This window comes from Haliotis rufescens, unplaced genomic scaffold (genome assembly GCF_023055435.1).
Source record: "Haliotis rufescens isolate VD_foot unplaced genomic scaffold, xgHalRufe1.0.p SCAF_5, whole genome shotgun sequence".
Classification (NCBI taxonomy): Eukaryota; Metazoa; Mollusca; class Gastropoda; order Lepetellida; family Haliotidae; genus Haliotis; species Haliotis rufescens.
The window spans coordinates 21,010,697-21,073,289 of NW_025964223.1; the positions used below are offsets into that span (position 1 = coordinate 21,010,697).

Consider the following 62,593-nt stretch of genomic DNA (forward strand, 5'->3'; position numbering starts at 1 on the left):
AGATATAACCACTTGCTCAGAAAAATATATTTTATAGTCTAGATTAATGTTTAGTGTAGCTTAACTAAAAATCCTCTTAGACATTGCCTAAGATGATTTTGTGACTATCTTTATTTCGCTTACAGGACAATATGGGTGTTAATTTATTGTTAATTTGGATGGGCGGGGTTCTTTATAAATATTATATATTATACTAACATTTGCATAAAGCTGTTATGCCGTAGATTTTCTTTTTATTAATTAGTCACTGCACAAACAGATTGGTCAACTTCGTGGATTGAAATAAGCTGAAGAAATATCAGTCCAAATTACATTATGGAAGTTTGTATATTAAGGATGATAAAACTGATTTACTTACATTGGTAGTATTCCCTCTACAATCCACGTGGTATAATCCAATCTGATTGTGTTAAGATGACAATCTAGGCAAAAGTTCTATCTTGGCTGGTATTGCCAATTTCTTGAAAAAAGCATGCACCTGTTGCAACAACTGCTTCGTGGCCCGTGCAATGCTGCCAGGTCATCATGACCTATAACTACCGATCTGACTTAGTTTCGTATTTCTGAATTACTGTTTTTTTTCTTATTTTGGCTTCCCATTTAAATCATGAGAAGAATGATTGCGAATCCCGATGCCTCAATCGACTGGAGACTCGTTCCTCACAAATATTCCTACTCCCAGCTGTAAGATGCAGCTATTACAAGAGGGACATTGACGTCTTTGAATGCTGACCTGTTTCACGAATACCTGTTGCTATCACTGTACTTTATTAGTTATTACCAAAGTAGGTTTTTGAAATTTTCCTTTCACCTTTTCTCTTTTTTGTAACAGACATACACATGTTGACACCACGTGTTGAGGATGGCATTCATCCTACTGTTGACTATCCCAGGCCATTACAATGTACTTGTTGTATTCATAGAGTGAGTGAGTGACTGTTGACACGCTTAGTTCCGATTCACTTACAGAAATATTACAACACTGCCAAAACCCGACTCAGCAGATTAACGGTAACGGCAAAGTCTCCCATGGAGAGCCACTTCACTGAGTCCGTCATGGGGGCAGAGATCATTCGTGCTTTTGGTGATCAACAAAGGTTTGCTAAGAAGACTCAAGATACCATTGACCATTATCACAAAATGAGAATCTGTGGGAGAGTCGCTTACAGGTAAGTGAGACTATTGTTTTCAGTCAGTGCTTCAATACATTCATTTCCTTTCTCTCAGAGGGAGGAGCCACAATATTTCTGTTAACCTGAACGCATTAATTTTCAAAAAGTCCAGTACGTCCAGTGAATTATTGGTTTGGGGGTAAATCTGAGAATTAACCTTTCTCCGTGACTTTGATTAAAGTGACAAACGTTGAGGACCTGTATCACATCAGAGTTTCCAAGCCATATTGCCATGATGTAACTGGGGGCAGTCGGATAGCCTAGTGGTTAAAGCGTTCGATCGTCACGCCGAAGACCCGGGTTCGATTCCCGACATGGGTACAATGTGTGAAGCCCATTTCTGGTGTCCCCCGCCTTGATATTGCTGGAATATTGCTAAAAGCGGTGTAAAACCATACTCACTCACTCACTGATGTAACTGAAATAATGTTCAAAGCAGCGATAAGCCTAGCCTCCACCAACCTTTACCGCATCCGTGGTCAAGTGGTAGAGCGTCTACCCGGAGAGCGGAAGGTCGGGGTTCGATCTCCGGCCGCGTCATACCAAAAGGCGTTAAAAGATGGTACTTGTTGTTACCCTGCCTGGCGCCCGGAATTTAAGGAGTAAAACAAGGACTGGTGGGCTCGGAGTCAGTATACTTTGTACGAGTGGGGTAATCATGTTAAACTGCGACATGGTATCTCGGTGGGCTGGCACTATTAAATCGGCACATACACGTCGCTGTATAAATGCAATAATCTTAAACGCGACGTTAAACCCCATTTTACTTCACATCCATCCACCTGCCCCCTGTCATAGATCCCACCTACAAATCTGTATTTACTATCATTGGATCCAGAACTATCTCGTCCAGTTTACCACATGACAGTTCAATTTTCACCGCAGAATCACATGCCATCTTAACAGCTCTTAAATATACTCAAAATCAATCTAAGCATAAGCAGTTCATAATATTTTCCGACTCTCTTTCGTGTCTTCAGGCTATCAAAAATATGTCATGTACGCATCCACTTTTAATCGACGTCGTTGAATTATATAATGATCTTGCTACTGGCCAATACGACATCATTTTCTGCTGGTTACCAAGCCACGTTGGAATAACTGGTAACACAATGGCTGATGCAGCTGCAAAAGCAGCGCTCAACAAATCTGTGACACCACTTCTACTTCCATACAGTGATATTAAACCTGCAATCAGATCTTACATCTACAATCTTAGGCAAGAGAAGTGGGACACCCAAGTAGGTATTAATAAATTACATGAAATTAAACCAACTATAGGTTACACCTACTTGGCTTGTCAGTCCATATTTGAAGAGGTCGTAATGCGGCGATGTCGTATTGGCCACTCGAGATATACACATGAACATTTATTGCAAGGTGACGATCCTCCATTTTGTATCCCTTGTGATGAGAGAATCACGGCCAAGCATGTCCTGCTTGACTGTGTTGATTTTTCCATTACAAGGGATAAGTATTTCAAATCTTCATCTGTCAAGGATCTTTTTAATAATATTAGTTCTCTTTTAATCATTGGTTTTTTAAAAGAAATAGAATTGTTTGAACATTTTTGATTAATCTGATTAGCGAATTAAGTAAATGTTGTTTTAAATTTGGTAGATTAAATAAGCAACTGAGATTGTCAGTGGCTGTATCCTCGAAGGGGGTTAAAGCACTGTAAAATTATTGTCCCCCGGGGAGGATACGTAAGCTCCGCGTCACTCGAAGTACATTTAGGCCTACCACGATTTTATTCGTAGTATATTTGCTATTTTTAATCAATGGTTAAACTTGCATACAATCGCCAGCGACTAAAGGGATGGTGTAAATCCTGCTGGGGTCCATGTAGGTAGCAAAGGTACTATAAGTCCCCATGGTCCCTAGTATGGTGATCTACCTTCCATTGCTGGCGATCTATAGCCCGTTTTTACAAGGTATTGTTCTGTTTTGTAATTGCTTTTTATGGTCACATACTAGTTTTAAAAATTGATATCTGTGATAAGTCTAGTTATTTTACTGTCCTTTGCTGACAGGTTTTTATATAGTCTAAATTACTGTTTCCTTAATGTATTTCTCGCTTTAGTCACGATATGGCTGAAATATTGCCGATGTGACTTTAAATATTAACTCACTCACTCACTGTCATAGATCCTGTACTTCAACAGTTGGGAAACTATTCATTTTTCCAAAGCTATATGGTATGTGTTGTGTAGATGGATTGGGGTCCAGATGATCGGCATTGGTAATGCACTATGTGGAGCCTCCTGTCTACTGAGGAGTTTTACGAAAGGAGCCACATCAGCAGCCATGATGGGTCTGGGGACTACATTCTCATTACAGGTAGTACAGAACAACATAGACAAGGTATAAGAATAAAACATCATAAGAACACCCGAAGTGTTCAAGAGTGTCATGAAAATAATTGTTATTGTATCAAGAACAAAAAATCCAAACCACCTACACCAACCTGAATATTAAATGGTCCCAGTTCTGAAATCTTACCCGTTTTATATACTATGTTTTTCAGTTGAAAGGGGACATGAGATGGCTTATGAGCTTGCAGAGTGACCTGGAATCCAGTTTAATATCAATGGAGAGAATCACACAGCACATTCACAGTCCTAATGAGGTATGTCCACTCACTCATGGTCCTCAGAAAGTATAAAAAGCTACTTGAGTTGCGATTACTGAGTTCAAAGCTGTAGTTGCTCAGTGAAGAATAAAGAAGTGCTATTTTGTCAGAAATATGCTTACGAAGAGCCACTTAGTATCCTTAAAACAAAAATTCAAAGAAATGCAATGCCCCTTTGACAGGATTCGTGGAGGAAGAATGCTTCTCAGCTTCCACGGAACTGGCCGGAAAGAGGCAGGCTGGAGTTCCACAACTACAGCCTCCGATACAGTCGGGGCGGGGACCTGGTGCTGAGGAACATCTCATTTACCGTACATGGAGGGGAGAAGGTGGGTGGAATGTCTCATTTACTGTACATGGCGGGGAGAAAGTGGGTGGGACGTCTCATTTACTGTACATGGAGGGGAGAAGGTGGGTAGAATGTCTCATTTACTGTATATAGAGGGGAGAAAGTGGGTGGGACGTCTCATTTACCGTACATGGAAGGGAGAAGGTGGATGGAATGTCTCATTTACTGTACATGGAGGGGAGAAGGTGGGTGGGACGTCTCATTTACTGTACATGGAGGGGAGAAGGTGGGTGGAACGTCTCATTTACTGTACATGGAGGGGAGAAGGTGGGTGGAACGTCTCATTTACTGTACATGGAGGGGAGAAGGTGGGTGGAACGTCTCATTAACTGTATATGGAGGGGAGAAGGTGGGTGGGACGTCTCATTTACTGTACATGGAGGGGAGAAGGTGGGTGGAACATCTCATTTACTGTACATGGAGGGGAGAAGGTGGGTGGAACGTCTCATTTGCCGTACATGGAGGGGAGAAGGTGGGTGGAATGTCTCATTTACTGTACATGGAGAGGAGAAGGTGGGTGGGACATCTCATTTACTGTACATGGAGGGGAGAAAGTGGGTGGAATGTCTCATTTACTGTACATGGAGGGGAGAAAGTGGGTGGGACGTCTCATATACTTTACATGGAGGGGAGAAGGTAGGTGGAATGTCTCATTTGTTGTACATGGAGGGGAGAAGGTGGGTGGAACGTCTCATTTACTGTACATGGAGGGGAAAAGGTAGGTGGATTGTCTCATTTACTGTACATCGAGCAGAGAAAGTTGGTGGAAGATCTTATTTACTGTAAATGGAGGGGAGAAGGTGGATGGAACGTCTCATTTACTGTACATGGAGAGGAGAAGGTAGATGGAATGTCTCATTTGTTGTACATGGAGGGGAGAAAGTAGGTGAAATGTCTCATTTACTGTACATGAAGGGGTGAAGGTGGGTGGAACGTCTCATTTACTGTACATGGAGGGGAGAAGGTAGGTGGAATGTCTCATTTACTGTACATGGAGGGGAGAAAGTGGGTGGGACGTCTCATATACTTTACATGGAGGGGAGAAGGTAGGTGGAATGTCTCATTTGTTGTACATGGAGGGGAGAAGGTGGGTGGAACGTCTCATTTACTGTACATGGAGGGGAAAAGGTAGGTGGATTGTCTCATTTACTGTACATGGAGCAGGGAAAGTTGGTGGAAGATCTTATTTACTGTACATGGAGAGGAGAAGGTAGATGGAATGTCTCATTTGTTGTACATGGAGGGGAGAAAGTAGGTGAAATGTCTCATTTACTGTACATGAAGGGGTGAAGGTGGGTGGAACGTCTCATTTACTGTACATGGAGGGGAGAAGGTAGGTGGAATGTCTCATTTACTGTACATGGAGGGGAGAAGGTAGGTGAAAATTTAATGTCTCATTTGCTGTACATGGAGGGGAGAAGGTAGATGGAATGTCTCATTTACTTATATGGAGGGGAGAAGGTAGATGGAATGTCTCATTTACTGTACATGGAGGGGAGAAGGTAGATGGAATGTCTCATTTACTGTACATGGAGGGGAGAAGGTAGGTGGAATGTCTCATTTACTGTACATGGAGGGAGAAGGTAGGTGAAAATTTAATGTCTCATTTGCTGTACATGGAGGGGAGAAGGTAGATGGAATGTCTCATTTACTTATATGGAGGGGAGAAGGTAGATGGAATGTCTCATTTACTGTACATGGAGGGGAGAAGGTAGGTGAAATGTCTCACCACAGGTAGTACCTGCCTCATAAGCATAAGCTCTCATTGATTTCTCATCGACTTCTCTATCTGATTTGAATATACCAAATCGAGACAATCGACAATTTAGGAAATTATCGATTTGCAACCCAAATTGTATTTTCGTTAATATTTCTGCATGCTATCTTCTTTTAGGACCCTGTGTTGTTTACGGGTCCGTTAAGGCTGAACCTTGACCCCCAAGACCTGTACTCGGACCAGGACATCTGGTCGGCCTTGGACCACACCCACATCCGCCAGTTTGTCGAGTCCTTGCCTGACCTTTTGCAGAGTGACTGTGGAGAGGGAGGAACCAACTTCAGGTAGGCCCTAATGATTATGTGTAGGACGCATTAAGCTTTCCTAATTGTTCAGTTACAACCTGTCGTTGTCACTGAACGTTAATGTGCAGACCAAGGTCGCCAACATTATATATGATCCTTGGTTTGCTCTTTCTGTTATTTTTAGGTAACGGTCTTTGTGCTCTCCTATCCCTGAAATTCCATTGACACAGCTCAGTATCACTCCAGCTCTCTCTCTCTCTCTCTCTCTCTCTCACACCCCCCCCCCCCCCCCCCCCCCACACACACACACACACTCACACATACATACATACATACATACACACACACACATATATACACATGTATATATATACCCCTTAAAAGAAGTTAAGGATCACCCGATTCTTTCATAATGGTAAAGTTAATCTGTCATGACATGAGAGATTAACTATAGTAATATGAAAGAATCAGGTGATCCTTAAATTCTTTTGAGTAGTATATAATCAGTTTCCCACACAAGCTGCCATGGCATCATAATCTAGGGTGTTGTCTCTTGTTATATGATCACTTATGCTTACATCGTATCCCAGTGCGTGGATCGATTACCATGATGTCAGTCACTGGATTGCCTGGTCCAGACTCGATTATTTACAGACCGCCGTCATATTGCTGGAATATATCTGAGTGTGGCGTTAAAAACAACAAACAAACAACAAGAATGTGTGTAATTGGAGAATTATTTCCCACACTTGGGCGTTGTGGGTTGTTTTCAAAAGGCAACTGCAAAGTTCCTTGGACTCCACAACAAGACAACCGTCTCGCACCGCATTGTCACTATAAAAGGTTTCGTGATTATCTATTTATGATACAAATATTTATTACTCTGGTGTCTGTTGAGGTGATGGTTAGCAACTACAGCAATCATCTCGTGAAATGACTTTATCTTTTTAACGATTTACAAAGTATACAAGCAGTTGTACACCCTGAAGGTAAATAAAAGCACCTTGATGAAATATAACACATCTTTCTAGTTCTCTTCTGTTTTGACCAAGTCAAACTACTTTTGAAACAGTTGATGACTGTTCATGACTAATTTATTTATTAGTGTCGGACAACGTCAACTATTCTGTATGAGCAGAACGCTCTTGAAGAAATCCAAGATCCTTGTTCTGGACGAAGCTACAGCAGCCGTTGATATGGCAACAGATGACCTGATCCAGCAGACCATCAGGTCAGAGCTCAAGGACTGCACGGTGCTGACCATCGCCCACAGACTCAACACGGTCATGGACTACGACAGGTGGGTGAAATTGTAGATATTGCTGAATGTGCTAAGGAAAGTATGTAAATATATAAGTGTATGAAATAGTTGTAATATGTGTCATTTTCGAGTTACCAAAGTCAAAAAGGGCGACAACTAGATCTTCGAATGAAGCAGTCATTCTTCTTGTCCATGCTCTTGTTCTGCTAAATATGAAGTGATTAACCGTTGGATGTATTTCACGGTAATGATTAACACAGTACACAAGTGTATTATTATGGAATAAGACTGTTAGTATGGAAGTAATATGAGGGGAAATGGGGTTTAACATTGCGATGAAGGTTATTTCATTCATATAGGGACGTGCAAGCATGTGAGGGCACGGCTTCTTGTGCTAGTCTGGACTAATGTCGTTTTTTATGTCCATTGAGATACCGTGTTGCAGTATAACATTGAGGTCCCATTCACACATGATGATGACACCGAGCTGGCCAGTCCTTGTCCATTATCCCTTTAATGCCCATCTCCCCGAGGCAAGAGAGTTAATTGGCTTTAAAAGTCCAGTTTCCACCCTTGTCGAACTAGCCTGGAATTCCTGGGCTCGATCGTAGCGTCACCAGTGGCTATTACCAGTTATTTCCCTTCTAAGCCTCTCCTATGGACCAATGAGATTCCACCTCTCGTATCACTTGCATTTGCTTCAAACAAAATGGCGGCGCCAAGTCAGGACGATCTGCTCGATAATCAAGATCTATAATGTGATCAAACGGGTCTTACATCGCGAAATGCATCACGTGAGCACCTTGATTGAAAACATGACAAGATTTTGAAAATATCTGTTGACAACGAGTTGGCGTTGCACATGCTTCGCAAATCCTGCAATCGACCGAAATCTGCATGACAGTTTATGAACCGCATTTCGATTTCGTTGTGCGATATTGATTGGACTATGCAGACTCGTTAGTCCAGCCAAATTGTAACTCCATAATACCAGCCAAGTTCGGCAAGGGTGGAAACTTGACTTTTATGGTCAGTTAACTCACTTGCCTCGGGAAGATGTTTAATGCCGAGCGCGAGGCAGATTAAAAACAAGTCCAATCTGTTGATGTCTTTTGACCGGGCAGGGAATCGAACCAACAACCGTACGCTCTCCGGGCAGACGAAACCACTTAGACGGTCTTGGATGGAAGAAAGGGAATGGTAGAAATATGTAACTTTGAAATTAATCTTTCAGGATCCTAGTCCTGGACAACGGTTGTGTATGTGAGTTTGACACACCCTCCTCCCTGCTGCAACAGCCTGACAGCATCTTCTACAACATGGCCAAAGCTGCAGGGTTGATCTCGTAATGTTCAGAGAGTTGACAGAAATTGTATGTTGCAAAGAAGAGATTGTTTTAGATACAGTACGGTACTCTGTCAGTGTTTGACGTGATAGACCGAAAACCATTCCATATATTAGCTCTGAACGTGTATGGTTATTGTATAATAATACTTGGAAAGAATTAAATAATCACTTGATGTTATCAATCTTTATGGTCCTTCAGGATGTTGACATATATTAAACTACAAATACAAATTCACGTTTTGTTTCCGGGATTTCTAGGACAATACTGGTATTCCAATCATTTTTCGCACAGTCTAATAATGGTTATCCCAGCATTGTAATGCCGTGATTATGTCATTCGAAATCAGTAACACAAACATAGCACATGTCATCATTGCCAGTAAATACATTCTGGAATTCCATCTACGTGTTTTGTTGGCATATACTTTTTAATAGCAAGCATCTGCTAATGGTTTTCGTCATTTTAATGGACACAGTTATATATGTTATGTTTTGAGTGATCCCACTGGTACCCAATTTTATTATAACGTACTGCCCTTCGTCGGCAGAATTTTATACAGCTTAATATATATTGTTGATGTCAAATTTTGTTTCGTCAAGATATGGCTGAAATATTGCCGATGTGACGTTAAATCTTAACTCACTCACTCACTATTATAACGTAAGCAATAATGCAGATACCAAATCAGTCGAGGCCACCTATGATGCTGCGCCTTTAAACTGATCCAGTAAGTCACTAGATAGCACGATAACCTCCAATAATGAATGTTATCTGTACCCGTCCCCAAGTCAAGTTTCATAATGACATCACACACCAGAGCTCCGTTGTCATCGTTGAAAATTAATATGAAAAAAAAACATATTGAGGGAGTAGGCACAGTTGATCACCATAACAATGATGAAGTAAAATCATTAAAACTGATAAGTTACTTTACTAATTTAGAAAACACCCAGTTACAATAACCATATAGCCAAGGAAGTGCAAAATTGGAAAGGCATAATTTAGACCCCACCGCTGTCAAGGCAGGGGTAAGAAACCTACAGCCCTTCAAAGAGGGGTCTCTCTCGTGAGATGGACATCTTGAAAGTACATGACCCTGTGACTAATGGTAGTCCCGACACTGACCATACAGTGAAGAGGCTGTGTCCTTTTGGTCTATTTTTTAATATCTTCTTTTTTGAAACTGCTTGACACTGATTTTCCTTCTAATGATGATAGCATATTTTGTTCATATAAATATGAATTTACTGCTGGTCATTTTGTAAAAACATCATTTAAAAAAAATCAAAATTCGCCGAAAAGTAAATCTTCAGAGGAACCACAAGGATTACAAAGTTGGAACTTTGTATGACTGTAGATAGGTAGATTCAAGACTGTTCAAGGCATCGTGAATTTTTCTAGGAATGAATTTTACCAAATATTCTTAACTGATATTAACATTGGTGGTATTGCAAGTTTAATTTTTCCTTAATTGATGTTCGCTACCATAATAAGTTTAACGCCTCATCAAATAAAAACTTTTACTGATATACTATTTTTACAAAGTATACAAAAACTATTAAGAATTCAGTTATATTAAACAGCTTGTCTTCAGAAAGCATACATCCAAGAACATAGAAACATTTTGTGAGTCATAAGAAATATATATATAATGTTATTAAGTCCGAGGCCAACACGTTTATTAGATTAAGGTATTTATGTTTTTATCACTAGACTTGGTATATGACTTCATATTGGAATATGATAACTTCTTTAATGAAAAGGTGTCGGTCAAGATTCTAATAGAGGAAAGGCAGTGATGGGACATATCTACATATTCTAGTTTATGAAGGTTTGTCTCAGATACATGTATGTACAATATCCTCAAACTGTGTGTCGATGTTTGTTACCATATTTTGGTTATGTTAATAAAATACATCAACATCCAAGGTTTATCCTTTGTAAAACCCTTTGAAGAAGTCATATACAGAATCTGTGTTGAAACAACAAGTGTATATGTAGCGTAAATGTTATTGTACAGTATTTTTACAATTATTAACCGCAAGTTACACATTATTACGTCATCCAGTGATTGGATGTGTGGCAGCTGGCTATCTCTTCCACCTCCATAAGTATTTGACTAATTCGTTTCATTGATAGATTCGTTTATTCACAAGGAATCCCTCGTGCTTAGTATCGCAAAGTTGAGCAAACTGTACTTTCTGTATATACAAGTAGTCTTTTAATTCATTCCCATATTCTTTGTTTCTTATGCTACATGTTATTAGTTTCTTATTGTTCTTAAATAAATCTGTTCCCGTTATCTTTTCATAGTAAGGTTTTCCTGTACATTTACAAACAGTTATATTGAAAGATTCCGAAGAACAACTGTTTATTGTTCGAGCTATTTATATAATTACCTTACAGAATACAACCATTTTTTTCTTTAATGTACTATAGGTACAATACAAAAAAGTAACACTCTCTACAGTATTATCATCTTTGACTTGACTTGACTTCAAGACCTGAAGACATGTCCATTCCTCTTTGGTACTGGATTTCAAAACGCCATAAAACCTAATACAAAGAGAGATATATTGCTGGATCCAGCTAATGTACCACCAAATCCCAGTCTCAAAGATTAACCATAATCCTTAATACTTTCAAGGAAGGACTTCCTTTCTATTAACAGAAAGTATTTGAGGCACGTGGAATTAATACAATGTGGATTCTCAAAAACTCAAGAATCAAGAATGTTTGCAATCTCAGAAAAGAACCAAGTGCTTCTGTTTCAAATATACTTACCAACTTTGTATATCACCATCACTTGATCCTATTTGTCACTAAAAGTTAATATAGTTACATATTTATCCTCAGAGGTTCAAAAATTATAGCACATCTGAGAAAAAAATATGTAAAATGTTGGACTTCCTCATTGATAACATCAAAGAAAAGTTTGGGTTTAAGACATTTTGGCAAGAGTCAGGCAACCCTGTGGGCACCAATAGTGCTCCCCTTCTTGCTTTCTTTATGCATATGAACATGAGTCGGATTGGTGAAGTCAACGTAACGTAATTTGGCCAAGAAGTGAAACGTAAGCTTCAGACATATGGATGAAATGATATAATTAAATAACCACCAAATAGCCAATTCCCTTCCACTAACTTACCCACCTGAACTAGAAATAATGGAGACCAGTGAGACCGCCTCATGTGTTTCATGTTCAGATCTATGCATAAAGATTCAGAGTGACAAAGACTTCTTTACAAAACAGTATGACAAGAGGGGTGATTTCAACTTTCAAATATTCAACTTTCCCTTTATGGCGAGCAATATTCCTGCAGCTCTAGCGTTTGGTGCCTACATTTCACAACTTTTGAAGTACAATAGAGCATGTTCCGTCGACAAGATTTCAAAGAACGTCATACGACTGTTGCTCAGTTGTTTGATCAGGGTTACAACATTTAAGGCCTCAGTTAAGCTTTCATAAAGTTTTATGGTAGACATGTGGAGGACATTTCTAAAATTGACGCATCAGTGCCAAAAGAAATGTCCAATGCAATTCCCCATGTTGACTTTTACCGTATGTTCCCGTGTTTTCATCAGTTGAACAATTGACTCCCCTTTGCATGTGTTTGTGTCATGTCAGCCCTTCAGGTGGAATGACGTTCGATACCAAGGGCAACCATACGCATGTTAATCAACACCATGCCACCAAGATGTGTTGCATGTATCGCCAACATGGTGGACACACCAGATATTGATCTTCACGCCCGAAATTAATTTTTCAGACATTTTCACAATTATTTCTTCAGTTCCCTTATTTCATGTCGGAAGTAAAACTTGGTTATTATTTGCAAGCGACATGTGTTGGTTATTTCTACAGACAGAATAAACGAGAATGTGTCCCACTCAAAGCAACAGTGCATGCAATGATAGCCTTCAATATTTGGTCACAATTAAATATCAAAGTTTATTTATATCTCACTGTTCTTTTCATTTGCCTTTTCTTTTTTTCAGTCTAAAGACAAGAGCGGTCTGTTAACGCAACAGTGTCCTATTACATTTGTCAGACCCCCGTGGAGATTTCAGGTTAGAATATTGTCCCCAGGAACATATACTTCGTGGCCAAATGGAACAATTGTTCTTTGTTGATTGTGTGGGCCTTTGCTAAAAATATTGCAGTGTCCCAGTATTTCAGTGTTAGCCTGATGATGGGGGGAAATCAAAAGATGCAGGGTCAATCAATCAATCAGTTTATTCGGTAATAAGGCCTCAGGCCCACGTACATATATATACAAATTAGTTTCACATCAAGTGCTGCATGAAATAATATTTACAGGTAAGAAGAAAGAAGACAGATAGCATTTTTAACATAATTGGCTAAGTTCTCAAGGCGGTTTACATCAGAAGAGTTTAACATTCTAACCAGTGTGTCTTTACGATTATTATCAGTAATGAAGTCTAAATATGGGAAATATTTTGAGCGAATATCTTCATAAATAGGGCAAACAAGAATGAAATGAATTTCATTTTCAACTGCCCTTAACTTGCACAATGGACAAAACCGATGTGTCTTATCGATGCCATCCCTCCTTCCTGTGTTATGCATAATTCCCAGTTCTCCAATACGTAAAAGGGTAAGCATACGTCGCTTTTCTTTTGATAATACATTTAATAGATACGTTTCAAGTGATAATGATGCAGGGTGAAGCCAATGAAACCGAGTAACGAGTGATAAGCATTTTCAATTATGATTATCTTTTCCAAAGAAACTGTTCTTCTGTGTCAAGGAACTAACGTTACCGGTGCCAAACAGATATTTGTATTGCATCAACAATATCCTCTGTATTACTGTGGAAAGCTACGATATTCAGATTGTTCCTCAGTAAGGTTTTGCTCAATGACGTCAGTTGTGCTTGATGTAGATGGAACAGTGTACCTTAGTTCAAGGATTTGTACAATTGACAAGAGCTCATGAATGTCTATGGATAGTAATAGTCTATTTCCCCTTCAAGAGCAAGATTCTTTATCGTAAGGATTCGACCATTTTATATTCGGGGATAGGGAATTTTTTTTCGAAAAAATACATTGTACCATAAAATTCTTGAAAATAATATTTATGCCTCCGACTGCTAAAAAGTAATTTTCTGCCATATGAAAATACATTTTTGCAATTTAGTTATCAAATATGTGGTTTTGCAGCTGAAGCGGGGGAAGATCTAGTCTCCATACAAATCCCATGCAGCATGCTGGTATTACATGTTGAAGACGTCAATTTTTATTCTTTCAATCCTTCTTTGCAAATACATTTTCAGGATAAGTATCATGACATTCAGAATAAGCTAATTTTTAAACCCCTTTGTACTAGATATTCTCAAAATATCGACAGTAAGAAATTCACAATTTAATAAAAATGACGTTATTAGAAATAATCTTTTGAAGAGTATACTCCTATGAACTGTTTGTTTGTTCGAGTCTTCTTATAGCCGATATTATGTCAGCCACAGAAACTTCTTGTCCCGTAGTACATCTGCCAAATCCCGATTGTATCTGCCGTAAAAAGTGTCCAGTAAGACACGGGTTTTTTCAAGCATGGGTTCTATACTTCTCTTCTTCTTACTGACATTGCGTTTAGGCGCATTGGCGATGTAAGACAACCACTCTTCAGTGTAATCTGAAATACAATGTGCCTTTGTATGAGTTATCCTAAAGTCGGAATATGTGTATGTCAGTAGCTGAGTTGGTCTGGGGAATTATGTTGACATATCCCAAACACGTAATTATGACAATGTTATCTTTCCTTTCATACTTGTTTATATTTCATGAAACTAAGCATCGTTCATCTGCGTCACTAATCGAAATGAAACTTACGCAGCCGGAAAGAAAAAGATAAAAACTCACTTAGTTTCAAATAGTTGTACACTTTTCTCAGCCGAGCGTTTGGGTCTTGATCGTGGTCCTCTGTTCGCAAGATAAGGAATTGCTCTCTTGGAAAAACCTTCAGCCATTCTCGCATGTAAACTGAATAGCACCCTAAGAAAATAAAAGTCTGTGAAAGAAAAATGCGAATTGTAATATGCGATAACGACATCAGTTTAACTCCTCATAGCATCACCACGTCATTCAGCATTACAGATGTACACATAAGTTAATATATATCACATCTCTGAACTGTTCACTGGTCAAGAGATATTTCCTACCTGAAGTGTTCGTGCTATCTCCAGGCTGTACAGACATTGTTCCACTGTGTGGTTCTTCATGCAGGTCTCCTCGATCTGAATATCTCTTGTCACGGCTTCATGGAAATCCTCCGCTGATCTTCTGGTCCGCATCATATAGTCAGAATACAACCTGCAATGATGTGTTCTGGCATACACGCAAACGTAAATACTTTATGCATATATGTTATGTTTAGATAGTTAGCCAAATCTGTTTTACTGTCTCAATTCTTAAGTTATAATATAATACTTATTTAAATTTTAAAGGACTGATATTTGTTGAATAAATACAAACATGTCTATGTATATTGATTGCATTTGGTATGTTCATGCAGTGCAAAGTTATTTAAGTATGTTTAGGAAATGTACAGGTACCTTCAAAGTAGTACTAATTTGAAAAATAGTCAATATTTGTTTGTAGCCTTCAAATCAAAACAAGATCAAACGTTGAATTTCCACAAATATGAGATAAGTTTTCAATAGTGAGTAAGTGAGTTTAGATTTATAGTCACATCGGCAATATTTCAGCCATATCGTGACTAAATCAAGTTGTTCAGTAATAATAAATATTTATTGATTATAAAATCTGTCGACAAAGGAGAGTAAAAGTACTAGCTTATCACAGGTATAGACTTTAAACTAGTATGTAACCATAAAAATTAACTATTTCAAACGATACATCATAAAAATGGGCTAGAGATCACCAGCAACTAAAGTTAGGCCACCACACTAGGGGCAATGGGGACGTACGGTACATCTGCTTCCTGCATGGTACCCAAGCAGGATTAACACTATCCCTCTGGCCACTAAGTCTTGGGATTGTTAGAAAGTTTAAGCCCAAACATTTACAACCTACAATTATTGTACGATTAAAACCATGGATAATGAAAAATATTTTGAATGAAATGGGACTCTTAGGGGGTACAATTAATTTACGTAACTTCAACCACCTTTGAAGATTCTGTCAAAATACCATTGGATACGACCCGTAAATATCCGGGTAGTTAAGGTCTTCAGCAACCCATGCTTGCCTTAAAAGGCGACTATGCTTGTCGTAAGAGGCGACTAACGGGATCGGGTGGTCAGGCTTGCTGACTTGGTTGATAAATGTCATAGATCCCAATTGCGTGGATCGATGCTCATGATGTCAATCACTGGCTTGTCTGGTGTAGTCTCGATTAGTTACAGGCCGTGCGGCGTTAAACAACAAACAAACAAACAACCATTGTATACCCCTTCTTAGAGGTCATGTATGCCTACAGATTATGCTGTAATAAGCTGTTTGTGTGCTAATTTCATACGTAGTGACCATGACCTTTAAAGTCTTTAGATCATATGCCTGAAGGGTCAACCGTTATTCACACACCCGTTTTCAAATAAGTATAAATCCAGCCATTTCCCAAATAAAAGCGAAAAAGGCAAAAGAAATTAAAGATCTGAAATTTCTGCTTAAACAATCCTCTCTGTGATTCCGACCATATCATAAGCATGTGTTTATGAATCACTATCATATAGCGATATACCTTAACATTATTTACAATCTTTACAGCGGCCTTGAATTGTGTAAACCTGATAAAAACGGTTTTAACAAGAATGATATGACGCACTTTGAAATTTTGGTATAAAGAGCATGCTCGATTTAATCTGAAAAGTTGTGAAAGGTGGGCTGGAGCTGTTAGAATACTGCTCGAAATAAAGGAAAAGTTGACAATTGGAAGGTTGAAGTCATCTCTTGCAAACAGTCTCATGAAGAGGTTTTTTGTCACTTTGAATCTAAGCATAGATCTAAATATGAAACATACGAGGCGTTCTCACGTATCTCTTTTGTTTCTTGTTCATGTTGGTAAGTCAGTGGAAGGGAACTGGCTGTTTGAAGGTTATTGAACGACGTGCATATCAGATCATCACTATAACTGACTAAAGTTAAACGTCTTGGCCAGAATACCTTGTTTTGAAATTCAGATTCATGTGCAGAAAGAAACAGATCAGCAAGAAGGGGAGCACAATTGATGCCTATTTCTGGTCAAGATGCCTAACCCCCAAATTTTGCCAGATTTTATCAATGAGGAAGTCTCAACATTTCATATATTTTTTCTCAGTAAACTTTCCTTTTTGACAAATTGTCCTGAACCTTTGGAGACAGATTTCACTAGATCTATAGTCACCACGTATTGGTGCCTCATGGATCAAGATAATATGCCTTTCCTTAAGTTTCTCGTGTGGTGTGAACAAAGTTGTAATATCAAATATTTTGACAAAATTAAATTGTCTAAAATACATTCTGTGATTATACAGAAAAACCCTCATAGATTGTATTTAAGAATATGGTTAATCTTCGAGACAGGTGGTACAGTTGATGGACCCATCAATACATATTAATGGACTTTTCTTTAGGATTCAGCATCGGACCAAAAGTACTAATTGTACTGATGGGTTGTTTTTGCAGATTTCCTTCTCAGTAAACATACTGGTCTTTGACATGTCATTTATACCAAGTTCTTTGATAAAACAATTTACGCTGTGATGCTTAACTATAATGGTTATATTACTTGAAGCCTTGTAAAAGCTAAAATCAAACGTCTTTATAAAGAAATGTGTTATGAACAGTTTCTAAACACGTGAAAACGACACAGTGGAGATTGAGATAGCAATTATAGCTATCAAACCCTTACAAAAAAATGTAATATTATTATCCATTTTATTTGACCAATAACATACATATCTGCAGCGTAATGTATACACAGCAAGAAAAAAAGACATGCATATGGTCACATTTCAATATTCCTTTTCCTAAAACACACAATGTCTGCTTGCAGGGATCAGTAGGTCAGTCCCTGTAACTAAGCTGTTTTGAAGTCACGGCATGCATATTTGATCTGGGGATAAGTTGGTCCCTACATGAGGCTTACTTCTTTGAGAGGCATTTAGAAGTTGGAGTATTAGTAAGGAAAAGATACAAGGATGAACAACGTCTTTGTTACAGTTAGGAGCTACGTTTCGGTGTAGGTTCTAACACCGTTATCAAGCAACTGGTGTACAGAGTATGGTTGACAAATATATATACAGTTATGAGGGAAGTGGTTAAAAGCGTTCGCTCGTCACGCCAAAGACCCGGGTTCGATTCCCCACATGGGTACAGTGTGTGAAGCCCATTTCTGGTGTCCCCCGCCGTGATATTGCTGGACTATTGCTAAAAGCGGCGTAAAACCATACTCACTCACTCACTCACTCACTCCAGGTAGGAGGCAGTGTTTAGAGAGTAGAGTTATTACTGACTTCAGCAATAAACGTCATACTCTAACTCATTTACCCTACAGTATGCGACTGTTAAAAAAATAACTATGTGTCTGCAAACACAAAATATGTACCTACCTATCAGTTGGATTTCTGAAGAGGACAATGAACTTCGGATCTGTATACACGTGTCTCATGAGATGGGGTGTCAGAACCACTGGTTTCTCTAAACCTGCATTTTGTGGAATTTTTGGCCATCCTCGAAAATCACAAAAATCTTCAGGAGTTGCCTCACCTAGACGAATAGACATAGTGCGAGAGTGAGTTATATCACGGCATGTTTGCTTCATGTTGGAGGAAACCTGACGCTTAAGTGATGCAAGTCTCAGACATTTACCAGTTTGTTGAAACCCATGTATACAATGCAGACAAACCTAGAAATATAATCGTACTGCGAACAGGTAATTTTCAAATATGTCAAAATATTCATGCGTGAGTGAGTTAAAATTTACCGTCGCATCGGCATTATTTCAGCCATATAACGACTCAAATTATTCATAAAATATATTCATCAGGTATATTTACCTGTAATCATGTTGTGGTAGCCTGTGTCTGTAGTTGTATGTTTTATCCGGAGCGCAGCAGTATCGAACTTTTGTTGAAAGCAGCTGAAGTTGCATGGTGTCCGTGCTCGCATGTTATGTTCATAACCTGTGTAAATGTCAGATGATTTATAATCTACTGTTCATGGGCTGCATCGAAATCTTTTGTCATGAACAAACATGTTCTACCGCATTTTTATATTGGGTCAATAACATTGACGGTACTCTTCCCACTTTTTCCTGTATGTACCTTTTCTAATGAATTATACCAAATCAAATTAACAAAGATAACATGATAGGTGTTGGGGGTACAGGCAAATACATTATAATTTTAAACAAAAACCTCCAACAATCCCCAACGCTGAGAATTAAGTCCTATATGGTGCACATCATGTTAATTGTTATGTACCTCTCAAAAGCACTAGGTTTCCAGTCGCCCTGCAATTTAATAAAAAATGGGTAAACCCCAAGCTAAAGGCAGAAGGAGCTGAGGTCCCTCCAACATAAATATATGCTATGTGCAGTGGCACAGTAACCACATATTTGAAGCACACTTTTCAAGGCATTCGTTAGAAGTTCACTGATGTTGGGTGTCAGCAAAGGCAATCAGATGGTTACTAACAGGTAGATCATGCTGTAGATGTCTTAGGCGACCCCGGTGCCTCAGAGAGAGGATTGGAGAGTACACGCTGTCCAAACTGATAGTTTTAGTGTCTAATAGTGACAACCACACTTGCCATCTTGCTATTCCAGGTCTTGTATGTAGATCTGTTTATTTGAGATAGAGTTATGACGTCTGGGTGGTAGTAGGGTTCATTGTAGGAGAATGCAGTTAAATGCAACTGGACAGGTGTACAAAAAACTGTAAAGGGGATTAGTAAAGTCCAGTTTTTAATTCATTTCTAAGAAGATTTTGGTGCGATCGGCAGCTTTTGAACATGTTTTTTTCTTTACGTCCTTTCATGCCTTGACCAAGCCAGTGATCATTCGATCAATGCATTGCCATGGCCAGCAAGGGGATACTTCATAGGTTCAGTGATCTAGCAGCACAAGCAACAATATTGAAGCACTGTCGACAATGTTGTCCGCACAGGTGTAAAGCCAAAGTATAGGCAGAATCTGAAAATGTTGTCAGCCTGGAAGAGTTTGTCCGCTTGGTTCTATTCGCATGTGCTAATCTCTTGTACATGACAACTTCATCATCTGACTGGTAGATATGTCTACCCAGTGTCAGCTGGATTAACGAAGCGAATGACATGTGGTCACATAATACATGAGTTACCATACTATTTTCCAGAGCCAGTTACCTTTCAATATGCAATATTCACTTTCCAACCAAACCAGATGACAGTATATAAACGGCATATGGGTTGGATGATAAACCCTTATTGGTGTTGTACATATAACACTATTATATGTATATATAGGCTATGATATGTCGACCTGACAATGTGTGACCCCAAGTCCCATTTGGTGTAAAGGGCAGAATAGCTGTGAAAATTCTATGACTGGAACACTGAAAATCAATGGTGACCCCAGGTGTTCGCGAATAGGATAAGCACATCCTGTCCTACCGGTGGCACAACACTCACATAATAGCCACACAATAGTCATATAATTTACATAAAACAGTAAGTGTTTATTGCCTGACGCCGCACAACAGTACTAAAGCATATCTGACTTCGCTGCCGCATTGACATGATGACGTTTGTATCGAACACTGTTACAGAGGTGCATTGAGCAGAGCAGAAATGTACGTCACCAAGTTGAGTTTGCCCGTCTTTGATTCACATAACTAAGAGCAAGGTTAGATTTTGCATAACGCTATCAATCTTCATCTCAAGAAATACACAATTTTGCGTAAGGGGTGCAAAGTTGACTGTGAAATCTGGAGTTTCCACAGCTATTTCACACTCGTCTGCTGTTGTTTCTACGATTACTCGAAAGTCATCAAGGTACACCATACCTTTTAATTGTTGAAATATCTCCGGAATCTTAGCCGCACCAAAAGGTATCAAACATTTACGTAGAGTATCACAATCACTCAAATTCCCATTCAGTCCTAGCGACTGATAAAAGTCCTGGTCTACTGACACGCTCCTATAGGCGTTCATGAGATCTATCATGTATATCCAGTATATGGTTGTAGTGCAATCAGTTTATCTCTTGCATCTAGGTGACATCTGTTGGTGGTGCTTCCGAAACTGAAAACGCGAAGGTTTAACTCGAAATCGGTACATCTAGAACTAAATTGTCAAACCAGTAAATTACCACACAAGATCAATAAACAATCGACAAAATATTTTGAAATACACAGGATAAGGCTTACAATCATTACGACAATACAATGTTAGGGCCTCTTGCACAATAGTCACGCATAAGTCACAGTTGAAAGTTCTGGATGAGACAGGAGCTGCGGTAAATAGTGTTGGAAGCAGGCAGAAAAGTCGGTGTTTTCCGATAGGTATCCCTTCAGCATTGGGCAAAGTGTGTGTGTGAGTGAGTGGGGTTTAACGCCGCTTTTAACAGTATTCCAGTTGTATTACGGCGTGTCAGCTTAATGTGGGAGGAAATCCCAAAGTGATGCAGGTCTCAGACGTTTACCACTTCGGTGAAACCCACGAGCACGGGTATGGTGCTGACAAACCTAGAAACATAATCGGGGCGAACCGGGATTCGAACCCACAATCATAGGTTTCTGGCGTGCCTAAGCCTCCTGCAAACAGACGTGACGTAAATACAGGCACTTAATACAGGTAGACTGATAGTGAATACCTGATGACGTTTCGTATGAATTCTGAAAAATGTCGTATGGATGTTTCTTGCTGTCCTTGCGGGTGCTGTATTTTCGGAGCATCATAACTCGTTGATGTCTATTTGCCCATTTCATGATTACACACGCTATATTTGACATATCTTCTTGCCTTTTTCACCAAGCTTGATATATAGTTGGGTAAAGTTATTTTTGTCCGTCAGAGTATATAGTGGATGTTTCTGTTTGTGACTTCTGACCAATTTAAGGGTGCACGCGTTATTGGGTAAACAGTGCAAAAAGTAAGGGAAACTGGCACAATTCTGGGTCCGTGCTGAAAAGGGGCTGGAAGTTCTGCAATCTCAGAGAGGAACCAAGTTCAATTATGTGAAAACATTTGATTTTTTAAGTTTGTACACCACTATCAAGCACGACAAACCAAAGGAAGACATCAGCTCTAGATTCATGGGGGATTTGGGCGGGTAGGGCAAGTGGTCAAAAGCGCCAGGCCAGCAAGCGGCAGGTCCTGAGATCGTATCAAAATAGTGACCGGGTTGTTAATCAGCCTTGGGACCAACAATATTTACAGGTCTTTACAGTATTGTCAATACCCTTAGTGTACAGGACATGCACCCTGTGCACTCAAAAGAACCCACTCGTCGAATGGTAGATGACTAGATGGTGAAAACACGAATACGTACATTTACCCGAAACACAAGTGTCAAAACGTCTGATGTCACCCTTGGTAAGTGACTTCTTTCAAATGTACCTCTGTTCACCCAGCAGGAAATAGGTACTAGATATGTAAATTGACATATAAAAAAAACCTGGAGCGGCGCCAGGCAGCTAGGGTTGTATACTCCCCAGGGAGTTGAGAATGCAAACGGACCCACTGGTCGGGGACCAAATAAAACCGTATTAGAAAAGACACTAGTACCTGGATGTCTGCGGTATATAAATGTATATACAACAAACAAACATTTGTCACTAAACACGGTGACTAATGATATAAATCTCTCAACTTCAAATGCAAATGTCACCTGAAGTTAACCGAGAAAACAGTATGTGAAATGCTGAACTTTCACAAGAAGAACAAGAAGTTGTTCAGGTATATCGTTCTAGAATGGCGAAATAGCCAATTACCTTCCACTGATTTACCCACCTGAACAAGAAATAATGTTAATACCAAGTATTAGATCAAAGATAACTGTTGATGACAAATACTATGCAAGATCGTTGATGTCTGTAACACATAACTTTCCGATTCACTTTGCACATCTTTGACAGGCGTGGTCGTGTCTTGCTACGTCGAAATAAACGTCAAGCTAATGTCAACCTCATGACACAATTGCAGGCGGATGATGCATTCCCAATTCTTTCATTATTACCATACAACAGTTACAAGGAACTAATATATTTTACAATTCTGAAAATTTTAAGTTATCTCCGTGCAGACCATTTGTGTTATTTAAAATATACTGGCCCAAAAAAGAAACGCATAGCTGAAATCTGGTTTTTTTAAAACTTGACTGTTATTAAAGATGAAGGCTTGAACTCAATGTAAATGCCATTGCTAACTGGGAATATTGACCTTACACTAATTTATTGCACCCGAACACAACATTTGGTGACTTGTCGCCAAAATACAGCATCTTGAAACCAAACTGATAGAAATTGCATGGAGAAAAAGCTGTAAGCATGCTGCACGTGCAAATACGGCTTATTAACCTTTATACCGATGGGTATAAAAATTTGGCAGTCCTGCTGCGAATCACTCTCCGATGTTCTGTATACGTGACTCTCATGATGCCAAGACTGAATGAAGACTGTAGAAACAGAGCCATTGGACGTCATAAGTAGCCAGGCACTTTAACGTGAGGCAGAGTACCATTTTTCGTATGTGGCAGTGCTACAGACTCCACAACTCTACAAGAGATCGACCGAGAATAGGAAGACCCAGGGTCACAACTGCGGCGCAGGACCGCTTCATCCGGGTGTTGCATCTTCGCAACCGGACAATCAGTGCAGCATACACAGCCAACAATGTTCCTGGTCTTCGTAGAGTCTCAGCGCAAACCTTCAGAAATCGTCTAAGACAGCATGGGATACGGCCAATGAGACCATATACAGCGCCGATTCTGCGGCAACATCATCGTCGTGCACGTCTGCAATGGAGCAGAAATGTTCTACCATGGACCCTAGTGCACCGGAGAAGGATATGGTTCAGTGATGAGTCGCGGTTCATGCTGTATCGCCATGATGGCAGGATGCATGTCTACAGACGGAGAAATGAACGCTACACTCGACACTCTATTCATGAAGACGAGCGATACGGCGGTGGAAGTGTCATGATGTGGGCAGGCATATCCGTGATTGGTAGGCCAGATCTGGTGCACGTGCAGGGAAATTTAACTGCTGTAAGCTACCGTGATGAAATCCTTCAACGTCATCTTTTTCCCGCCATTGACGTCAGCAGAGATTTTCCAGCAAGACCGCATACTGCAGGTGTTACCATGAATTATCTTGCCCACAACAATGTTATTGTGCTGCCATGGCCCTCCAAATCGCCTGATCTAAACCTCATCAAACATTTGTGGGGTCTGCTAGACAGACGTGTACGACGCCGACAATCTCAACCACAGACGCTTCAACAGCTGAACCATACATTGCAGGATGAGTGGAGAAGGATTCCACAACAGATTCGACGACTCATACAGTCCATGTCCAGACGGTGCAGAGCTGTGATCGATGCTCGTGGTGGTAACACCCGGTACTGACTTTGGCACAGTGCCATCACAGACACAGACGTCCCTTGGAACATTAAAAGACTGTTTGTGGTGTAAGAAACATGTACCTCATCCTGTGTAAAATTTGGTTGTTGTATCTTCATTATTTATTGTGTAATCCTATTTCATTAAGCATGTAATGAAACACTGATTATTCTGTTGTGCGTTTCTTTTTTTTGGCCAGTGTATTTTCAAATTAAGTCGTCGTAACCGTGACCCTTTGGGTCCTCGCCTATACCAGCATTTGTCTGAGAGGTATGTCTATAGTGAAACAAATAAATTGTAAAGACCGATCCTACTGGTTTATATGTACCAATACACTTTGATCATCAGTGTTCTTAAAACCCTTGTCAATCATTCACCCATCCACACACAGAAGTATTAATATAATGCTTGCATTACCATATCTGCTACGGCACCAGTAAAAGATTTCCTTCTGACTGAAACAATCATTGCATCCGAGGACGTCTTCATGGGCCCTTAAGCGGTAGGCGAGGTCTGTGGTTCCCGCCTTGCACACACCCAGAATATGGTAGTAAGGGATGCACTTGAGACGTAACTTCCCTTCCTCTTTCGCGTACCAGCAGGGGTTCTTAAATTCCGGCAGATATTTGGGTCTCTCCTATGATTTAAAACAGAGCATTACAAAAGGCTGATCATTCATGTGTTTATTTTCAATTGGTAACTTTAAAGTCATCATGGGTGCTGTCAAACCATATGCCAGTAAATGGGCCAAAATAGAAGAGGAACCTGTTGAATGTCTTCAAGTGTGGGTTTAGGGAAATGTTAGAATGATCTTGTAAATGTCAGAATGCACAAACTGAAAAAGAAGAAACAGAATTGGAATAAACCCATTCTGTCCCAGCTAGCTGTTATACAAAGTCTGGCTGCCCTACACGGAATCTTTGTGGTTGTTGCCACTGACAAGAACTGAAATAGCATGACCATCATATGTAAACATCACAACATGAATCGTTTGATCAAACAACTCGACATACGTGACATATCAAACAAGCATGAAATATTCATACTAGTATCCCCCGCCAATATGACATGCAATGCATTAGCTCCTGTAAACTATGTTCACTGGGCCTTTTTGTAAATGGCCTAATTGCAGCACTAAAAAATGTTATTACTGGTGTTGTTGAGCCATCTGCAGTTTTTGATAGAATATGTAAGTGTATTTGTAATGAGTAAGGATGAGACATATGGACCAACGACTTCTTTATTACAATTAGGAGCGATATCGATGGTCTCGGTGTAGATTCTAACACCGTTCTCGAGCAAGTACAGAGTATAGTTGACAACAATATATACAGGATAGGAGGCAGTGTTTATACAATTGAGTAGGTTTAAGATCAGTTACACTGTTGTATTTGTAATTAGTTTGTTTCTGCATGAAGTTAGTCAGTGAATGCAACAACCGTGCCCATGACACTTTTGGAGGAACATACACACAAGCGATGCAGAACTTACCAACAAGAAAGGAAATGTATTCAATACTGCGAGATGACATTATGTGCCAAGTTTGGTGAGGAATTAGTCAAAGTCGTTGCCATGGAAACTCGAATTGTTTTATTTTTTTTAATCCCAAACTATCAAAAGGCACCAGTTCACCACTAGACCTATCTATGTGCCAAGTTTGGTGAAGACATATGGTACTGTTTTCAAGATCTGCTCCGGAAAAGAGGACCACCGCCATTTTCAGTCTAAGTCAAAGTCGTTGCCATGGAAACTCGAAATGGTTTTCTAAAATCCCAAACTATCAAAAGGCACCAGTTCACCACTAGACCTATCTATGTGCCAAGTTTGGTGAAGACATATGGTACTGTTTTCAAGATCTGCTCCGGAAAAGAGGACCACGGCCATTTTCAGTCTAAGTCAAAGTCGTTGCCATGGAAACTCGAAATGGTTTTCTAAAATCCCAAACTATCAAAAGGCACCAGTTCACCACTAGACCTATCTATGTGCCAAGTTTGGTGAAGACATATGGTACTGTTTTCAAGATCTGCTCCGGAAAAGAGGACCACGGCCATTTTCAGTCTAAGTCAAAGTCGTTGCCATGGAAACTCGAAATGGTTTTCTAAAATCCCAAACTATCAAAAGGCACCAGTTTACCACTAGACCTATCTATGTGCCAAGTTTGGTGAAGAAATATTGTACTGTTTTCAAGATCTTCTCTGGAAACGAAATGTGACGGACGGACGGCATCCATTCCTATTTCCCCTTCCACTTTGCTGCGGGGGATGATAATGCCACATTTAAGGCCTGTATGTTAACTGAGAGAGAAACCTGACAAAACCATGCACCAGTACTATAATCGTTTGCTTGACTCTAAACACTGACGATAAGTCCATTCCTCTTTTGTACTGGATTCCAAAGCTCTACAAAAAACACACGCATATGTACCAACTCCCTGTCTCAAAGGAAGGACAAAGGAAGTGGAATTAATACCATATGGAGTCTCAAAAGCTCCCAGGATTTGTTTTAATTTTTGAAATCTCAGAGGAGAACCAAGTTCAATTCTGTCAAAAACGCCTGAGTTTCAACTTTGTACACCACTATCCAACATAACACACTTAAGGAAACACTTCATGCCTTGATCCATGGGGCAGTTGTTACTAAACATGGGGATGATAGATATATTGTTACATATCTGTCTTCAAGGGTTCAGGACAATTTGTCAGGAATTAAAGCAAATGTCATCGGGAAGTTTACTGAGAAAACAATATGTGAAATGTTGAACTTTCTCATTGATAACATCTGTGTCATGATTTGGGAGCAAGACATTCAGGCAATAAGTTGGCATCTGCATGGGCACCAACTAGGATCCCCTTCGTGCAGACAAGAGGGGTCACTTCTTCTTTTCAATAGTCAACTATCCCTATATATATTTCATTATTCAAGCAGTCTAGCCTAACATACGACTTCTGGTGAATTTGAAAAGAATTGTGTATGGTAACAAATATGTGAAACCATCATTGCATTTGATTATATTTCATTTAGACAATAACAGCCAAAGCGAACGAGGTAAGTTTTAGCTTGACCAGTGTGATATTTTTAGACACGGACATTCTGTTCAGTTATAGGAAAAAAGGATGAAGATTTTACATCTAAATGTCGTTTTGGAAATTTAAGATAGTAATTATCATGGAAAAAGGCATAAAGCACCTCTTGTAAAATACTAGATAGCGTTTGATTAGTGAACACACAATTCTTTATCATGAATCTCCTCAATAGAAACTTATGATATATTTTCTCCAGGTGGTTGTAGCAACGAAGCAAACTCTTTACATACCATACAGAACAGATCTTCTGCCTCATGTGGCCCTGCTCCCACACACTGAATGTCAAGTTTCACTGATGTGCCGTTTACTCTGTTTGCTTCTGGTACATATCCATGTGTAAGCATGTGTGGGCTGATTACACGGTCCATTCGACTGCCATACCGTGTCACAAGATACAATGAAACACACAGACCCAGCATCAATAACACCCATCGTCTTGATTCCAACCTCATCGTGACTTGCTGGAAAGAGATACATGTTGTGAATTTACTAATATGTCGAAATATGTTTCCCCACCTACGATACTAGTACTAGGGGGCAACGTTAATATTATATAACCGGATACAGACGTTGTGGGTAAAGGTTCACTTTAGGCAACATTTCCGACCGGATGGTTAACACATTATTTGTATTATCACTCTTTGTTAGTGATAGCTAAATGAGGCGAACCGGATCATTCACTCAACATTCATATTACACAGCATGTACAAAGCTAAATGAGGCGAACCGGATCGTTAACTCAACATTTATATTTCACAGCATGTACAAAGCTAAATGAGGCGAACAGGGTCATTTACTCAACATTTATATTACACAGCATGTACAGAGCTAAATGAGGCGAACAGGGTCATTTACTCAACATTTATATTACACAGCATGTACAGAGCTAAATGAGGCGAACAGGGTCATTTACTCAACATTTATATTACACAGCATGTACAGAGCTAAATGAGGCGAACAGGGTCATTTACTCAACATTTATATTACACAGCATGTAAAAAGCTAAATGAGGCGAACCGGATCGTTCACTCAACATTTAATTACACAGCATGTACAAAGCTAAATGAAGCGAACCGGATCATTCACTCAACATTCATATTACACAGCGTGTATATAGCTAAATGAGGCGAACCGGATCATTCACTCAACATTCATATTACACAGCGTGTACAGAGCTAAATGAGGCGAACCAGAACATTCACTGATCATGCAGATTATGTAGTCGTTTAAGTAAAAATATAATAAGAGAGTGATGTACATACTTCCAAATAGTATATAACAATGTGACATGGAACTTTTTATTTATGGTTTTAATACACATTGTGTTGTTCTTTTGTTACCCATTCCACGCGCATCCTGAAATATTAACTAGCTAGATAGTGATCAATATGATGTGAACTCCAATGTCAGCATTCAATAACGGATTTTCAAAAGGTGAAGTTATGAATCACTAACTGTCAAGAACACCGTCTGCTGTGAATGATAGAGATGCATGATCGATACAGGTCATCGGATGTCTAGGCGTTCCAAGCAGTGCTTGTCAATACATCTATTACATGGAACATGTTATATTGACAGATTTATCAATATGATTTGAACTGAAATGTCAGCATTAATAAAGGGGAATTAACCTAAAGCAATTCCCCGGGACTGGTTGTTGCCTTTGTTATTGTTTTTTTCCCCCGTGAGTACCCGGATGATACGCAACGCAACTGAGCGTGACAAGAGACTGGGCTACCGTCTGCAAGGACAGCTAAATAAACTTGGAGGCAATATTTGTTTTACGCATTTTGGATCACTGATTGGTTGACCGTGATCTATAAAGATTTCCAAAAAGGGCGCATGTTAATTAATTTCTTCAGCCTTAACAAACAGACAAAAAGAACGGCGGAGCTCATCGGTTGTCGTCATTTGGAAATACCCCTGATTGTTATAGTTTAAAAAAAAGTATCAATGCAGTGAAAGCATTTTCGGATTTCGGATTGCGTCGACAATACGATTACTACTCCCTTGTTGTCATCCACGTTGTCTGGTATAACCCTACACTTGTGTATTTGTCGTCATTCACTTGATGCTCAGTTAATGAATTCATTTTATGCTTGTCTGCCCATGTTACAGATATTTAAGAAATAATTATTTACCTATTTATTACTCTTCCAATCCTACTCTATTTAAATATAATACACTATTGTCTTGTAACCGCACTAGTATTGTAACTAATTGTGTTAAGTATATACTGGAAGCACTTGCAATCCGAAATACTGTCACTTAAAACCCTCTGTCATCTGCCTCATACTGTATTTTTCAATGAGTATTTGTACGTGGGCCTATGGCCTTTATACTGAAATAAAGAATTGAATTTGCAGTAGTATGGGACAGATTCATTCTTGTTCCTTTACGTCTTGGTTGGAAAATTCTTCGATGCGCGATAGACGTTGTTTTCACAAGTCTTTTTTTTTTGGAAGCGTGTATATATTACAGTCAATTTGTAAAATGTGATTCTCTCTGGCAATTTATAAAAATGTGTTAATATTTCAGTCATTTTGACTGAAAAATCTGTCCATTTCTTTAACAGATTGACAAAAATTGATTAAGAAGATAAATAGGGCCTAAAAACATCACAATAGATTATGTAGGACTAGAAGCCAAACAACATAGAAATGTACTTTTCATCGTAACATTTTCAGTCTCTTGGTGGTGATATTAAACATAAAAGTGAAAATTTTGCACATTTTAACTGTAAAAATATAAACACGATAAAATAAGCAATGCTCAGGATAAATATTTACTTTGTTTTGCAAGTCCCAAAATAGTGTAAACGAAAATCGCACAATTACCAAGCAAGTGACTTATCAAAACTTCGTCACCATTACCGATGCTACCCACAAAGATACCTACATTTCCTTATTATCTCCAAAACTGTATTTCATTTTGTTGTTCAATGTGACCATACGCCCTTATACTATCAATAAAAATGACAAATGCGCTTACGAATTGCGCAGCACGGGTTGCTAACTAGTCTACGGTCCTGCTACATCATCCGGGTACTCACGGGAAAAAACAATAACAAAGGCAACAACCAGTCCCGGGGAATTGCTTTAGAGCAGTGCCCCTTTAAGTATTGTTTTTTCAATGCTTAACATGAAATGCATACAATCATTGTAAGGACGAATATCAGTGTACCCCGGATATACAGGAGGGTACCGTGTTATTACAATAAGTCACTAGAGTACCATGGTGACAGTCTTTTGTACAGGAGGGTACCTAGTTAATACAATACGCCACTCGAGTACCATAGTGACAGTCTTTTGTACAGGAGGGTACCTAGTTAATACAATACGTCACTAGAGTACCATGGTGACAGTCTTGTGTACAGGAGTGTACCTAGTTAATACAATAAGTCACTAGAGTACCATGGTGACGGGCGTGTGTTCAGGAGGGTCCCTAGTTAATACAATACGTCACTAGAGTACCCCGGGGACGGTTCTATATGCATGACGTGACTTGCTAACGGTGTTGGTATCTGCACCGAAACGTCGCATTCGTTGTAAAAAAAGAAGTCGTATATCCATAGAACTATCTCCCTTCTTCATCTTTAACAGGAGCATATAAAAACTATTCAAATACATACCCATGAAATCCGAAGTGAACAATTAATAAGTGTTTCTCCCCTGAGAAAATGCTCATATTTCAAACCTTACCGAAAGCCGTAACAAATTTTCGAACATATCACAAAAAAAACTGCATTTGAAATACGCTTTGAGCAAGTATTTACTTGGGTTCTAACTTCGGTAGCCATGCTTGGATTTCTTTTGTAAATACGATCACAGCATTCATGACAATAGTGTTTATGAATACGACCATTCACGACGATAATATGTTTCATAGGTCAAGCTTCCGACCAAGGCCGACATCTGCAGCTGAACTGCGTCAGGCGTTCCTCAGAGTGTGGGCTCAAGTGCCTATGGCCTTCACCAACCGCCTCATCCATTCCATGTATCGACGTTGCACGGCAGTCATCAATGCACGTGGCGGGCACACGAGATACTGACTTGTGATGCCATTTTTCCAGAGACTAGTGTTGTGTTTCACTTTAAGTACATTTGACATTATAATTTCAACCTTGATGATCAGCTCTGCCAAGCTTCATCTTTTTAATATGTCTCAAAGAATGTTTACAGTGTTTGGACAAATAAGGTTTCTCATATATCTATCCATGCTGACGTTTCTGACGTTTCAGTATATAAATCGTGTATCTGCAAACATTTTGCAAATACTCCGAGAATTTAGTTTTCAATTTGAAAATGTATACACCTTATCTTGTGCTACAAAGTACCTTTACCAGATTGAATAAAAAGCTTTACTTAATTTAAAGCATGAATACATATTGAAACTTACCTGTCAGTCAGCACGCATGAAATGCAACAAGTTTCCGTGAACAGGATGTGTCTGTGTTGCTCCAAGACTTTATCACTGCATGATCACTTGGTGACAGATTGCCGCTGTATACTGCTGTACAAGGTAGCGGCATTCAGATCAGCTAGAGTCATGGTCTTCCCTTGCTGTTGCCACATACATCTCTGACAACTAAATATGTGCATAACTCTGATTGAACGTTTTAGTTTTTGTCGCTCGATGCACAAAGTACAGGGGACAAACCCAGAGCACAAATATCAGCAGGGACAGTCAGGGATGAGAAAAGACATAAATCGTGCTTAAGATATTATTTATTTCAGGAAATAACAGTGTCAGAAACACCTTCAGTCGAACCTTTTGATGGTCGATGATGCAGCTTTTGGAATAGATAGGGAAAATTAGGGAAGTGTTTTTATTATAAGCAAGCAAATGAGTCTGTGTGTATATTATTGCTTCGTCGTTCATTGAGAGTTCAACAAGAACCCCTGAATACGTGTTTTTCATGCTTACAATTGTAACTTTGATTTCTGCGATAATGACAGGCATAAAAACAAATTCCCCTACAAATTTGCAAAGTTTTTTTGAGAAATAACGAAAGGACTGGCACCAGAAAGTGTCATTTAAAAGGGTAACCATGGCCAAAGATTTATCTGTTGCGCTTATCGAGAAATTGGCGGTATTGTGCACCTTGTTAAAAAATTAAGGGCCATAACTCTGTATTCCATTAATCTTTATTACTGTGGGGATATTCGAACTCGATCAACATATTTATCCCTTTATGATGTGTGCTTAATGCCATCTTTGTATCCATAGCTGTATTCGCTGATGATTGTGCTTGTGTTCTTTTTTGGAAAAATACCACTCCACTCCACTCCACTCCACTCCACTCCACTCCACTCCACTCCACTCCACTCCACTCCACTCCACAAATCGGCCGTCATCAATCCATCAAGCAACAGAAATGGTTTGGCGTTATAGTTCCATATACATGTATATGGCTAACATGATCTTCTCGCAAACCATTTAGGTACTTTGAACTACATCAAGGCAATATTCAAAACGATCAAAGAAGCAGGCCTCACTTACACAGCAGGCCTAAACCCGCACATGTACAGATCCTTCAAACATAGATACAGTCAATCAAATCCCATTCCCTGAACAGGTCCATGATGGGCTTCATTGCTTAGGTTTAGCAACTTATTATCTCAAATTTGGGAAGACTTTTGTGGCATCGCCCAACCTTCTACACAACATGTTAAAACAAGAGGCATCTTCCGAAGGGTCTGACATTTGTGAACAGGTATTAGAAAACCTAAAGCAAGCCATTACAATTTCCCCCACTCTTGTATAGCCTGACCAAAACAAACCCTTCATCCTCACAACCGATGCATCTCAAACTGCACTATTGTGTAATTTAGGCCAACCAAATTCGTATCATTTAAAAAAATGGATTGCTTATTCAGAATGCAAATTTGAAAGTCCATGACCTTCTGGTCCTCATGTCCTAACATAGGTAAGATTTATCCAGTATCCAATGTTTACACTGCAAAATTGATATGTACATGTACGTTACGTAACTAAATTGTCCCTCCAAATGTATCTTTTCAAACGAGTCAGTACCCAAAGGTTTTGCCTATACCCAAGTGAATGTGTTTTTAAATATTCGAGGAGATTGTAAAATACTTGAAGCGTTTTTGAAATGCATGTAAAAGAATAACCTTCGATCATCTGCTGGCCTGAGCAAATGATATTTATATTTTTTTTGTTCTGGGCCGAAGCTTAATCAATAAACTTGATTGGTTAAATGAACAATGTTCCAAGTGGCCTCAGGATACTCCAGTAGGTCACTGTCTTTGCTGCATCATCATCCACGCAAGCTGCTGGTAGGTGGACTGTTTCAAGTACGCCCCTAACGGAGAGGCTAAGATATCCTGTTGTGAATACCAGATTACCAGGCCCGGGTCCGTTTGCTTGTATTGGCTGTAAAAATGTTAATTCCACCATTACGATAAAACGAATTAGTAATAATAACACGTCCCATTTTAATTCTGGAAACCCAAAAGTCCAGAAACTCTACGGTCTTTGCCCAGTCTCGGTTAAAGGTATTTACAAAATTAAACATGCCGTTTTCATGGGAACATACCAAGGAAGAAAAAATGAAAAAAACATTGTCTAAAAACTCAATATTTAGACTATGTCGCCCATGGGCCTGCCCATGGGTGAAGTGTGGCCCATGGGCCTGCCCATGGGCCTGCCCATGGGCGAAGTCTGGCCCATGGGTAGGCCCATGGGCAGGCCCATGGGCGAGAATATGTTCCTTTACTTAAAACTCATGTTTTTGTTTCGCAAATACATTTAATGTATTCATTCAAGTATCATGACACAAAATTTAATTCATTTTAACTTAATTCAACGATTTTATAGCGATATTGAAATATTTCGCCCATGGGCGAGAAAAGGGTTTGGCCCATGGGCGAGAATATGTTCCTTTACTTAAAACTCATGTTTTTGTTTCGCAAATACATTTAATGTATTCATTCAAGTATCATGACACAAAATTTAATTCATTTTAACTTAATTCAACGATTTTATAGCGATATTGAAATATTTCGCCCATGGGCGAGAAAAGGGTTTGGCCCATGGGCGAGAATATGTTCCTTTACTTAAAACTCATGATTTTGTTTCGCAAATACATTTAATGTATTCATTCAAGTATCATAACACAAAATTTAACTCATTTTAACTTAATTCAACTATTTTATAGCGATATTGAAATATTTCGCACATGGGCGAGAAAAAGGTTTGGCCCATGGGTAGGCCCATGGGCGAGAATATGTTCCTTTACTTAAAACTCATGTTTTTGTTTCGTAAATACATTTAATGTATTCATTCAAGTATCATGACACAAAATTTAACTCATTTTAACTTAATTCAACGATTTTATAGCGATATTGAAATATTTCGCCCATGGGCGAGAAAAAGGTTTGGCCCATGGGCGAGTATATGTTCCTTTACTTAAAACTCATGATTTTGTTTCGCAAATACATTTAATGTATTCATTCAAGTATCATGACACAAAATTTAACTCATTTTAACTTAATTCAACGATTTTATAGCGATATTGAAATATTTCGCCCATGGGCGAGAAAAAGGTTTGGCCCATGGGTAGGCCCATGGGCGAGAATATGTTCCTTTACTTAAAACTCATGTTTTTGTTTCGCAAATACATTTAATGTATTCATTCAAGTATCATGACACAAAATTTAATTCATTTTAACTTAATTCAACGATTTTATAGCGATATTGAAATATTTCGCCCATGGGCGAGAAAAGGGTTTGGCCCATGGGCGAGAATATGTTCCTTTACTTAAAACTCATGATTTTGTTTCGCAAATACATTTAATGTATTCATTCAAGTATCATAACACAAAATTTAACTCATTTTAACTTAATTCAACTATTTTATAGCGATATTGAAATATTTCGCCCATGGGCGAGAAAAAGGTTTGGCCCATGGGTAGGCCCATGGGCGAGAATATGTTCCTTTACTTAAAACTCATGTTTTTGTTTCGCAAATACATTTAATGTATTCATTCAAGTATCATGACACAAAATTTAATTCATTTTAACTTAATTCAACGATTTTATAGCGATATTGAAATATTTCGCCCATGGGCGAGAAAAGGGTTTGGCCCATGGGCGAGAATATGTTCCTTTACTTAAAACTCATGATTTTGTTTCGCAAATACATTTAATGTATTCATTCAAGTATCATAACACAAAATTTAACTCATTTTAACTTAATTCAACTATTTTATAGCGATATTGAAATATTTCGCACATGGGCGAGAAAAAGGTTTGGCCCATGGGTAGGCCCATGGGCGAGAATATGTTCCTTTACTTAAAACTCATGTTTTTGTTTCGTAAATACATTTAATGTATTCATTCAAGTATCATGACACAAAATTTAACTCATTTTAACTTAATTCAACGATTTTATAGCGATATTGAAATATTTCGCCCATGGGCGAGAAAAAGGTTTGGCCCATGGGCGAGTATATGTTCCTTTACTTAAAACTCATGATTTTGTTTCGCAAATACATTTAATGTATTCATTCAAGTATCATGACACAAAATTTAACTCATTTTAACTTAATTCAACGATTTTATAGCGATATTGAAATATTTCGCCCATGGGCGAGAAAAAGGTTTGGCCCATGGGTAGGCCCATGGGCGAGAATATGTTCCTTTACTTAAAACTCATGTTTTAGTTTCGCAAATACATTTAATGTATTCATTCAAGTATCATGACACAAAATTAAACTCATTTAACTTAATTCAACGATTTTATAGTGATATTGAAATATTTCGCCCATGGGCGAGAAAAAGGTTTGGCCCATGGGTAGGCCCATGGGCAGGCCCATGGGCGAGAATATGTTCCTTTACTTAAAACTCATGTTTTTGTTTCGCAAATACATTAAATGTATTTATTCAAGTATCATGACAAAAAATTTAACTAATATTTACTTAATTCAACTATTTAACGGCGTTATTAAAATATTTCGCCCATGTTTTCGTCAGTCCCTTTCAAGCATCAACTAACTGTTTGCAAAGTATATTGTATCATGTGAAATATACTTTATATTATATCATTACATTACTATTTAAAAAGGGCATTTGGTTGGATGTTTCCTTTAGTTCTACAAATTTCACCTGTTTTACATATTGTAGCGATCTTTAATGAACCCGGCCTTACCTCTCAAAACGTTTTGACAGTTTATCGTACGAATTCATGTGCGTGTACTCCAATTCATTGGAGTTATTTTCCACAACATTAAATTTTAGTTAGTTTCTATTTCATTTCCCATTTAATGTCCCGTTGATACATCACACTGGGCAATTACGTGACACTAGGTATGCAATATACAGGTACGCGTGCGCGTATTTTAATGAAAAAAAATATTCGTCTTTTATTGCATAACGTTTGGCTGAATATCTTACATTCTAACGAAATCTCGAAATAATTATTTAATTACATGCGGTTTCGAACTGACCAGTGGGAATTATGTTTCTATGCGATTGAGGAAAACGGGAGTGAATATTGTGACACTAAAGCAACTTTTAACTGCATTGTCACTTTTGGTATGAAAATGGTAACAGTTCAGAAAAAACAACAGCCTTCTTATGATAATTCTCATTAGTACGTTGTATCTAATTGCAGTGTCGGCCTTATTTACAGGTGATTCTACAATACCTGCTCTCGGTCAATTACGATCTACCACACCACGCGTGAATAAACAGTTATGCAGGTGTTGCTGTGGGCAAATACCTAGCCTGAAAATGTTTATTTTTTTTAGGATACATGTTTTACAAATGTTCGTTGATATGTGGATATATTAAGCACAAAGACAAAAAAATGTTTATGAAAGATGAATTAGTGCCTTGATATATTCATCGAGATGTGTATCATCGTTTAATGGGGTCATTCAATAAACGTATGTTTGGAGGAGATATCAAAGGAGCCGCCCAATATACACAGTGTCGTCCGGTGAACTACCACCCCACCCTGTCCATTAGAGTTATGTAATCGGTACACAAATATATTTGATTCGGTGTCAGTGCGGAAGGAGTTTGAATTACGTCCGCCAGTTGCCACAGAAATCCTCAAAGTATAGAAACAATAAACAAGGTCAATCCGTACTAATTACCTAGTGACGCACGTAACAACGACTGTCAATAGGGAAAATGGTGAAAACAAATTGAAATAGATTTTAATAAAACATTATTGTACTAAATAACTCGCAAAAGCGGTGCCTAAAATTGTTTGACCGTGTTATGTGTGTTGTAAACTGACGAATAGCAAGTAATTGTCATGCTGTACGCATGGTTCCATATACAAATTCAGTTATACAACCGGTATGAAACTGAGAACTGAGATACCAAGTACAACCTGCATTCACACACGGAAGCAATATACTTGTGTGTATGCCCTCTCCTCTAAAAAATGTATCACTAAAGTATTTGCATTGTAATAAATATAGTAATGATAAAACTTGGTAATTTGGTAGGTCTCCGACAGATATGATTTTCAGTATTTTTACACCTTTGATTGATACGGATTACGTACCTGTAGTCTAGTCACTGTCTCTAATGTATCTGCTTGTTAGAAATTTCAAATGTCTTGTTGTAGCACTGTTCCTCAAATACGGCAGTTTCTTTTATCGGGTATAAATAGTTGATTCGTCTTGTCACGCAGTCATTTTTACTTGATCGAATGATTTCCACAAAAAATTACGGCAGAGAGTTTTGTATTTTATTATATTTTTAGAAGATTTTAGAAGATGCTTACATCACTGTATCTCAGAACGTAAAACTGATAACATTCAAACATGTAATTAGTACACAGTTAATTGTTACATATAATTTCCTGCATATTCCTTTTTGAACAAAAAGCCTACATGTATACTGATATCGGTGTCCACTGTTAAAAGGGTATTAGTGCAGTCAGCCATGGTAAATGGAGAGACAATAATAAGGTGATTAATTATAGTCTGTTGCAGAATATGCGGTATAAGTGTAGTCATTGATACATATACACATTACACATATACAGATGAAATACACGATATGATGCAGTGCAAGAACAAATTAAGATACGGTTTCTATTAAAAATAATTATACTATTTTGGATTTAATTAGCATGTTTAAATTTTCAGGCCAACACGGCTGAGATACAGCATCGGCATACTCAACTGGAGTTGTTTTCTGCCGGTCGTAAGTTCATTGTTTGACTGAGCACACTCGTGTCAGGGTTGCGATATTTTCTTCTCTTTGTTGGCAGCCTGCCACCGGTCTGAATTTTGAGAAAGGTCTCAGCATGGGACTGTTAATTACTTCTTAATGATGTCTAGAAGCATACAAACTTGTAGATGTTGGGTGCGGTTAGGACCAAACTTTTTCAGCTCAGAGTGTTAGTGGTACTGGAACCCATAGTGTCAAACAGGTTCTGCACAAAACGTACATCAGATTCTACTGTTCAGCAACATTGTCACTGAATTTCAGAATTCTGGCATGATATAATAATCAACGATTTCGAAGGTGAACGAGGGGAAAGGCAGACGCACGTGGATTTACCCTTACTAACTTATTGTCTGGAGTTCACATTTTGGGGCATTTCATATACTAATTGAACAGAGTTCACCTGCACATGTCCACTTTAGTGATACAGACTGTAACCAAAAATGCAATGAGCCGTAGCTCTTAATCCCTTATAACAACGGTAACAACAACCAGAGTGAGGACACAGTAAGGTTAAACCGTGTCCAACAGACAATCTGAGGTGGCTATCTCCCATCAAGTCAGCTCTGTTTTTAAGCGCATAGTTATGTTTTTACATATTGAAATAAAAGGAATTTAAAAAATTAAATTTAACAAACCTACACATTACCAAATACAAAACTTTATAACCCTCTCTAGACTTCGTTCCAATTAACCTAGATCATTCAACTCGCTCGCGAAGGTCGTATGCGACTTTAAAGTGAATACGTCTACAGTGTACAAGTAACTTTTAACTGTATCATATATACTCATGATAAGCAATTATTTTCGTTCCTAATTCGAATGAGCACATTCTGAGGCTAAATCTGCAAAAGGACAGATAAAATATTTCTTTGTACAATGCAAACGATACAAACGTAGCGGCTGATAATAGAGACAATGATTTAATAATCTGCAATATATCAAGTGTTCTCGTTCAATCTATTGTACATATTGAAGTGATTGTAAAGTTTCAAGGAGTACTAAAATGTTGTGGTATTATGAATGTATTTAGAATATGAATAGCGAAAAACAGTCACCATATCGGATGTACATGTATAACTTGTCTTCCAACACCACGCTTGTGCCGAGGCCCATGGTCATAAAACTAATCGGTCCCATAAAAGGAGCAAATAGTTTCGCAGATACTTCTTGCTATGGTTCACTCACAATTGTCAGACGACCTAATCATCAGTCAGACCAGTCAAGTGTGACCAGCGTACCTGCCTGGTTTTGGCTCCTAATTACTGAACTGCCCAATACTGTCATACTGTGGGCAGAGTAAGCGGCCTCGTTGAGTGATACAGACTAACCAGATTATGATTGTGTTTGTAAGTTGCGTTTAATCTGTGTCGGGTTGCAGTTGTTTTATTAGTCAAGACTAGGGGTAGTTTTTTCAATGAAACCTTTTAGCCGTTGAGTTTGTTTTGCATTCATTTCATTAAATACATTGTTAGGTAGAATAATAACACGTTATATCACTGCAAAAAAAATCCATATATACAAGCTTGTATATCCTTTGGAAAGATGATATTTCCAAAGGATATACAAGATTGGAAAGATGATATATACAAAATATACAAGTTTGTATATATGACATATACAAAATATACAAATTTGTATATATGGTGTATCCAAATTTGTTTTGTTTGTATATATTGGTAAAGGGAGATAATTATTATGTATTTGTGTATAATTATGATATATGTGCAAATTGAAGTGTTTTAAGTTGAGCACTGTGTTTCTTTGTATATGTTGGTAAAGGAGGATAATTGCTATGTATTGCTCTATAAATGTTTTGTATGTGCAAAATAGTATCAGCAAGTTACAAAAAACTGATTTAGTGGCGGGTAACATTACTGGAAGGTTTAATTAGTACTCCACACTGTTAGCGGGAGTACATACTGTCCTTGCAATGATATTGACGGGTGGGCGGTTGAGGCGTCTGGTACTTTTCCTGGCGCGGTGCTTGGTATGTGAGTAGACTTTATGGTCAAATGCACAGAGGGGATTAGCTGTCGGGGGCGATTGCTTTGGCGGTAACTTCTGTATTGAAAGTGTTTGAGCTTGGATTTGTTTTACGGGGAGGCCGCGATGTGTTTTGTAACATGCTCTCGTGCACATATGCCAACAGAGTGGATTGCACAGAGGATGAAAACTATAAAAGTGTTGAATTTGGTTTGTTCTGAGCTGTCGGTTTCATTGTAGATATACATTGTTATAATGTGAAATCTCGGCGGAAACGCGGAAAATCGCGTTTTGTAAAACGGTAGTCCTTGGGGAAAATTGTATTATGAGCAACCGGATGCGTAAATAACGTGTGTAATATATTCCCGTATTATATTTTATAATACTTGTTCTTTAAATATTGTTATCAATGCGAGAACGAAGATTACCTTGAAAAAACACAACAGCATGCATATGTTCTAGCAAAAGGAAACTTGATATATATTCATTTGGCTTAATTTCTACTTTGGAAAACTTAGTTGGCGCTCTAAAAGCTTGACGCTGTATAATTTGGCACGCGCATGGTTGGGTGCAAACCATATGTACATCAATAATAATAGTAAAAATAATAATAATAATAATACATCATGATGGCAGTTTCAATGTAAAGATTAAGTATTTTTAAAGATATGGAAAATAAATCTTGATAACTGCTTTAATCTTTGATCTTTGGGAAAATAATAATGGAATTGGTTGAGTGACTAACGTATTCTACTTTAAAAGTGACAGGAACGTGATTTACATAATTAAAATATAGAATAATATACAAATTATAAGAGAGGGTTTGTGATTTATTTTGGGATGAAGTCAGTATTTAACTTGCGCTTTCCGACATTATGCGTATTTCGCACACGGTTAAGAAAAAAAATGCAATTCATTTATTTATAAAAGTACGAATGCATCAATCCTACATCACAGGACCATGTACATAATTTGTTGAATGTTATTTCGTGAATACACAAATTGCATAACACATTCCCTGAGGACAAACCCAAATTGCCCGTCCCTTTGTGACAGGTGTTAATTAGAGAATGTATTGCCACCATATTATGTCCCGGCACTTTTATGACATGTAATGAACCTAGTCAATCCCTGGGTCTGTAACAACAACATGGGTCTAATAAAATCAAAGTAACATAAATGTTACGTCATTCGAATTAAAAAAGAGACTGAATGTAAAAATGTAACATGAATATAATTGCCCTTTTGAGGGTAATATAATTTTGGGAAAATATACGTTTTCTTGTATTTATGGACGACTTCACACAAGCTGAAAATTAAACATATGTTTATATAGCTATATTTACATACATGGCATTAACATGTAATAATAATATTGATCATGTTTGTTAATTTGTACATTTCGTTGTTATTGGTATCCTGAGTATGTTGTAATAATGCATGTGTTCTGATCTTATTTGACGTAGATTACATGAACTAGTAGAGTGACTTTCTTTCATCAGCGTGGAAGGATTACCCACACATATACCCTTAATCCTTTGTCAAACAGAAAGAAGTCATATAGATATCATATCTAACTGGTACTAAAAGTTCACTATCAATCTCCTCTGATAACAAACTTACATTTAATATCCCCAAGCTACAATACCAAGCATGCTCATGGAGTAATTATGAGAAACCCGAATGATATCCCGTCTACGTGGTCACACCCGGTGATTGTTAAGACATTCAGACAATATGGCAGACTGTATTCATTTCTTATATCCCAAAAGTCCCCACCAAGCTTCCTTTTATTAACATTGGGATGAGGGGAGATATACATATTGTATTAAATAATACATCAATACATCAAAACAGAACAAAAAAGATAGGTCAACAGTGCGGTTGATGGAAAGGGGTTTCCTAAGAAAAGTTATTTAACTCTTTAATACTTAATACGTGTCTCAAAGTATGTATTAAGTCTTACTACTAGTTATTATATATGTGCAAATCCACCCGAACGTCGGATGTACATGGCCGATTTCAAAATAGGTAAATTAGGCACTGTTCAAATTGTTTCCAATAAACCACTGATTAGAAACTCACTTAACCTTTAGAATAGAATCGTTTCTAAATATATTGTAGTTGGGGCATGTGTAAAAATTAATGCAGTGTACCATTGTGACAGCCACAAGAGCATGCATGATGTGTTATCTGAGATGTGTTTTTTAAGCCGATGGAAGTTTAAAGTGACAAAATCTGGTATCATAGCTTAACTGAATATAACATTGTCTAAGTTTAATAATCCTCTTTTTCCGGTGACTATTCCAATTATTAATGGTATCATGTAGGAATGACTTGCATTCAGTTCTACAACGTATAGCCTGTGAATTGGTTAGATTTCTTTATATGTAATCACTAACAGCAAAGATGTTTTCCATCTTGTAAAAAGGTGTAATGGCTACGTTGGTCTCACTCTACATTTTCACGTGGCTTGTACCTCTTATTGGCCCACAAATAGTCCGTAATCAGTGAGTGGGCGAGGTAAAAATTAACGTCTCATCGGCATTATTTCAGCGTCCGTGATGAATTAATGTGTAGACATTCTAGGATTAATTCTTTTTCTTTGGTACAATTATCCAAAACATGGGAGCAAAATATTGGCAATATATATATGCTTGTTCATGACTTATGTAAAAGGGGTTATTTATCTGAGTGATTGAGTATGGTTCACGGCGGTGGACACCAGAAAGGTATTTAAGACAATTAATCATAGGGCTTACCTCGTTAACTCGCCAATATCATAATCTGACTGAAATATTAATACCAAAGTCCTTTCATTTTAAGATTAGGTTTTGCACTTGGGCACACTTTGACGTGATATTGAACAGTTTTCTTTTCCCCTGGATTAAGTTTTACTTGCATTCATTCATTTGGTAATTTTCTCCAAATTGGCATTAATATTTTATGCAGTAGTATTTGGAACTGTCCTTTTTGGGAATAGGGTTGACCCCACCGCAAGCACAGTAAACAGAAATTCCAAGGTGAATAATATGTACTATAGTTTGTTGGCTCGACATGCAAGACTCCATAATTTTAGCTATAAATTCATAGTAATATTAAATTAAATTTTTTTTATAAAGAATTCATTGATGTATTTGACATGAGACGTAGCGACACTCATGTATTTTATAATAATGTACAATTTCAATGCCTTAAATCTGTTGCATTAAACAAATTCTTTGATTTGATGTTGTCATATTGTGACTCAATTTGTGTCTAGTCTTCCAAATGTTCTATTGCGAATACATATAGTGTCAGCGCTCATGATCGCCATATCTATGAATGGATGAAAATATCATCATTAATAAACTTACCTGAGCTCAATATGTGTTCTGAAGACAAATCGCTGTCAAGCATCTTGCACGGCTTCGTTCACGTTCACTCTCAAATGTACGAAAGGAAAATCTGCAACTGTGCGTGTTCAATGTTCGTTTGCATTTTTGTGACAGGCGGTCGTTATTTTCATTAAGATTCCACAAATTCATAAATCACAACTGATGTAGCTGCCTTGGTTACTTACTTACTTACTTTGGAGATTTAACGTGCGCTTTCCGACTGATGCGTATTTCGCACACGGGCCCGGCCAGGCCATTTAATGTGTTTCCGAAAGGGGCTGCCTTGGTTAACTGGAGTCAGGATATAACTAATTACACATTCTGTTCTAATTATGCTAATCGAGGAAGTGCATTATACTGGATGACAAACTTAGTAATCCTTTCACACTAATCCTTGTTTACAATGAACGCATGTCAAATGACTAAATAAACATCCTTTTTTATTTTCTTAAGTAGAAGTATCACAATGGGCGGTGAACACAACTGTTTGTAGAATGATAGTTTCAGAAAGGAATACAAATACAAATATACAGAAAGGGGTTTAAAATGGTTTCTTTCTTTGCATCCACGCATTGTTGTTGTGGATGCGGTTATTTGCTGTCGGAATTGTTTTTGCAATTCAATTAGTTAATTACATGTCACATGACAACTGCATGTCACGGGGGCCTGGACATAAATCACGTGGTGCACTATTAGGCCTATAATAACCCCCAACCTTGATTCTGCATCAATTCGAACGAGATTTTACCCCCACAGATTTTACACACACCACACAGTTCTAACCATTATGGAGTAAACACCATATCGGATACCAAATCAAAGATCACACAGATTACTGCCCCAGAGCAACGTAGTCTCCTAAATTGGGATATCGAACAAACACCCCAAGTGGGAACAGTCAGCAAAACTATACCAAGCCGGCAGTCGGCGGCCATCTTGGCCAGGGACTGACCCCCCAGGGCGACCCCCAAGGACAAACTTGATAAGTGCCTTTATCATCTCCCTCTCCCCTCTATTCTTTCTAGATTTTCTGGTAACTGTTGTATTTATATATTCTCTCTTTATATTCTACTGATAGTATCTAACTCAACCCTGTGTTATATTGCCATTACCTTGTTCATATCAACCATGTCAACCAACACCCCCCCACCTACATCCCCCCATACAGACTCCATATTCACAACACCCATACACTCAGACACCCACTTCCCGGGACTCACACCCACACACAACCAAAATCCTGTCCCCTTCGACTTTGGTATTGATTTTCAAGAATTCTCCTTCAATCAACCCCATAGCAGCATCACATCCCCCAACAGCCAACCCCAAATTCCCCCCCATCATCCCCAAACACAGCAAACCAAATCCAAAACAGCCCCCAAACCCCCATCTCCAAAACCCACAAAACGACCTCACCAATCCCCAGCAGAATCCTCACTCACTACAAAGAAAACATGTGCCAAGCAAACACCCCCAACCACATCAACATCCGAACAATCTCCAGCAGCAGAACAAAACAAACTTATCTTATTGGCTTTTTCAACAAACACTACACCACTCAACGACACCTTCTCCAACAATAAATTCGCCCTCTGCCTGAAAAAAGTACACGTAACATACAAATACATTAACAGATGCGGCAGGGGGTTTAAAATCACCTTCCCAACACAAGACACACTAAATCAAGCACGCAGACAAACAATGATCGACGGTCTAAACATTACATGGCAAACACCAAAATGGCTTACATCTATACAGGGGGTAATATACATAGACCATAGGGATACACAAGATGACATACTAGAATACATCAAAACAGCAAATCAACTACACACACAACCCCAAATCACAGACTACAAAAGCATTAACAACAGAACACCCATACCAGGCAGAACCACTACACAAACTATCTTCCTTACATTTAAGAGCACCACATTACCAACACACATCATTTTCGGGGCACTTAGGTACAAAATCAATCCAATAAGAAAAAACCCTCCACAATGCAACATATGCCACTCATATAATCACACCACAGCTACATGCCGACAACCGTCCATGTGCCAGAAATGTGGGTCCCTCAGACACGATACCCCAGAGTGCACATGGGCGGCCTACTGTATACAGTGCGAAACCGAGGGACATACAGCCACACAAAATACTTGCCCACTCAAACAACAACACATCCTTCGGCTCAACAAACACATCAAACAGGAACATCTACCTAAACCGGCCAGAATACTACAAACATATAACAGCCTTCCAGATTATGAAGATATATCAGATACAGCATCCTCCACATCATTCCCTCCCCCTATTCCCCCCACCCAGACCCGACCCACCCAGTCCAAACGTAAACAACTTTTCTCCACTCCAGCCCCAACCCAACAGACCCTCCCCCACCCAATAAACACCATCCCACCCACCCAAGCAGTAAACACTGCCCCACCCCACACAGACAACCCAACACAGGCACGGCCCCTTCAACCAGTACCCCCACCCACAACATACAACACCCTCCCCAAGACCACCACCCCCCTGCTACCCACCCCTACCCCCCACCCCTCCATCCTACCCCCCCCCCCCCCCCCCCACAACCCAGCCATACTCCCCTCCCCCTGTCCATCCCACCTCCAACCCAACCTGTCTCCCTACCCATCCAAACCCCCATTCACACACTCTTCAGATCTGCTATACCAATTCTAGCCACCCAACTACAAATCCAGTCTAAAACACACAAAGCCAAAGCACATCTAGCTAGAAAACCACTACTCGCACAGAAAATACAATCACTCAGGTCCACCACACCCAAACCAATCACCCCACAAAAATTTCACTCCAACACAAACAAAATCATAGAATTCCTGTCAGCAATTCTTCTTATTAAAAACCCCTCCCCCCAAAAAATCCACAACATAGCTTTGGTGTCTAACCTATACCAAAAACCATATCATCACTTCCAAACTGCAATAAGAGCTCTCAAATAACAAGCTAAATTAGTCCCAAACCCCTCTTCCAAATTAGCCCCATAGCACCATGCATTTGGCTTTAACATCCCCACAAAATCTACAAATCAGAACATGGTGTTTTTACAGTGGAATTGTAATGGTCTCAATACTAATGGGCATGAACTTAAGGCCCTCATTGCCCTAAACAAAATTGCCCCATATGTAATAGCAGTACAAGAAACAAAACTATCCCCCCAAAAAGCCTTCAAATTGCCGGGCTACACTTTCATTCGACAAGATAGAGTCAGACCACCCAATAAACCAGGCCCCCCCCCATGGAGGGTTAGGGCTGTTTATCAAAAATACTATCCAGTTTTCAGAACTACCCATCCCCACTCCTAACCTAGAAGTCCTGGCAGCTAACATCACTATTAATGACACTAAAATAACTGTAATTAACTGCTACCACACTAAAACCAAACCGTTTAAACCTGAAGATTTAGAAGTTCTCTCCAAATTTATAGGCCCAAATACCCTCATTCTAGGAGACTTTAATGCACATCACCCACTGTGGGGCACTAAAAATTACCAAGATAGATTTGGAAAATATATAACTGAATGGTTAGACACCAAAAATCTCATTAGCTTAAACGACAATAGTGCCACTAGAATTCCTATTACCCACCTACAATCCCCCACTGCAGTAGACTTATCTATCACTACCCCCCAACTCTTTCAAAAACTCACATGGGACCCCCACAATGACACCTGGGGTAGTGATCATTTCCCCATAAAAATCTCTATAAACATTCCTTCTAATAAACCCATATCTGACCCCAACCCCACTTCTGACAACCCCACACAAACTAAATTCAATTTTACCAAAGCTGACTGGCAGGAGTTCAATATACTATGCAACCAGATAGACCCCCACAATATACATAGCACTGACATCGACACCTTCAACTCAAATCTAAGCAATACCCTATACAATATATCCATTAAATGCATTCCCACAACCAAAACAAAACCCACACATAATACAGTACCATGGTGGAGCCCTGAAATTATTCAATCTAGAAAACTCAGGAAAAAAGCTCTTAATAAGGCAAAACATGATAGAACTAAACTCCATTTGGCCCATAAACAAAGAAATCTTACCAAAGAACTAATAATGGCAACAAAAAGAAATCATTGGCAAACTTTTACATCAACCTTGAAGATGGGCAAACAAAATTCAAAAATTCTGTGGAATAAACTTAAAGCAATAAAAGGCATCGCTAAATCCTCCAACTCGCCCAATTTTCCCTTACTTAAAACAAATAAAGAAAAAGCCAATGCCATGGCCGCCCATCTTTCGACCGTAAGTAGCTCCGCCAACCACTCCAAACACATACAAGACACAATAAACACACAACCTGCATTTCAAAACAGATCTCCACTCTCACATCTCGCAATAAACAAACTCATTAACATCCACGAACTCCAATACGCCCTAAAAAACAAAAACACAGCCCCAGCCACTGGATTAGACAATATAAGTTACAAAATTCTAAATCATGTCCCCATCAAAATTCAAAAATTAATACTTCAACTTTATAATCAGATTTGGACTTCTGGCCACCTCCCCAAAACATGGAAAAATGCTCTAGTGGTGCCAATCCTAAAACCAGGGAAATCCCCAAATGACCCTGACTCCTACCGCCCTATCTCTCTCACATCTCACCTATGTAAAATCATGGAAACAGTAATAAACAACAGACTAAAGCATAAAATACAAAACAATAGCCTGATAAAAGAGGACCAGAGCGGCTTTACAGCAAACAGACAGACCCTAGACCATATTTTACATTTGGAACATGATGTTAGGACAGCCCAAGCACAAAAACAATACACTGTGGCCATTTTTATAGACTTTTCTAAAGCATTTGATATGGTTTGGCAACAAGGCCTAATTCAAAAATTAATAAATAAAGCAATTGATGGGAGAATTCTAAATTTCATTCACTCTTTCCTAAATAACAGAAACATAACAGTTAAATCAAGCAACACCCTATCAGACCCCCACACTCTTGAAAATGGCACCCCCCAGGGAAGCATCCTGTCCCCCACTCTATTTAATCTAATGATTGATGACATATTCCCATCTGCCCCCCAAAAAACCACCACAGCTAAATTCGCTGATGATATATCATTTTGGTCGTCATCAACATCCATAAAACAAATTGAAAACAGAATTAAACCAACTCTTGCGAAAATAGAAAACTGGGCTTCCCAATGGGGGTTCAAAATTAACACCAAAAAAACCATCGGCATTGTCTTCAAAAAAACTTTCATGACAAATTTAACACCCAAACTTACACTCCTTAAAGAAAATATTAAATTTCAAAAAGAAGCAAAATTCCTTAGAGTCACATTTGACCAACATCTCACATGGGCTCCCCACATCAATAACGTGGTCAACTCCTGCCAAAAAGATATTAATCTAATGAGAGCCATCAGCGGCTCTCACTGGGGAGCTGACAAACAAACATTATTAAACATATACAAAACCCTTATTCAATCAAAAATAGACTATGCCGCTCCGGTCCTCCATTCTTTAACAGATAAATTGGAAAAAAAGCTCAATTCAATACAATATAAGGCCCTCAAGATAGCCCTGGGGACTAGAAATGGCACCTCCCTTAATACACTGCAAATCATCACAGGCATTACATCAATTCAACTCAAACGACATCAATCTATACTCAATTACTGGGCTGGGGCACAACAAAACCCTATTTACAACGAAATACTACACAAATACAAAAACTCAAGACCAGCAACCCTCAAAAAGTTCAAAAACAAGACAAATATAGCACCCTTCATAACACACCTGCAAAATCTCATTAAAACACACAATCTAGGACACATAACTCACTCACCCCCAGACAACACTTATATTCTTGACCTTCCCCCCCCCCCCCCCCCCCCCCCCCCCCGAAATAGACATATCCCTAGCCAAACTACTAAACAACCATATCAAACCCACAAATATAGAAAAGGGAACAATATCACTTAATTATATTCATGACAACTGGCCGGAACATACACACATCTATACAGATGCATCATACAACAGCAAAAACCAAAAAACAGGGCTGGGTGTCCACACAACACAGCCCATACAAAGCACAAAGAAATACCAATATACAAACTACTCACATACAAACACAGCAGAGCTATTAGCCATTCTACAAGCCTATAAACAGGCAGAAACATCAAACTATAACAAAATTATCATAATTTCTGACTCACTAAATTCAATTAAACAAATATCAGACAAATCTTCCAAATGCAGACCCGATTTAATCAAACAAATAATAAACACCCATACAAAACTCAAAACATCCAACAAATCAATAACATTAGTATGGATACCCAGCCATACAGGCATACCAGGCAACCAGATTGCAGACCAAACAGCAAAAACAGCAACTAATGACCAAACACCCACTTTACAATTTCACACAAGCAAAGCCGAAACAAAAACTCTAATAAAACACAATATAATACAACAAAACTTTAGCAATAACATTCAAAAATGTAAATCCCAATGGATCAAAACACTATTCAGCAAACCAACAACAAAATGCAAAAATTACACAAACTCCATTTTAGCAGACAAAGCCATAAACAGAAAACAAAGTAACCAAACAAACTTAAACGCAACCTTTCACAAACAAAACAGACATACAAGCCCAAACTGCATTCATTGCAATACAACAGAAGACATAAAACATATATTCACCACCTGTAGTAAATATAAACAACAACAACAAACACTTTACAACTCACTCCCACCCAAATACAACAATAATATAACACTGCTATTCAAACCCGACAACCCACCAGCGATTTACCTACAAATAGCCACTTTCCTTACTTACTTACTTATATTAGGGGATTTTACGTGCGCTTTCCGACTGGAGCGTATTTCGCACACGGGCCCGGCCGGGCCATTTAGTGATATAAAAGGGGAAGCGAGAAGAGTGCAACCAAGGAGGGGGGTTTAGTGGTTGCTTATATAAAGTTTTGAAATTTTGAGATTTGGAAGACATGCCTTGGGGGAGTGGTTGGGACTAAGGGAGTGTGTGGGGGTGAGTTGTTGTTTTTAGATGTTTACTGTTGGTGGTTTAGTGAATTTTTAGATACGATTAATTAGGTCTGTTTTGGTTAGGTAAATGCCTAGGGCTTTGAAGTTTTCTATTTTATTTTGGGGGTTGAGGATTGCTTCTAAGGTAAGAGCGTTATTTGGATTTAGGTTGGTTTGTAATGTTGTACGTTGGATGAGGTAGTGGGTGCAATGTAGTAGTACGTGGTCTATGGTTTCTGGGTGAGTGCAGTGTGGACACTTCCCGTTTGCGTGTTTTTTTAGTTTTAGAAGATGGTTATTTAGTTTGGTGTGTCCTGTTTGGAGTTTGGTGATTATTCTATCGATTTTTTTGGATGGATGGAGGATTTTTGGTTTGGTAAGGGGTTTTTTGAGGACTTTTATGATTTGGGTGTTTGTGTTTTGATAGAGGCTATGCCATTTTTGGGTGATTTTGTGTTTGTTGATACTTTTGATCTCTGATTTACTTATTGGTAGCTTAAGGCTTATCTCTGGTATTTTTAGGGACTGTTTAGCGGCTTGGTCGGCGTTCTCATTACCGTATATTCCTACGTGGGCTGGTATCCAGGTGAGTACTATGTTTTTGCCTGCCTCTGTTAATTTATCTATACTTTTGAGAATTTGGTTTATTAATTTGGGGCGGTTTTTGGTGTTTTTGCTTTGGAGGGCCTGGAGTCCACTTAGTGAGTCTGAGAGTATTAGGATTTTATTTTGGTTTTTAGTGTGATGGCTGTGGAGGGCCGTGGCGATACCCATGAGTTCTGCGGTGAAGATAGATTGGTTGTTTGGGAGTCGGAAGGATTGCGTATTTCTTATTGGTTGGGCTATGTGGACTCCGAAACCTGTGTGATTTGTGAATGGATCAGCAGATCCATCTGTGTAGATGTGGCACCAATTTGGCCAGTTTTGATGTATGTAGGCTAGTGAGGTGGATTTAGCTATGTTAGGGTCAGTTTGTTTGTTTATTGTTTTGGCTAGGGAAGTGTCTATTTTGGGGATTTTAAGTTTTGGGGTGAATACGTTGGATTTTTTGCAGTTTTGTTGTAGGTTCCCTATTTGGTGTTCGTTGCGGTAGTTTATAATACGTTGGGAAATTGGAGTGAGTAGAGGGTGTTTCCTAGTTAGTGCCTGGTTTTTGGGACGTATGTTTAGGTTTAGGAGATTTTGTAGAAGAGGGTTTGATTGAGAAGCTGCCCAGAAGTTTAGTGTTAAGTGTTGCCTACGTAGGTTTAGCGGCATTTCTCCTGTGAGGGCCTGAAGTGACGTAAGGGAGGTGCCTTGTTGGGTACGTGTGACTAATTTGAGGGCTTGGTATTGGATTGAATCTAGTTTTTTGGTTAATGTTTCGTTTAAGGTATCGTATATGGCACAGCCGTAGTCTAGTTTGGATCTGATTAGGGATGTATAGAGGCTGAGGAGGGTATCTTTAGAGGCACCCCAGTTGGAGCCGGTTAGACATCTTAGTGTGTTTAAATCTTTGCTACATCTTGTGGTAAGGTTTTGGACGTGGGCATCCCAGGAGAGATGTTCGTTGAATATTAGTCCTAAGAATTTAGTTTGTTTCTGAAATTGGATTGGTTTGTTGTTTAGTTTAAGGGTGGGGGTGGCCCGTGTCATATTTTTATGTTTAAATACTATTCCTGTGGTTTTTTCAGTGTTTAGGGAGAACCCCCATTTATCGGCCCATTGTAGTATTTTGTTTAGTGATTTCTGGAGTAAGTCCTGGGATGTTAAAATACTTTTAGAACGGATCCAGAGGGCTCCGTCATCTGCAAATTTGGAAGTATTTATTTTAGGGGATAAGCCATCAAAGAGATCGTTTATCATTATGTTGAATAGTGTGGGGCTAAGAATGCTGCCTTGGGGTGTGCCGTTTTCTAGTGGACACTGGTCCGACAAGGCCTGGTCTATACCCACTGTGATTTTACGGTTTTTAAGGAAACTTTGGATGTAGTTTATGATTTGACCTTTTAGTCCTATTTTTTTAAGTTTTTGGATTAGCCCGTTGTGCCATACCATATCGAAGGCTTTGGAAAAGTCCAGAAAGATGCCTGTAGTATATTGTTTATTTAGTTGTCCTGTTTTAATATCCTGTTCTAGACGTGCTAGGTTATCTAGGGTTGAGCGGCCGGGAGTAAAACCGCTTTGGTCTGAATTAATTATATTATTTTGGGTTAAGTAGTGTTGGAGTCTATTTTTTGCCATGGATTCCATTACTTTGCATAGGTTAGAGGTGAGCGATATTGGCCTATAGGAGTTGGCTTGGTTGGCTGGTTTACCGGGTTTAGGGATGGGGATAATGAGAGCTTCTTTCCAAGGATTTGGAACCTGGCCGTTTAGATAAATTAGATTATAGAGTTTTAGTAGTGACTGGAGTAGTTTGGGCGGGAGTTTTTTGATTATTTGGTAGGAAGTTAAGTCTAGACCTGGGGCTGTTCCTTTTTTCCTATTTTGAAGTACGTGGTTTAGTTCTTCTATTGTGTACGGTTGGTTTATTTCTAGGTTGTTATTGTTTGGTTCTTGGATAGGTTTGGTTTCTGCCTGGAGTTTTTGTTTGAATTTATGGCTGAAGTTGTTATTGCTACTTATTGCCGAAAAGTGGTTTGCTAGGTTATTTGCTTTTTCGCTGGGAGTATTTGAGTTGTTTATGTTAGGCGTTTTTTTTTTTTTTTTTAAGCCTCTGACGGCGTGGATTTTGCGCCAGACTGTTCTGGCATCTGTGCGATTATTTAGTCCCTCGCAGAATTTTTTCCAGTCTCTGGTTTTTGCTATTTTGACTAGTGTTTGGACTTGGTGGTTTAGTTGGTGAGCTACCGGTATGTGATTATGGTCGCGTTTGGCTTTATTGAAGGCTGATTTACGTTTTTTCCTAGTTTGTTCTATTTCCTCGTTCCACCAAGGTACCGAGGGCCTACCTGATTTATTTGGTTTTTTGAAAGGGATTGCGCTTTTGGCTGTGTTAATTATGAAGTTGGTTAAGTTCTGGCAGTATATTTCTGGGTCATTATTTTCTATGTTTTGTAGGTTTACTTGATTGCAAATATCTTGGAATTTGTCCCAGTTAGCTTTATTGTAATTGAATTTGGGCTCTGAGCTTTCAGTTTGGTGGGGGACGTTAGTATTTCCTATGGTTATATTTATTGGGAAGTGGTCACTTCCTAGGGGGGCGTCGTGAACTTCCCATTGTGTGCTTTGAGCTAGATCTGCTGTGCAGATTGTTAGGTCGATAGCCGACATGTTGTTATTGCTTTTATCGTATCTAGTGGGTTGGTTATTATTTAGAAGTACTAGATCGTTGGCCTCTATCCATTCTGAAATTAGTTTGCCGTGGTTATCTAGTTTATCCCCCGTGCCCCAGGAGGGGTGGTGGGCGTTAAAGTCTCCTAAGAAGATGGATGATTTGGTGCTTAGTTGTTTGAGAGTATTTAGATCCTCCGGTTGGATTTTTTGTTGTAGCCAGTGGTAGATATTTACGATGTTTATTTTTTTGTTTTTTAAGGTGATTTGGACGCCATTGGCTTCTAGGTTTGGGGTATTGACTAAGATTTCTTCGTAGTTTATGTCCTCACGGATAAGTATAATTAGGCCTCCCGATGCTCTTAGTGTTTTTGATTTAGGTCGGTCTAGTCTGACTGTGTTATAGTTTGGAAGGTTAAATTTGGATTTGCTTGAAAATTTGGTTTCCTGGATACACGCTACATGTGGTCCCTGTTTAAGTTTAAATCTAGCTTTAAGTTCGTGGCTGTGGGAGTTAAGCCCGTCCGCATTCCACTGGAAGATATTTAGGCCTGTCATTATTTGGGCTTTTAGTGTTTGGAGATTATGATTTTGGTTTAGGTTTTAATTTATAGTCCTGCGGTAGCTAGGGTGTAGCTTGCGTAGAATTCTGGGTAGGTTTGGGTTGTAAGATTTAGTCTACGAGCTACTTGGTGTAGGTTAGTGGCTTTAATGTCTGGTTTGATTTCTTTCAGCAGGTAGAGTAGAAGGATTGTGAAGTTATTTAGTTGGGTATTTAAGGGTGTTTGGGGTTCAGGTTGAGTTTGAGGTTTGCGTTTGCGGTTTTTGAGATTTTTGGGGGCCGACCGTGTTATATCATTTATGTTAATCTGAGTTTCGGTTTGGGAGTCATCTAAGTTAATTAGATTAGTGTCCTCACTATCCATGGGGGTTGTTTGAGTGTTTGGTTGTGTCGTGCTGGGTATTTCAATGGGTTGAGTTATGTTTGTGTTTTCGGGTGTTGCTTGCTCGTGTCCGATTGTTGTTGCCCTGGTGGCTGTGGATTGTATGGTGTTTGGGTGGGATATGGCGGGTATGGTGAGTTTTGGTTTGCGTGCGGGAGTAGATGCAAGGACTGGTTTGGGTGTGGCGAATGTTGGCGGGTAGTGTGGGGTTTGGGTGTTTGTGGCTGTTGCGTGTGGTATTTTCATGGGGACGCCGTCAAACGGGCTCTGTAGGTGTGGTTCGTTGTTTGGTTGTGGTGTGGGTAGCAAGGGTGTTCTTGGATGCTGTGTCAGTTTTCGTGTTTGTAATTTGGCCGAGTCGATGTCTATGTGTCTGTTGGCCTGTTGGGTGAGGGTGTGTTTGTGGGGGCATTTGTTGGATAGTGAGGAGTGATTGGTTGTTTTGCAGTGAATGCACCAGGGAGTGCAGGATCCTGGACATTGAGGTTGAGCGCAAGTTCTACATTTAGTTTTTTGATATTTACAGTCGTTAGCGGTGTGGTTATATTGAAGGCAGTTAGTGCACTGTTTAACTTGTTTGATGTAGGGTTTAACTTCTAATTTAGATGACGCTCCGAAGGAGATGTGTTTAGGGGCTACTGGATATTTATCTGATTTTTGGAAGTTTATGATGACTATTGGCGTGTTGGTTATTCTACCGTTCCTATTTGAGGTAATTCTCCTAGTGCTGGTTATTTTAGGTTGGAGGGTGTCTGTGTTAAGATTTGCTTCGTTACTGTATAATTCTAGGTCTTCCTCTGACTCTCTAGGGTTTACTCTGATTACTCCTCTAGTGTATAGTTGCCAGTTTGGGGTTTGGTGGGTTACTGTGTATTGAAAAATTTCCGTTATTTTTTTGGCTGCATTAAGTGAGTGTTGGTCCGGAAAGATGATTTGAAATCCTTTGTGAGCTTCCCTGATTTTATCGAAGTGTATTTTTTGTTTTTTAAACCATAGTCCTACTTTATTAGCGGAGAGTACCTTACTTAGTGTGTTAATGGGGCCAGCCGCGCAGAAGTAGAGAGCGAACGTGACCATGGATGCAGGGATGGAAGGTGATGTGGGTGTTGTGTTTGAAGCGTCCAACTTCCGTTTTTTGGGGTTTGTTGTGGTTGCGGGCGAATCCGAAGTTTTGGTAGGAGAAGCGACTGTAGTTGGCTTTCCGAATTCGTGTGGGATGAGGGTTTCAGGTGTCCGATCGGAGGTGTTGTGGGCCTCCGATGGTGTGGGTGTCTCTGTGCAGTGGATGTCTGCCTGGGTGATTATACGTGTGTCGGCCATGTCTGTGGTTGTGCGTAGGTTGATGTAGTGTGTTTAGGTTTTGTTTGGGGGGAGGAGAGTGAGCTGAGCTTAAGAGGGGCTTTTGTGTGTAGAGTGGGTGACTGGGTGAGTGGTGTTTGGCTGGCTTCTGCGCTGTTTGGGATTGTTGGTGAGTTTGTTTATTTAGTTAGGAGATTTTTTGAGGGTTGGTGTTTTAAGTGGGCTTGGGGGTGAGTTACTTTTGCCTAAGTTTGAAAGGGTGTGTTTGGATAGTAACTAAGGGATTTGTGGGTTTGGTATTTTAAGTGGGCTTGTGTGTGATTGGTTTTAACCTAAATTGTATGGGTGTGTTGTGATAATTACCGAGGTGTTGCTCTTGGGCTGGCTATCAGTGGAACTGTGCTGGCTTCGGAGGCTTGCTGGGTGAGGTTGGCTTGGTGGCTGGATGGCTTGGGTTGCTTCGTAGGCTGAGGAGGTGTTGCTAGCTTGGAGTACAAACTGCGACTGAAATGCCACTTTCCTTAAAGACACAAACCTAATAGAAAAAATTTAGACCCTCCCAAACAAACTCAGCAAGTAACTTTAACATAAACAGCAAAATTATAGATTCGGATCGGGATCGAAATTCTCAGCGCGGATTGTCTTCTACGACGTCCGCGCCTCAAAATTCTATAGCGGATAGTCTACAATGACGTCCGCGCACTCAACCTATAGCGCGGATTGTCTACTCCGACGTCCGCGCCACAAACTCCTATACCCATACTCAGTAACTCTATAGCCGCTTAACCAGCCATCCACCATCAGCCATCCATAAATCATCCATAAATCAGCCGTACACAATAGAAGAACTCAATTATGTACTCCAAAATAGGAAAAAGGGAACAGCCCCAGGACTAGACCTAACCTCCTACCAAACATTAAAAAAACTCCCCCCTAAATTACTCCAGACACTACTCAAACTATATAACCTAATCTACATAAAAGGCCATGTACCAACCCCCTGGAAAGAGGCGCTAATCATACCTATTCCCAAACCCGGTAAACCAACCAACCAAGCTAACTCTTATAGACCAATCTCTCTTACTTCCAACCTTTGCAAAGTAATGGAATCCATGGCCAAAAATAGACTTCAACACTATCTATCTCAAAATAACATAATAAACTCAGATCAAAGCGGTTTCACTCCTGGCCGCTCCACCCTAGATAACCTCGCTCGTCTCGAACAGGATATTAAAACCGGTCAACTAAACAAACAATACACAACAGGCATCTTTCTGGACTTCTCTAAAGCCTTCGATATGGTATGGCATAACGGATTAATCCAAAAACTTAAAAAAATAGGACTTAAAGGTCAAATCGTAAACTACATCCAAAGCTTCCTCCAAAACCGCAAAATTACAGTGGGTATAGACCAGGCCTTGTCAGAGCAGTGTCCCCTGGAAAACGGCACCCCTCAAGGCAGCATTCTTAGCCCCACACTTTTTAACATAATGATAAACGACCTATTTGATGGCTTATCCCCCAAAATAAACACCTCAAAATTTGCGGATGACGGAGCCCTATGGATCCGCTCCAAAAGTATCTTAACATCTCAGGACTTACTACAAAAATCCCTAAACAAAATACAAAACTGGGCAGACAAATGGGGCTTCTCCCTAAACTCCGAAAAAACGACAGGAATAGTATTCAAACACAAAAATATGAGACGGGCCTCCCCTCTCCTCAAACTAAACAATAAACCAATCATATTTCAAAAGCAAACTAAATTCCTAGGTCTAATCTTCGACGAGCATCTCTCCTGGGATGCTCACGTCCAAAACCTAACCACCAGATGTAGCAAAGATCTAAACACACTAAGATGCCTAACCGGCTCCAACTGGGGAGCCTCTAAAGATACCCTCCTCAGCCTCTACACATCCCTAATCAGATCTAAACTAGACTACGGCTGTGCCATATACGATACCCTAAACGAAACCCTAACCAAAAAACTAGATTCAATACAATATCAAGCCCTCAAACTAGTAACACGTACTCAACATGGCACCTCCCTCACATCACTTCAGGCCCTTACAGGAGAAATGCCACTAAATTTACGTAGACAACACTTAACACTAAACTTCTGGGCAGCATCTCAATCAAACCCCCTTCTCCAAAACATGCTAAACCAAAACATACGTCCCCAAAACCAGGCACTAACTAGAAAACACCCTCTACTCACCCCAATATCCCAACGAATAATAAACTACCATAACGAACACCAAATAGGAAACCAACAACAAAACTGCAAACAATCAAACGTATTCACCCCAAAACTTAAAATCCCCAAAATAGACACATCCCTAGCCAACACAATAAACAAACAAACCGACCCAAACCTAGCTAAAAGCACATCACTAGCTTACATCCATCAAAAATGGCCAAATTGGTGTCACATATACACAGACGGATCCGCTGATCCGATCACAAATCACACAGGTTTCGGAGTCCATATAGCCCAACCAGTCAAAAATACTCAATCCTTCCGACTCCCAAACAACCAATCTATATTCACCGCAGAGCTCATGGGTATCGCCACGGCGCTCCACAGCCATCACACCAAAAACCAAAAAAAAATCTTAATACTCTCAGACTCACTAAGCGGACTTCAGGCCCTCCAAAACAAAAACACCAAAAACCGCCCCAAATTAATAAACCAAATTCTCAAAAGCGTAAACAAACTAACAGAGGCAGGCAAAAACATACAACTTATCTGGATACCAGCTCACGTAGGAATTTACGGGAATGAAAACGCAGACAGAGCCGCAAAACAATCCCTAAAAATACCAGACATAAGCCTTAAGCTACCAATATCTAAAGCAGAAATCAAAAGTATAAACAAACGTAAAATCACCCAAAAATGGCATAACCTCTATCAAAACACAAAAACCCAAATCCTAAAAACCCTCAAAAAACCCCTCACCAAACCAAAAATCCTCCATCCCTCCAAAAAAATCGATAGAATAATCACCAAACTCCAAACAGGACACACCAAACTAAATAACCACCTTCTAAAACTAAAAAAACACGCAAACGGGAAGTGCCCACACTGCACTCACCCAGAAACAATAGACCACGTACTACTACATTGCACCCACTACCTCACACAACGTACAACATTACAAACCAACCTAAATCCAAATAACGCTCTTACCTTAGAAGCAATCCTTAACCCCCAAAATAAAATAGAAAACTTCAAAGCCCTAGGCATTTACCTAACCAAAACAGAACTAATTAACCGTATTTAAAACTTCACTAAACCACCAACACTAAACATCCAAAAAACATCAACTCACCCCCACACACTCCCTTAGTCCCAACCACTCCCCCAAGGCATGTATTCCAAATCTCAAAATTTCAAAACTTTATATAAGCAACCACTAAACCCCCCTCCTTGGTTGCACTCCTCTCGCTACCACTTTTATACCACTAAATGGCCCGGCCGGGCCCGTGTGCGAAATACGCTCCAGTCGGAAAGCGCACGTAAAATCTCCTAATATAAGTAAGTAATCAGCCGACACAAACAAGCCCACTACCAATCACGCCGACACAAAGCCTTACCCCCACCACCCACCCCCGCGCTAGGCCCCCGTTTTCTAACTTAGGTTACTCATATTTATTCATTATTTCCCCCCCCTTGATTTGTTTTAATTTAATCTATCTATTAATAGTAGCTATACATCAGCTTAACTGATTACTTCTGTCACTCTATCTATCCTAGTAACTATAACCCAATAAACCTGGCTAATGTAGAACTTTACTATCTCTCTACGGCTCTCTATGGCCACTAAATCCTAAACCCCTCTTCTCATTAATTTATCCCCCTTCACTTACAGTTTTTTGGGCTAGACGTTTATATTTATTCCCACTATTCTATATTTTATAAGAACCGTCTGCCCCGAGTGCGAAATAGCCAGAGGCTGAAGCGCTCGTAAAATCTCCAAATATCTATCTATCTCTGCATCAATTCAAAAACTCCTGAATCCTCATCGACTCCTGAACACTTAGATTTTGACGTTGTCATCTTGATCATCAGAACCATCAAAGGCGGCAAAATACAGTAAGCAATTTTTCTCCCACTTTTCAATTCAGATGTAGACAAGTACAACACGTTTAGTAATGATTTAAAAAATTGTACGAGTTTCTTAGTGTCAATAATTAGTAGAACAGACGTAAAACAGACATACGAATGGACACGTTATAGACAACAATCCTATATATTTTAGTAACAATGATTAGTTGGAGTGACCAGTATATTTGCAAAAAATAGATTTATAAAAGTTCAGCTTATTAAGTACAATACACCCATCAAATAGAGCTGCATGTGTCAGGGACCCAATCTAGATAGCGCCCACACCTAGAACCGCTGCGCCGGAAGTAGGTAACGTTTCTAGCTCTTACGTCGAGTAACAGCCTCTCGTTATTAATTGTAGTCATCTTACTATTTGATCGTTTGTGCCACACAAAGCTATAAGTTCCGTAATAAAAATACGGAAAAATGAACAGATTAATCTCATGGACATGTATTCAAAAATGGTAGCATAACGAATGAAGTAATGTTTTAATTTCCGTTCCCATAATACTGTTTAGATGAAACACCGTTAGCAACTTGAATGGGAATAAACAGTGGTAGCTGTCACTAGCCAAAGGATACTAGACAATACAAGAACAGTTTTAGCATCTCACACCGTCCCGACAGGCGCCAACCTCTCAAATATTGCACAACATATATTGATGGCGTAGTATGATATTAATATTACATTGTTTCTTGAATACTGTGCGAAGAATATTTTGTACGATGGCAAGATTCAAAACAAGTATCATTATCTTCTTTGCGAGGAATTTGGAAGTTGGAGTATTGAGAGAGGATAAGATCTGTGGATGAACAACATCACTTGCTTGATAATGGTGTTACAACATACACCTAAGCGTCGCTCCTAACTGTAATAAAGACGTTGTTCATCAATATATCTTATCTCTACTCAGTTTTCATTATCGCTAAAATTAGACAAAACTGTAAAAATGGTTTAACATGTGTGGTAGCACAGCTAGTCCCTGTAAAATTTTCATTTAAAAAAAATAAATAAAAAATCACAGCGCACAGGGAAATTGAGCGAGGCTCAATTCGAACGGTATTCCCATGTTATGTTATGTTTTTCTGAAAATGTACATGAAGCGGATTGGTCAAGAAGTTTATATGAAGACCACTCCGGAATACAATGATTCAAAAATGCATACATGATATTGTAAATATATCTAGATTTTTAGACAGGATAATGCATAGATAATATTCCAACAGTCAGATTAACCAGATTAAACAGATTCCTCTACGCTGGGCAAACACTGGTCTATGTAGAATCATATCGTTATCTGGGACTACGGGTTGACGAGCATCTAGATATGTGAAACTGTGAAAGAGTTGTACAATTCTGCCAGCCATGCTTTGTCTTATTCTGTTGGGTGTATGTCTTATTCTGTTTTTTATGAAACTGTATGAAAGTCTTGTTGAGCCGGTAATGATCTATGGCTCTGGTATATGAGGATAAAACATTAATCTAATCCACAATAGAGCCCGTAATTATTTCTTGGTGTTAGTAACGGTACCTCCAGTATAGCCACTAATGGAGACATGGGTCTCTCCTCCCCGTTTGTTACATTACATTCTAATGTTTTTAGACTACCCAAAGATTTAATAACAGTACTTGTAACGCTTTGATGAAGAAAATGGTTACTATGTAAAAGTTCATGGAGTACTAAAGTTGTTAAAATTGCCTGTAATCTTAATATTTATGATGTTATGAGTATTATGACTGTGCCAATGTCCCGAAAGAAGAAAATTGCCCATATTAAAAACGTTCTCGTAAACAAAGATGTACTGAGCTGGAGAACAGAGCTTTGGAACGATAAACATAACGTTAAGGGCAATACATTAAGAACTTTCATGATCGTAACGTTGTTGCTCCTTATGTTTTA

The 62,593-nt window shown here is 39.1% G+C and overlaps 2 protein-coding genes across 2 annotated transcripts; one reads left to right on the forward strand and one right to left on the reverse strand.

Moving 5' to 3' along the window:
• Positions 1 to 5,792: 5,792 nt before the first annotated feature.
• LOC124122993 (multidrug resistance-associated protein 1-like) lies at positions 5,793 to 8,820 on the forward strand. The gene is made up of 4 exons (XM_046486218.2): positions 5,793 to 5,864; positions 6,048 to 6,214; positions 7,281 to 7,475; positions 8,671 to 8,820. The coding sequence occupies exons 1-4, from the start codon at positions 5,793 to 5,795 to the stop codon at positions 8,783 to 8,785; spliced, it is 549 nt and encodes a 182-aa protein (XP_046342174.2). The 3' UTR covers positions 8,786 to 8,820.
• Positions 8,821 to 14,948: 6,128 nt separating this feature from the next.
• Positions 14,949 to 24,827, reverse strand: LOC125373232 (carbohydrate sulfotransferase 15-like). The gene is made up of 4 exons (XM_048384229.1): positions 24,761 to 24,827; positions 18,804 to 18,929; positions 18,357 to 18,513; positions 14,949 to 15,117 (listed from the first exon to the last, which is right to left on the reverse strand). Exons 2-4 carry the CDS (start codon positions 18,913 to 18,915, stop codon positions 14,949 to 14,951), a joined length of 438 nt encoding a protein of 145 aa, XP_048240186.1. The 5' UTR covers positions 18,916 to 18,929; positions 24,761 to 24,827.
• Positions 24,828 to 62,593: the final 37,766 nt, after the last annotated feature.

Bases quoted from the DNA above. Each gene is read 5' to 3' on its own strand.
- LOC124122993 (XM_046486218.2), top strand. From the start codon at position 5,793: ATGTCTCATTTACTTATATGGAGGGGAGAAGGTAGATGGAATGTCTCA. The intron at 6,215-7,280 runs GTAGGCCCTAAT...TTTATTTATTAG, and splicing joins GAGGGAGGAACCAACTTCAG to TGTCGGACAACGTCAACTAT. The intron at 7,476-8,670 runs GTGGGTGAAATT...TTAATCTTTCAG, and splicing joins ACGGTCATGGACTACGACAG to GATCCTAGTCCTGGACAACG.
- LOC125373232 (XM_048384229.1), bottom strand. From the start codon at position 18,915: ATGCGAGCACGGACACCATGCAACTTCAGCTGCTTTCAACAAAAGTTC. The intron at 18,514-18,803 runs GTAAATATACCT...CTATTCGTCTAG, and splicing joins CTACCACAACATGATTACAG to GTGAGGCAACTCCTGAAGAT. The intron at 15,118-18,356 runs GTAGGTACATAT...ACATCATTGCAG, and splicing joins TTCAGAAATCCAACTGATAG to GTTGTATTCTGACTATATGA.